This window comes from Uloborus diversus, chromosome 7, assembly GCF_026930045.1.
Source record: "Uloborus diversus isolate 005 chromosome 7, Udiv.v.3.1, whole genome shotgun sequence".
NCBI lineage: Eukaryota > Metazoa > Arthropoda > Arachnida > Araneae > Uloboridae > Uloborus > Uloborus diversus.
This window is the reverse complement of record NC_072737.1, coordinates 102332414-102404502: the sequence shown is the minus strand read 5'-3', so window position 1 is coordinate 102404502 and position 72089 is coordinate 102332414. Positions and strand designations below refer to the sequence as shown.

Here is a 72089-nt window from a genome sequence, read left to right as displayed (position 1 = left end):
TTTGAAATCAGACGCTAGTAAACGAAGATATTAACAAAAAAAAATGCATTTTTGCCCTGAATAACTCTTTCTATGTAAATAGATGGTCCATTTTTCCAAATTTGATATGGTTGAAAAGGTCAAAAAATACCACAAAGTTATTTCCAAGATCTAATAACATAAATTCACTAGGAAACAAAAATAGGAACATTCTTTAGTTTGCAAAACTCATTGTTTTTGAATTTCACTTTTTTTCATTGTTTAAACTTGTTGTTAGTAGTTTGGAATTGCCTTTTCTACATGAAAAATAAATTTTAGTACTCAGAGTTTGGCATGGTTGGAAAGCTTGCAAAAATTACCCTGTAAGACTTTTACCTTGTAAACGTTCGAAAACATGAAGCCCCTAAATTGACTAGAAAAAAACTGGAAGCAAGTGTAAATAACTGAAAACTCATCTTCATTTGCTTTTCCATGCAACATAGTTAGCATAAAGAAATTTCTGGATAATACTGCCGTGTGCAGGTAAACGGCAGTAACTGCAGAATTTTCGATTTTCATTTTTTTGCATTTTTGAAATCTTGATTAATATAGTTTTATGGTACATACATTTTTATTTGGCTGCCGCAGAAAAAAAAAACATTTTTTTATCAGTAGTAATTAGCAGTAACTGCTTTTTTAGCAACATTTTGCGGGAAGTCGGCAGTATGTACTTACTGCTCTTTACCTGCCCACGGAAGAACGAAAACTTTCTCCCGTGGTCTGATAAACGGCAGTAACTGCTTTTGTCGCTACATTTTGCAGGTAATTTGCAGAATGCACTTACTGCTCTTTACCACTTTACCTGCACACGGAAGAACGGAAACTTTCTCCCGTGGGCAGGCAAACGGCAGTAACGGCAAATTTTTTGATTGTCGTGAAATTTTTTGCCCATGATCGTTCTGCCGTGGGAGGGTAAATGGCAGTAACTGCAATTTTTTCCATTTTCATTTTTTTTTTCTTGGAATTTTTCAAATCTATCTTTCTTTAGTTTTATGGTGCAGACATGTTTGTTTGGTTAGCGCTAAATAAAAGCATTTTTTTTAATCAGTGGTGATTAGCAGAAACTGATATTATCTCTACATTATGCAGGTAATCAGCAGTATGTACTTACTTCTCTATACCTGCCCATAACCATTGTCCGGAGAATGGAACATAAATGAATCGCCGCCAAAATTTGAACCAAGATGCATAAATGGTTTTCGCGATTTCTTTTTAGCTCAACTAAGCACAAGCAGTAACGCCCCGATGGGAGGTCATTGTGTGACCTCTCAAAAATTTCCTTAATTTGGCAAATTTAGAGAAAATATTGCATTTTTTAAAATGATTCCTAGTCGCTTCTCATTAGATGTAGGTATGCGTGCCAGGTCGTATTTTATCTTTCGGCAAAATTTGAGAATTGCCGTCTCTCGTCCTTGAGCGAAAGAGATACTTAAAAGGGGGAGATACTTCGGGAAAATAATCATACTTTATTTCAAATAAAGTCGGAAGAAAACGTTTTGTAATTTCACTGCCCTCTAAAAACAATAAAACAAAATTTATTTTTTGCTAATGTACAGTTATAGAAGATAACATACGAGTAAATACTAGTAATGCTTGGCAGACGATAAATAAACGTCTAGCAACAGAACGATTATGTTCCATTTGTTTTATCGCAGACGATATTTTTCAAAATTTTTTATATATACTAAGCTGCTGCACTTTTAGTAATTCGATGAGAGCCATTGTTAACACACGAAGAATTTCTTTCGCCTAAATTTTCATGGATATTTATTGCAAAGTGCGGAACATTAAGCGATTTGTCGTAGTTTTAAAAAGCCTAAAGAATCTTCCAGTTGCGAAGTGACAACGTAGGAACATTAAAGAGTTTTCAACAATGCCGTTAAGCAATCAAAACATATGCCTTGTCTACTATTCGTTGTTAGTATTTGAATTTTGAGTAAATGTATTTGATTTTCTCGATTTTGAACATGTAGCTTCCTCCTCCAACAACAAATTGACTGTCATGAGCATGACTACAGATGACATCTGTGGTTTCCCTGCAGGACAATTTCGGTGGAAACTGAAATCCATGTCAAGACCGTACATAGAGGTCATTGTCAAAGTTGAGTTTCGCCGAGGTTCCAGGAATCTCTTTTACAAAGTGGATCATGAAGATAATCAGTTCAAGGAATTTGATTTCCTAAAAAATAATTTTCATCTGAAGACTTCTGTGTCTGCACCCCCCCCCCCCCCCCCTTCGTCCGCAATTTTGAGGAATTTCAATTAAGAAGAAACATGACAGAAGATTTAGTAGATGCGCAAAAAAAGAAAAAAAAATCCACTGAAGTTTTTTTCTACTCAGTGTTTAAAAAGGTAAAACACAAAAATGAGTTCGTTGTAGCAAGGACTGTTTAAATCAGCAAGTATATCTGGTATCTGAGGAGGTACGTAAATGTGTTTTGGATTAAATTTATATCAAGTGGATGTAGGTCGATACCCTATTTAAATTATGTCCTCTTTAATAATAAATTTATAATCAACATATGCATATATATATATATATTAATTTATTTTTATATTGGCATAAAAACATTTGTGTAAAAAAATAAATTTTTATTTTATTTTTAATTTAAATTTCATTTATTTATATTAAATTTATGTCAAGTGTATACACGGTATTATTTATTTTTTAAAATAAATAAATAATATTTTTTAAAATAAAATATATTATTCAAATTGCAATAAATATACTTCGTAATGACATATCTACTCCGTATTATGTTGAATTTGTAATTATTGGTCATTCAATAGTACATTGTGCAGTTACTGCTGATTACCAGTAAAAGTGCATGAAAATTACTACTGCGAAGAGCGGGTAAACAGCAGTATCTGCTTTAATTAAAATTTTGATTGTAAAATCAAAATGAAACAAACTGCCAAAAAAAATACTGCGATATAAATATATAGAATAGCCTAAAATCAAATTTCAATATTTTATTGATGTTCGTGGGAAATCAAAAACTCGTTTCTTCAAATATCTCAAAAATTCATTTTTGTAGATACTGCCATTGACCTGCACACGGCAGAATCAGGGTTCATACTCTTTTGAGATGAAAAAATTCCATGACTTTTTCATGACTTAATAAAAATTTTCATGACCTTGTTACACAAAGAGAACAGTACTATTTAATATCAAACTTGCCAATATCAAACTTCTACGTGAAATTTATTTAAATTTAAGTAAAGTAAAAATGCAGTGAATGCAATATAATAATTCTTAAATGTCTATTTTTCTTTTCATAAAAGGGCACAATGATAAAGAATGGGATAAAGGTTGAATGAGTCATTCCTAAGTATCAATAAATTTGCTTTAAAAGTTGCTTTTTAGTGTCAAGAGTGCATCTAATCATGCATATAACCTGTCAGTATTTTGGTTCTTTAAAGTAAAGCCATTCTTCAGTAAATTCATGTTTCCACAAAACAGATATTTACAAAAAATCATTCAGTATTAAATAAATCTTCTGATTCAAATGCACTTGTTTACTAATTTATGCATTTTCAAATGCATATAAATTAGTATGTTTAGAAATTTCAGAACACAGTGTTAGATTCCCGACATTGAACGTAACATTTGGCCGCATGGATCAGTTTCACGAGCCGTATGTTGGGCACTACTGCTTTAGAGTATTAGAGTTCCCCTATTTCTATATTGTATCGCCTCATTAAAGATCTTTATTTCCTAAAACCTACAACAAACTAAGATAAACACTGATAAATTTAATAATAAAGTTTTTACGAGTGATTGAAACGTTCTCGGATGCAACTGAATCCCGTTTTATGAGTGGGCGTGGCAAAATCAAACACGTGTAAGTTCGCTACTACAGAATATAAAATATAATAAGTGTTGAAAATAATCAGTAGATCAAAACTAGTGATGTCTAAGCACTATAATCACATTGCAAAAGAAGAAGGGCGGATGCTACAGTAGAGTGGATGCAATGGTATTTCAAAATTTAGATTTGTTTTTGGGATCATTCAATTTTCAAGTTTTAACAGCTTTTATATGCAATGCTGTTAAACCATTCAAGATTTCTAATGCTCTTTAAGCTACTGTTACTTTCTCTTTGCCCAGGACATTTTTCCATGACCTTAAAAAAATTTCCATGACTTTTAACAAAAATATTCATTTTCCATGACTTTTCCAGGTCTGAAATTAGTTTTTTTTTTCCATGACTTTCCAGGATTTCCATGACCCGTACGAACCCTGCAGAATATGTGTTGTGATTTCTCGCTTGTGTGTTAAGAATTAAAATTCTTGCATTTTTTTGATTGAGAGTTTGTAGGCAACTACGGGCATTTAAATATTTCCCTTGTTATGTTTTCATGACTTTAATATTAAATTATTTATTAGTTTTTTGTATTGAGGGAGGGGGACTTTTAGTTTTGGTCAAAATACCTTCTTACAAAAAATGCAGTTCCCACTAATACAGTGACTACTGTATAAGTTGACCACTTGCCATGTACTACGTAAATGGTCACATTAAACAGGTGGTCAACTTATAGATGTTGATTAATATGATATAGGACAAATTCTGTACCTGAAAAAAGCTGTCAACTTTACGATGTGCATTGCTTTCAAAAGGACAATTATATGTTACTGCAAGTAGTTTGTTCATTTGATGGTTAAAACCATCTAATATTTCTAATGGTGATATTTCTAATATTCAAAGGATGAGCAATCTATCTGTTCACAAAGAATATTCTAAAAACAGAAGTTTTCGCTTATATTGAGTTTTTTTGCATCATTCCATTCAGGAAGATTTCGATTATTGGGAGTGCAGTTTGTGACAACACAAAGAAAGAAATGACGAGGGACACACAATAGAGGGAATGTGATATCACACCTTCTTTAATAATGATAAAGCTGAAAGCAGGGTTCGTACGCTCCTTCAAAACCCCTCCAATACTCTTTCATTTAGGAAATTTTTTTGAAGAGCCCTTCAAACTCCTTCATTTTGGTTTTAACTCCTTCAAAACTCCTTCTTTTTTAGTTTAAGACTACATAATCTTCCTCTGTGACAGTAACTTATAATTGGTTGACAACTAACTTCGTCACAAGGGCAATTTTCATGTACAGTCAGAACCCGATTTAACGAATTCATCGGGACCGAAACTTTTATACCTTAAATTAAATTAAATCGGGGTTGTTCGTAATATCGAGGTGTGAAAAAAAAATTGCATTTACCTTATCTAAAACCCCTTATAAACAACTGAGCAAAAATATTTATAATTGGAAAGTGTACGCTTTTTATTCAGCATTCTACGACTACGCTACTTAATTTGAAATTTTAAACTACTGAGTAGTACAGGTTTTTTTTTTTACAAATTCCTTGATACTTGACTCGAAATAGTTCTCTTTCGATATTATTGAGAGAAGAAAATACTGTGTCATTTGCAGCCTGCTGCATGAGATATGTTTTTACAGTTTACAGGCCATGTAAAGCATTAGAAAAAGTAGCAGTTTTAATGGGAGTTTCATTATCGCTTGTGCAACGGAATCGATGTTCGTTGGTTGCCTTCTTGCCCGTCAAAAATTGCTGATTCCAAGAAAAATCTTTTTCTGCTTTGGGCAATATGGATATGACATTTGGAAAACAATCCACTAATTTCTAACTCAAATTTATTTATTTTTTTATTTTTTATTTATTTTTTTCAGCTGTGTTAAAATAATTCGTTAATTCAGGGTTTATTATTCAGTAAATCGGGAGTTTTGCTTTCATTTTAGTCGGGGGGAAAAAGAAAATTTCGCTAATTCGCGAAATTTGTTAAATAGAGGTTGGGTAGATCGGGGTCCAACTGTAGTAATTTCAAAAGTTGAAGGTGAAAGTTTTATTAGAAGACTAAAACATTTCATAAGTGAAGTAAAACATGCTTAAATTGTGCTTGGCTATTTTCAAGTTTTAGGATTATTGTTTCTCCCTCAACCACTCTCGGCAACAAAAGTTAGGTTGTCTAATTATTATTTAAATATTTAAAACTACACAAGGAAATGTACTATATTAAGTGATTGTGTTAAAAAAAATTGTTCAGTAAATCACAGTTTTGATGTCATCTACAAGTGATGTCATGCCTTGAGGGGGAAACTGGCTCATGAAATTGTGACAAGGAGAAGAGAGAGGTTGACAAAAAGTGACATCACACAGTTATTGTTACAATGTGTTTATAAAAAAAAAGATGAAGTTTGACACTTTGTGATAAAGGGGGAAGGAGATCAAATATGTTGGAAAAAAAGTGTGACATCATTTAATGAATGCCCATTAGTACTCCTTCAAAACCTCATTTTACTCCTTCAAAACTCCTCCAATACTCCTTCATTTTATTTCTGAAATTGAGTACGAACCCTGTAAAAGTCTCTATCTGGATGTCTATCTGTCAGGATCTCTGTGAGGTGCATAGCGCCAAGACCGTTTGCACGATTTTCGTAGCATGGGGGTGTGCACGTCGAAGTGATTTTTCGAAAATTCGATTTTTTTCTTTTTCTATTCCAATTCTAAGAAAATTTTACCGAGCAAATTATCACAACGTGAATGAGTAAATTACCAATTTATCATAACGTGGAACCATAACATGGGCAAGCAAATGAATATAGAGAATTGGTGAGAAATTCATCATTCATGGAAAACCTAGCCCCCCACCCTTTGATATTGGGTATATTCTTTGAAAATTTTCCTGTTTTTGCCCAAAGTAACAAGGTAAGATGAAAATATTTTCGAGCAATGAAGAATACACATGACAGCTACATTTGTGTACAATATCGAAATCAGTAAAAATTTGTTATTTTAAATTGATGCCTTCAACTTCCATCATAAGTTCTTGCAGTAATAAGCGAACTTAGATCCTGTCCCAAAAATTTAGACACAAACATAAAATACAATTCTCATTAAAAATATGAATAGCAGGATATTTAATTTAATATCTGTATACCAATAATAAACAGTACCTTCAGCACAAGATAAGGTTAATTTATTAGAAAAAAACAACAATCAGGAGTGCCCAACTTGGGGGGGGGGGGGGTTCATGGAACAGATAGTGCCATTGAAATTTTTAGGAAATTTTGTTTTAAGGGCTATTTTTCTTACATTTTTTTGGGGAGGGAGGTTGTTTGCAATGTTTAGAAGGGTGCACCCTTGATCTTAAGGGCATGGGCACCCCTGCATCATACAGGGTTCGTATGCTCCTTCAAAACTCCTTCATTTAGGAGATTTTTTTGAAGGGACATTCAAACTCCTTCGATCGAAGTAACTTAAAATACTTCGATCGACAACTTAACTTCGTCACAAGAGCGAAAGGTATAAGGGCAATTTTAATGTAGTAATTTCGTATATTTATTTTTTCATAAAGATGTGATTTAGAAATTGATCATAGAAGTTATTTAAAAGTGAAAATATTATTAGGTCACTAAAACATTTCGTAAAGGAAGTAAACCATGCTTAAATGGTGCGTGGCAATTTTTTTCAAGTTTTAAGATTATTGCTTTTCCTTCCACCACACTCTTAGCTGCAAAACTCAGTTTGTCTAACTATTATTTAAATATTTAAAATTACATAAGCAGATGTACTATATTAAGTGATTGTGTTTAAAAAAATTGTTTAGCAAATTGTACAGTTTACTTTAAATGAAAAATAAAAAATTGAACAACTTCTGGATATACTTTTCATTTTTAGGACTTCTTTAAACAGTCTTTTTTGACTGGAATGACTGAACTGGTGGTGCCCCTAACAGGAACAGGTGCTGATTCAATTTTGGTTTCAATAACTCAAACGGGGGTTGAGCTATAGAATGTTTTTGTCGTCAATTGTGACTGCTGTAACTCAAGAAATAATGAACGGAATTGAACAAAAATTTACCTAAAAAAACAATTGTGTAGTAAATTGCAGTTATTGTACAAAGGGTCATCCACAAGTGATGTCATGCCTTGAGGGGAGACGAGTCATGAAATTGTGATAAGGGGAAGAAAGAAGGTGATAAAAAGTGAAATCACAGTTATTATAATGATATGGCATATGACAAGAGGAGTAATAAGGTGAAGTGTAACATTTATAGTGACAAAAGGGAACCGGTCAAACATGTTGTGCAACATCAGTAAAGGATAGTCCATTAGTACTCCTTCAAAACTCCTTCATTTTATTTCAGAAATTGAGTACGAACCCTGTTTAAGCAAGGCTTTAAAAATAATTTTCAATTTTTATTCTTAAAATTCTTTCTTTAAAATCTAACTACCGTATTTTCGGGATTAAGCGCCGCACCCAGTATAAGCGCCGCATCGAAAATTATCGTCGCCGGAAAAAAAAAATTAATGTACGCGCCGCACCCATTATAAGCGCCGCGCCCGCTATAAGCGCCGCATCCAACTTAACGCAACTTAAAAGCGCAATTTAGACGTTCAGAAACTTGCAATAAAATGAAAATAAAATTTAAAAGAATATAATTAACATAACTATATTATTATTACTATAATTAAAATTTTCGTACTTTGGGAGGAGACATTGGTTGGTTATCCAGAGCGCGGGACGCGGACCCTTCTCCTCATGGCGCTCCACGTTTTTTTAAGTGGTCGGCGCCACTATAAGCACGCTTTTTTCAGTGGGTCGCATCCACTATGGATCGGCGATTCAAAATCCTTCGAAATCGCTGTCCTCGCTGTCGGACGCAAATAGTCCTAGAAAGTCTGCATCGAGCTCCGGGCTGTTTTCCTCGTCATCGGAGCCATCGTCCTCCGCAGCAACATCCGGGACTCGGGGAATGATCTCCGCCTCGGTGAAGCCGGAAATTATGGTGCTCGGCTTTACCGCATTCCAAGCTGCAGCTACCCACTTCGCCACTTCCGCGAACGACGCTTTCTTCAGGTTGCCGCCTTTCGTGTATTCGTGCAGTCCGTTCACCATCCAGGACTCCCATTGTTGACGCATGTGGCTCTTAAAACTGTGATTGGGGGCCAAATCCAAGGGCTGCAACTTTTTTGTAAGCCCACCTGGTATGATGGCCAGGGACGCCAAACATTGCCGCGCCGCTTCCTTCACAGGGTCGGTCTTGTGCGCCGCCATGGAGTCCATAATCAACATTCCACTTGGTTGGAAAAAAGCGCCTTTCCTTTTTCTCCAAACTTCGTTAAACCAGTCTGACATCAGGGCCTCATTCATCCACCCCTTCTCGTTGCAGCGGATGACAACGGTGGACGGGAAAGACTCCTTCGGGACCGTTTTCCGCTTAAAAATCAGCATAGGCTTCAGCTTCTCTCCGCTAGCCGTGCAAGCCAAAACACACGTGAATGATGTTTTTTCATGCCCCGTGGTTGTAATGGCGACGCTCTTCTCACCGGTAGATGTGACAGTCCTGTTGGGAGGGCAGTCGAAAGTCAAAGGGACTTCGTCCATGTTGATAAGCTGATGAGGCTGAAAGTTGTTTTCTTTCTTCAGCTTCTCGACGTAGTCTAAAAACTTTTTTTTCTGCTCCATCCAATCAGCTGGAAGACTCTGCCCCACAGTTGTTCGCTGCCTGACGGACAAATGATTCCGCTTCATGAATCTGAAGCACCAATTCGCGTTGCCTTTGAAGTTGGAAATATTCAAATTAGCAGCGATGCACCTGGCTTCTATTCGAATCCGGACAGTCGAAACGGAAATTCCTTTAGCTCTCTGCTCCACTACCCACTTCTTCAGGTCCCGTTCTAAATCCGGCCAGTGAGCTGATCTTCCTCGTCGGGCACGTTTTGTCTTCGGCATCGCTTCGATCGTTGATTTTTCGGACCTCCAACGCCGAACACATCTTTCATCAATTCCGAATTCCCGGGCAGCAGGACGATTTCCGATCGCTTCAGCCTTAGCGATAACTTCCAACTTGAAAGCTGCAGTGTAACTCTTAAGTCGTTTAGTAGGAGCCATTTCAGATGAAACTCGATGTAAAAACTTTAAGAAAGAAAAGAACGCACGAACGACAGCAAAAGCGACGATGTGAGTGAATAAAATTGGGGATGGGAGACGGAGAAACAAGTTTTCAATTAGTAGGTCACTTGACCACCCCGAGCAACCCACTTTGTTGAAAGGGGTGATTCCCCTTTAGAAAACTGGAAGTTCCACCCCCCTCCCCTGCTAGTCTTGCTAACAAGCTCCTTTCCTTGACCCTCCGTCCCCCTTCGCTTCGATGAGGCTTCCTCGCCGCTCACGTCATTCAGCGCTCACGTGGTTTAGCGTTTCTCTCTATGGTGCAACACCAGCAATCGCTGACTCACCTCCCCTCATGGCTACCCCTCTTTGCTTTGCTTGTCGCTCATTTCGCAAAACGAAAGGGAAAAGTGTGGCGCCATCTATTGGTAAAATGTTCAACTTTTTTGCAAACTCGGATTTTTTTTAAAACTTGATCGGGGAAAAAAAAAAAAAACACTATACCCGCCGCTCCCATTATATGCGCCGCATCCACATTTTTGAAACTTTTTTTCTTGTATGCGCCGCGGCGCTTAATCCCGAAAATACGGTACTACTCTCGCCCTCATAGCAGAGATCTGAAACTAATTAAGTTTGATAACCAACATGTTGGTCTAACATATGAACTAAAGAAATCGGTGTCACTCCTATTACTTTCGGAAATATAATCATTCGAAATTAGTATGTTATGGAGTTATTTAAAAAAAAGACTTTTCTAATTCGAATGGCTTTTTGCGAAGTTTGTTTTAAACTTTAATATAAAATTACAGTAGTGACACCTAAAATAATATGTTTCTAATGCTTTTTATTAAAAAAAAAGCTTTATTAAAAGCATTAGAAACACAGTAAATCGATATAGGTACAGATGGACGTAATGTGTATTATAAGCTAAAATAGTCGTACTAATATTCATATTTTTTCAACCATACTAATTTTTTATCTGTTATTTATATTAAAAATGCTACTATTTATAACATAATGTCTTAAATAGTTATGAACATAATGCATTATATAGCGAGCATTCGGAATATGAAACATAATTTGAGGATGACGTAAACTAAAACAAAGGAAACTTAAAAAATCAAATCACCCAGTTTCAGAAGATGGTCATCTCTTATTGATATCTGGTAATTTTGTAGCACTAAAGCTCGGGAAAACATGGTATCCCGAAGAAATAGTAGAAGTTGACCATTTGCTAATCTGAATACAACTAGCCCCCTCATAGCAGAGACAGACCCCGAGGTGGTTTTTTGGGGGGGGGGGGGGGGGGGGAAAGTAGGAAATAAGGAATCAAAAATTTAAAAAGTAGGAAAAAAATCACTTAAAAAAGTAAGAAAAAATAGGAAGAGATGGGACTGAACACACGTCAAGAGGAAACAAATTTAGCGTAAACTTTATTTCTAATCCTTATATATTATTTCTGTAGCCTGTTTTTGGTTTCTACGCCAGATTTTCCTCAATTCTTGATCGATTTCTTTGATTTACGCCTTATTTTAAAGCTTATGGTGCTGGCTACTGACGAAAAATAGACCCACCGTCTAAAAATTGTTTTTTTCAGCCGAAAAACCTGTTTTAAAGAACCAGAATGAGGTTATCGGTTAAACTTATAACTTTAATTTGCGCTATGAGAGCTACAGAGCTGAATAGCTTGATCGGCAGAGCGTTCTCTTCGTAACCAGGAGAATGCGTGTTCGGGCCCACGTCCGGACGATCTGCAACAAAAAATTAGAGAAATATCGCGAATTACATGAACACTTGATTAAGTGTATAACAACTATGAAGAAATAGAATAAATGAGAAGGAAACTCTCCTTGCTGATATGAAAACTTGAAGGGATTTAGAATAAATGAGAAGGAAACGCTCCTTGCTGATATGAAAACTTGAAGGGATTTTGTGCTAAATTACTTCTGAATTGTACGTTTTTTTTTTTTTTTTTTAAAGCTTTGGCTCTGGTAAGAAAATTGAAGCATAATGTAAGCGAAAATATAAGTAACGGGTTAAAGATTTCAGACTACAATAGAATTGTTTTTTGTTCAGAAAAAAATAATAAATCGTATATTGAAATATATATTCTTCTAATGAGTTTTTGACTCTTTGTACAAATAAAAAAATTACTACCTCAATTTGAAGGGTAAAATGTATATTTTTTCTTTTTTTTGCAAAAAAAAAACAAATAGCTTATCACGTTTTTACTACATTCGAAAAGCTACGCTTAAAGAAGAGCATAGTTCAATTTATTTTGTATTTTAACCGTGCTGTTAAATGATGAACATGTGCTGCCATCTAAGTCATAACGGTTCAAGCAGCCTGCGGTAACAAATTGTAAAAATTTTCAAGAATAAAAAAATGTTTTTTCAATATCTTGTCTTATATATTATTCCCTTCTCATTTTAAATCTTATCAGGCTGGCTATTGAAGAAAAATAGACTTACGGTCGAAAAATCAAGTTTTCGAAAACGCCCCTTGCTGTTTCAAAACCTTGATGCTGCCTGTAGTTCTTATGCATTTTTTAAAAGCAAAGTTCTAATGCAGTTTTCCATTTTTTACGTCACTTTCGGCAAAAAAAAAGCCTGTGTGTGTGTTCATATTTTAATAAAGCTTAAAAGGACTGGACTTAGTTGTCGGATTAAATTGATAAGTTTTTTTCAGTAGAGCGTTCGACTATAAACTATCTGAACTTTGGGCAAGTTTGGGCTGTCCGATATATCAAATTTATATTAGTATTACGCATTACATGTACTCATAACATACAAACGTAATAAAATAAATGCAGTGGGAATGCTACTTGGTGTTTCAACTCCTTTATGCAGGCTACAGTTATCATTTGGATAAGTTGACTGTTAATCGAAGGGTGTTCTTTCTTTTTTTTAAGCTTTGACTACATCCAGACCACTCAGCATAATGTAAGCATAAAAAAGTATTAGATTTACCTAAAGGAAATCTTTTTTTTTTGCAGAAAAACATTTTCATTGTATGCTGAAACGTAGATGTTTCTAATAGCAGTGTTCGACCTTTTGTACAAATGAAAAAATACTACGCCAAATTAAAACTACGAGTTTCACCCAGTAAACCTTTAATTTTTTATTCGCGCAAATACGATATAAAGCTTTAAAATTATTATCAACTTCATTAGCAAGAAATCTTTTTCTACTCCTCTACTTTCTGCTGAAAAAAAAATACATTTTGTCTACGTTCGAAAAATTACACTTAAAAAACGGACTCGGTTCAACTGGTTTTGGTTTTGAATTTTAAGTGTTCGATTAAAAGAGAAACATGTGCGGGCATTTAAGCCGTAACGGTTAAAGCAACCTTCTATGAAATAGTTCAATATTCAAACATAAAAACACTTATTTTCAATCTAATTTATTACTTCTCTAGAATGTTCGTTTCAATCGCTACGTGAGATCTTCGTCATTCTTTAATCAAATTCCATGCTTTGCGAATAATTTTAAATCGTATCATGCTGGTTAATGACAAACATAGAAGCATGATATTATTATTAGTATTTTTTTTTTTTTTTTGGCAAAAAGCTTTTTTGCTGTTTTTTACTACGCATTCCTTCAATGAATAGCTTTCGAAAAGGAAGGCGCAATTGCTAGGTTTGTTGGGGTGTCGGGCTGTTAATCTGAATGGCGCCAATTCGAATCCGTGCTAATAAATATCTCTTTAATGTTTCTTTTTTCCCGTCAGATGCTCACATGGGCAGGATTGTATTTGCCACAACCTGTTTTTTTACATGCACAATTATTGCTTTTTCACAAGTCACTACTCAGTCACACTTTTAATGATATTTATGTTTGAATTGAAAATATGTACGACCAAAAGGTGAGAGATGATCAAATTATCACAACAATGTATTTAACGAGGTTTTGTTACTGATGTCTTTAAATTACATGCCTTCTCTTCTGCGCTTTTTTTTTCGGTTCTTCTTTATAATGTTCTTCCTTTGAAATTCTTAAAGAGCGAAATACCTTCTGAAACGATTCGAAGCACAGTGCACAGTTCCGCACGGGTCCGACTAGTGTAAAATAAACCAATAGTAATTTTTATTTAAAACTGTCCCAAAAATAAACTAATAGTACTTTGGAAGTATTAAAGGGATTTAATGAACGACCGAGTCGTAAAAACAAAACGAAAGAAACAAGCTGAAAATTTTCAGTATAAAAAATAAACTGGTGGAAACAAAGATACAAAATACAAAAATATGAAAATAAAATCCAAACAAAGAAACACCTTTCAACAATATAGTAATAAAAATTTTAAGTGTGAAAGAATAAAATGCAATATAGAAATCACAAAAACAAATAATAAAATAAATAAAAACTTTTCAAATTTTTAAAATTAATTTGAATTCTGAAATTTTGAATTCAAATTATGCTTTTCGCAATCACGAGTTGCGACAGTGCCATACTCATGGGGGGCTTTTGTTTCTAGAAACAGCTCCTGTCCCCCCCCCCAAGCCTACCCCTCCTCCTAGGCGGTTACGTGTGTATATGTAATCACGCGTGCGTGCATGTGTAGGCTTGTGTGTGTGCGTAGACCTGTGTGTATGCACGTAGGCGTGTGTCTATGTGTGCAAAGGCTTGTGTGTATGAGTGCGCATGTGTGTGGACGCCTCCGACCAAGAGAAGCGTATAGCTCAGGACCGGAGCAGCTGCGCCGCCTGCAGAGACCGGTGGGCGGTGGTGCTGGTGTCCCAGGTTCAAGCTGAAAAAGGAACCAGACGCCAAGGACGGTCAAATGAAAGCAATTAGCAATCGTGATTGCTCGAAAATAAAATAATAAAACTCATATTTTGGTGCAATAAAACCATTTTTGTTAAAGATTTGTTTTGTCAAAAACGAAAACATTCCTTCGAGAGCATCCATTTATCATTTCAAAATACTAACACTTTCAGCTCCTGTTGTCAGAAACTGCGATACAAAAAGAAAAGTAAATATTAATTTAGTTTTAGTTTAAAATAATCAGCAGCTGACACGCATTCTTGCATAAACAGACGTCGTGCAGATGTTTGAATTTGAAAAACAATAGGAACAAGAAGTTCTGTCTAGAACTAGACGAGCCAACTTTCCCGTATATCCATACTACTTTCTAGTACCTGATCAATATTCTCAAAAAAAGCTAAAATCGCAAATTTTTTAAAACATATTTTTAAAATACTTTAAGCTGATTTCTAGGAATAAAATATATTCCTCACTCATCTAAAAAAATTAAATGCTTAAAAAAAATAGCAAAAACTTTTAAATAAAGCAGCTAATACACTTTTTTTACATTAAAAAAATCTTTAACAGCTTTCAAAACGAAAAAATAATATTTAAAATTAATAAGCTCATTAAAATAAATACATCATATCAAAAAAAAAAAAAATGTTTCTTTTTCCCCTGTTGCCAAAAACAATTTTTTAAATGAATTAATGCACTTACCAAAATAAATAAAAACAATAAAATTTCAACTTAAAAATAATTTTCACTCAAAAAAAAAAAAAAAAAATCGTCTGCGCATATCTTTATGTAGAAACATAAATGACTTCGAGTTTATTCGCCGAAAACTTAATACCTAAATTAAAACTTTAGCGTAAAAATAAAAACAAGTCAAATCAACAATAATTATTTCACAGTCAAAACCATAGCTGTGGAGTCGGAGTCAATCTCATTTTGGGGTAAAGGAGTCGGAGTCGAATATCTAAGAATCGGAGTCAGTCCTTTGTCCTCCGTGTATAAATTTTTGCCACAGCTACGAAGTCAGAATCAGAGTCCGATTAATTGTCGGGCATAGGAGTCGGAGTCAAGTGCCCCTAAATTCTCGGAGTCGAAGTCTGGAGTTTGGCGTCAAAGAGCTATTTCCAACAAAATTTGTTTGAAAAAAATCCGCCTTCAAGTACGGAATCCACATTGACTTTCAGTTTTCCCATAGGCGCTAATGTTAAGGGATTTGAACTGTTCAAAATTGTTCAAATCAAAAAGATATTTTATATACAAGTTTTTCATCAAAAGCTTTTTCCTACAAAGTTTGTTTGAAGCAAATTCGCCTCACAGTTCGGAATTGCCTTGAATTTTCCCGTAGGCGCTAATGTTAAGTTTTTTTGAACTGTTCAAAATTGAACAAAAAACAGCTCAAATCAAAAAGTGAAATATGGGAATGAGGTGTCCTCGCCGAGATCTTTCGAACAAAAAAAAGTTTGTTCGGATCGGACTATTCATTCAAAAGTTATTAGGGGGGACAGACAGACCGACAGACATTTTCCCCCATCTCAATACCCTACTTTCCAATTTTTAATTTTTCAATATTTATTTATTTTATTTATTTTTGACTTTTTTTTTGTTTTTTTGCGATATTTTTAAGATGCATTAGGCCTTCTTTCATGCTTTTTTATTCTTTTTCTGACTGTTACTAGGAAAGTAGGCTAAAAAGACTGAAAATGCAGAACTCAAATAAATTTGTTCTTAAATATGGAACATAAAATTTATAATAAAATAATTAACTAAATAAATAACGAAATAAGTAAACTAAAGGGTTTTGTATTATGTTATATATTTTTAGCATTCAACAAAATTTTTGTTTTAGGAACGTCATTTAGGGGGGATCAGTGGGGTCAATTTCTCCCTTCCCTAGATTTAGAAAATTAATGCTAAACTATACAAGTTTGTGCGGTTTTTGTTGTTTTCAGATAAAATTTGCATCCTTCGCTAGCCATCCCCGGGGGAAAAATCAAAATGACGGGCCAGTTTTAATTTTAATCAAGCAATAAAAACAAATATTGTTTAACTGTTTTGATGATTTTCCTTCTTCCAAAATTTTTGTCAAGGAAAAATCCATGCATGGTAAAAATAACATTTTTACTCAATCCTCACCATACAACAAAAATATTCATCCGGATATTGTTCACGAAATTGAGAGGGGGGGGGGGGGGTAACTCATCGATATTGATGATATATCAGATTAGAAAATACCCATTAAAAAGAAAAAAAAATACTGTACATATTTGCTTGTGGCTCTATCTCGCCCCCCCCCCCCCAACTTTTTAAAATTTGAAGAAATAAAAAGGGAATCTCGCATTTAAATTGATTTTCCGGTTTTTGGAGAAAAACCGGAACGTTTCGCCCAGGGGCGTAGCTAAGGGGGGGTTTTGGGGACAACCCCCCCCCTAAACGTTAGTCTCAAAAAAAAGAGAAAAAGAAGAGGGAAGAGAAAGAAAAAGAAAGAAAATCACTACGTTTTTCTGTGTAACAAAGGTCAAAAATTCACTTCGCTCCCCCCCCCCCCAATGCCATTGAAAATCTGCTCCATGAGTGACCCTCAAGTATAAAGACGCCTTCCTCTGCTGCGACAATTTTTTGATAATTGAGTGAAATTTAACACTTCACTTTAGAAATTGTTTGTTAAATCCACGTATAGGCAGCCTTTCTTTGTCATAGATTCTGCAAATTTTTAAATATGTTTAATTTTATGAGCCGCGCAGTGAGAATATTGCATACAGTCGAATCTGTATATTTCGAATTTCACATTAAAAAAAATCGAGATAATGAGGTTTTGAATTACGGAGGCTTTAAGAAACTTTTTATAGAAATTTGAAATATGATGGTGAAAATTTGAAATCGATACTTAAGACAATATGGGCTCTTGATTAAAATTCCTCTTTATTAGTTTTGTTAGGTATTTATTCTATTATTACATTATTAAGTGCTTTATTGCGAGTTTAAGGAATCATTTTGACAGTAAAAGAAACTTTAAGCATATCTTTTTCAAGAAAAAGTCTTTTATTGCTATTTGGTACCTGATTTTTTTTTTTGGATTCATTATTTATCCTCTTGAGGTTAGCAATTGCAGCAAATCTAACTTGGCCAGTAGTCTACGATTTTCCTTTTTTCATCACTTGAAAAAAAAACTTATACTTTCTTTTCACTCCTATAGTTTCGGTTTTCTAAGGAATCACAATTTTAAGAAAGAGAGCAACCAAAGAACAGTACTAATCCAGATAAGAGAGCGAAATGACTTTTAACTTGAATGACCTTTAACTATGAACTTTAATGTTCATCTTAACATGCCAAACCTGTGAATTTCACCCCTTAACTCTTCTTCCAAGAGAGTGCGCGAAACGACTATCCTTTGGTTAATCTTCCTGGAAAGCCTATTTGTGGAACGCATTTACTGCCTCCTCAGCTCTCGAAGACAATTCCTCTGTTTCTGAGTTGAAGAAAATGTTCTTGTTTGCTGCTTTGAAGATCATTGGGCTTCGAATCCGAAAATGATAGCATAACCGGAATTCGAGATGATAGAGGTTTTTGTTGGTCTGGTCTCGTGTGTGTCATAGGTCATAGTCAAAACTACCTTTGCTAACCAGAGTATCCATTGCAATCACATTGATTCTTCAGCCAGTATTTACTGCGTATTCTTTTGGAAACGTACAGTCTGTTTAAAGTAGTACATTCTAAGTGAAAGTTGTTGCATAATGAAACGAACAAGACCGATAACAAGCTTTTTTCAACTCAAAGAAGAAAATTAAAATGACGAAAAGGATTGCTCTAAAAAGAGAAAGTTAACGTCGTCTGAAGAAAACGAAGTACAGTCTGCAAAGCAGCGTTAGTCCCATCGGACCCTTCTGAAGGTAATTTTATTTTAATTCAAAAGAAAAACTGCATAGCATTACATGAATAAAATGTTTAAAAACGAGATGAATCTAGATTATTTCTATTAGCTTGGTTCGGATTAAAAAGTAGAAAATAAAAAATACTTCTGTTCATAATACCCAAAAATTGCTGTTGCTCTCTCAAATAGATATTTATGTAAATTCTAAAGCAGCTAATAAAATAAAAATAAATATCTTTATAGATATATCTTTATAAATATAATATCTTTATAGTCTGACCACCGATGAGATTGAAAGCCAAACATCCAGTTTACAGGCGGAAATGGAAGTATCTATTAGCTTTCAGGGATGCCAGCTTTTGTAGATGTGTGTTAGCCTCTAAATTAAGCAGTCACGCTGAAATCAACGGAACACGCTCATCAGATATTTGATTTCCCCCTGATTTGGATAGACTGGTTTTGACAAGATGTTGCTAGAAAATTTCACTTTAAATTAAATGGAAGGAAAAGAAAAAAAAGTTGAATTTTCCATAACATTAAAAAAATAAAAAAATCTTTGCTTTTGTTTTGTTTGACACAAGTATCGGAATTGGGGCACCCCATTCCAAAGTATGTAAGATTCACCTCCCTCTTATTTTTTTTAATACTAAAAAAGTTTACACACACACACACACATATATATATATATATATATATAAAAGAAGAAACCCCCCCCCCCCCAAAAAGTCGGGTCTAGCTACGCCTCTGGTTCGCCTATCTAGGTTTTGCAGGGGTTTTTTTTTTATTTTTTGCAAATACACTCTTTGCAAGGAAAGAAACTGAAATAATATAAATTTTATATTCATGTTTCCTATTTAGAATGAACAATATCCATATTTATGTATGAAAAAATTTAGTTTCTGCGATTATTTTTGAAATGGTCCGTTTTTGTGATTGCCGTTTTGGCAATCTGCTGGATGATTGGATATTGAGTAAGTGTTCAATCAGCATAACTAATAATAAAAACCATTAATTACATTAAAGTTCGGTTTAAATGTAAAATCATCAGCCAAATCATGTTTTATTTGCCAATCTTGTGCAAAAATCTTACTTCAAGATTTGACTTGAGAAAAGCCTTGAACAATCACGAAAAGCAAAGAAAGTCAACAATACAACTATTGTCACTATCGACAGGGAGTTGAGATGATACACTAAATACTGTATTGAGTTGAGGAAAGCCTTCGAACATGGAACTAAAAAGCTCATAACTCGTTTTTTATTCTACTTATAAATTTCAAACAGGTACCATCTTCAGCAGAAAGATCAGAGTTTTCAATGGACATATAATGTAAATATGTGCAAGTATTTTTTCATCCCTATATTAGAGAATTTACAGAAATTGTATTTTATTGCCCCCCCATAACGGGACGAAAACTACCCTGTGTTATTCTGATGCATAAGCTTTATTATTGTCAAGTTTCATCAAAATCCGTTCAGCAGTTTGTGCATGAAAGAGTAACAAACATCCATACATCCAGACAAACTTTCGCATATGGGGCATTCCAAGGTATTTTTAACATTTATATAGAGTCCGTAACGTGACCTTTTTTGCCATAACTTTTAAGTTTACTGTTTGATTAGCATATTATTTTATTTTGATCTTTTCCTACCAACACACCAGCTCAAATTAAAATAATTTGCAAATCAAACGGTAAATTAAAAAGTTATGGCAAAAAAAGGTCACGTTACGGACTCTACATAATTTTAAAAATACCTTGGAATGCCCCATATATAATAGTAAGATTTTTAATGTATGCAAGTGTAGCTAGGAATTTATGTAAAAACGTTGGTGTCATTATGAAGGCCCTTTGAGAAAATTGGCATTGAATGTAGTAAAAAACTTCATTTTCGGTCCTTTTTAAACGGAGTTTGTAGCCGTCGCCCTCGTAGTGACACCGATTTGATAGCTGTAATAATATCTAAGAAGACCATATAATAGTATAGAATTTAAAAATTCATGTCATTATAGGGGCACTTAAAGCAACAAGAACTTTAAAATCCGCAAATTTGAAAAACACGCAAAAATGTGCCACGCCCCCTAAATTAAAAAATTTAATTTCCCAAAAACGGTAATGCAGACAAAGCTCATATTTTGCACAAACATTACATTAATGATAAAGAACAACATATGTGAAAATAAGAAAAATTTAAAATGTCAACAATCACAAATGCCGTAAACTGCCTGATTCTTACAGACAGTGGCTCTTAATATTACATATCGTTAGAAAGGGTAGAATTTTCCGCATTCTACGCAATTTGTTTCAATGCTTCAACTTTATTACGGCGGGAGTAATTTGCGTTTTTAGGCTTAGCTGAAATTTAGGCACTACTTTCTTCATTCAATAAATCAATAAAAAGTGAAAGAATTGTCCCACAGCTTTCTTTTTGACGGCCAGGGTCGGACTGGGTCCTCAAAAAGGCGCATACCCCAATTTTTCTGAAGGCGCAAGACAATGGGGGGGGGGGGGGGGGAGTGCGGAGAGGATATAGACGATCATTTTAGGGGGGCGATTGGATAATGGATTATGTGGGGGAGCGGAAACTTAAACATAAACAACAGCAAAATAGAAAAAGAAATTTTTTTTTTTAATTTGTTTTTCCGGGAAAGAGTTTAAATGAAGGTTAAAAGTGTTTCGAGTATAAAAAGTGAGAGAAATGAAGAATTTTTACTAGCATTTTGATTCCAATATCTAACTTAAGTCTAATTTTGATTGGTTTGAAATCTCGGGAACTATTTCTAACAGTCATAAAGATCTTCAATGGTACATACTTGTTTTTTCTTGTAAGGAAGGGCGGATACAGAAATTGTTCAAGGAGGGGCGGATGAATTTTTAACTTACGTCAAACTACTTATCTAATTTACGTTTGCTTTCGGGGGGGGGGGGGGGGGGGGGGGGGGGGACTGCCGCATCATTTTTATCTAACACAACTAAAATATAGAGATCTATCCAATCAGGTCCCCGAATCTATTTCTTTCCTTTTCCTTCGAAAGACGCATTCTAAAATTGCGTTTTAAAACTTCGATTTCAAAGTAATTTCGGGGAATGATTTGAAAAAACCCTCCCTTTAACATGATTGAAGGTCGCCTAAAATTGTGCTTTTTTTCGAACTTAAGTTTCGAAAAATTATCAGAAAAAAGTTACTGAATCCATTCCTTCCCCAAATAACACAACCTGAGATGTCTGCAATCACTTCTTCAAGATTTAAATTTTTCAAATTGCTCGGTAGTAGCCCTCCAAACTCCACCTAACATCACCAAAGATCGTCTGAAATTCCCTTTTTGAAACTTCAATTCCGAAAATGTTTTCGGGAGGCAGGTTCGAACCTCTTTCCTTAACGTCGTCAAAAGTGGCCAATACTAGCAAAACTGGAGCCTCTTTGGAGTTTTGATGAAATTAAAGTCTTTTGAAACACGATTAATTGCCATCTTCGGTAATGTCAAAGAAAGATTTTCAGTATCCTTATTTCCACAATAACTTCTTGACATTAAATCTCCAAAAACTAAATTTTAGATAGTCTTAGACGGTTTGAGAGTTCATCCCCTTTTTCGGAACAATTCAGAAAATTTTCGGAACATAGGTTCAAAAAACGCAGCTGAAAGGACCATCTTTGATGACGTTGAGGAGGAATGGGATTCAGAACTCTCCCTCCCCAAAAATGTTTTTACAAAGAAGTTTTAACACAATTTTAGATGATTTTTGTTGATACTTGGAAGAGGAGAGATTTTGCGGACTTCCCACTAAAATTTTTCGGAATTGAAATTGTAAAAACTTGACTGTAGCCCATCTTTGTTAACTTTTAGGCGAAGACATGAGCTTCAGGGACTGTCACTAGTTTTTTGAATAAAGTGCCAAAAACGGCAATTTACAAAAAATAGTGAATAAGTATATTCGGAATTTCTTAAGCTGACCAGTGGTTTGATTTCACATCTTCTGAGTGATATTTTTTTCACTAGGCGACATTAATGTCACTTGGTCATTATGTTATAAAATGCACTGCTACATTTCTATATGAAATTCAATTTTTCTACTATGAAATTCATTAAAAATAAGTGTAGAAAAACTCACTGACAAACGCCTTGACAACTGTATTCAAACAGCAACCACTACCGACTCTACCAGCAATAATAAACTTGTTCATGTAGTTCAAAAATGCAGTTTTATACACTAACTTCGATGATGTTAGAAGATACAGGGGGAAGGTCTAGGGCCTCATCTCCATGATTTTTTTTTTAAATTCTAATCCTAAAACGCTATTGCCGTTCATCTTTAATGACGTTAGGGAAAAGAATGAGATTCGAAACTTTCTTCCAGAACATTTTCGAAATCAAAGTTCCAGAAAGTCTTTTTGATTGAAGATTCGAAGGTTTCTCCCTTTTCTTTTTTTGAAATAGGAGTTTTAAAAACGCTATTGTTGGTCATGTTCGGAAACATTACGGGAAGGGAAGAGATGGGATAGAAGGAACTTTTCCCGGCAATTTTTCGAAATTGAAACTCAAAAAACGGAAAATTTTTGACGATCACATTCATCGTCTCGGTGACTTTTTTTGATAACATTAAAAAAAGCAAGCTCGGAGGAAAATTTTCGAAGCTTCAAAATGAGGTGAGGGTATGAGAGCTTTCGAATCAATTAGAAAAATTTTGCTTTGAATTTGTAAGACAAGTTTTTTTTTTTTTCAGCGAAGGCGTTTGCATTGCATTTTATCTTAAATAGTAAGGAGGGCGCACCTGCCCTCGGGCAGGTTGGCAGGCGGGCCAGTCCGAGCCTGTTGACGCCATTGGAAAAAGCGACCATTTCAACTCCAGATCTAACTCAACCAATGGTCGAAAAAATAAGCTTTCATCTCGAAAGGAAAAAAGTTACAAGCCTTTTTAAATCAAGTTTAAGAAATCTCTATTCCATTCGAATTGTGTACCATTCTTTCGCATTTTAATTCTTTAAACTTATTTTATTTTGTGTTTCCATGGTTATGCATTTTAAATCCATTTTTCTGGATTGAATTTTTTAAAAGTATTTTAATATCTGTCGTCATTGTTTGGAAGGGAAATCATGTTTTTTTCTTTATTTTTTGATTGTTGAATATACGTCACTTGACACAATTTTTATTTTAATGGTGGACCGGGCAACGCAGCTAGTCATATTATAAACCCATGTGTGATGCCACTTTTCTGAGACCTTTGAATTAGAGTTGAACATTTTGTTTTTCATCTTGTCCATTTCGTGCTGTCCCAGTAGAGAAGGCTGTGAACTTATCTGGTCTCTGCAATTGGAATTGCAAAATGTAAACAGTTAGTGAACAAGACTTAATTTCACTTAAAATCAATCTCAACTAGTACTTCTATTATCCTTTTCAGCAAAAATAAAATAAATTTTAGGAAATTTAGAAAGCTTAAATTATTAACCTAAAATCCAACTTGCGAGCCACTGAACAAATGAAAGGCTGAATCGACCATGCGCAACCACGATCTGAGACATGGAAGGGCTACCACTCAATGACTGGGTTCCTAAATGATAACTTTGATTTTCATTAGGACAACAATGACCCCTGGTGTGGCTCACTCTTGCAAAAAAAAAGGGGGAGGGGGGTTTGGTCTGTTGTAGAGTGACGTAGTTGCCAAACTGAGACCTTAAATGTTTACAACCTACACAGTAATATATCAAATTTGATTTTTCTTGATTCAAATTCACAGGCTTCAGTCTTTAATGTCTTTCAATGAACATAAAATAAAACAGTAGTAGCGTCAACTTTAAATATTCTTTTACATCAACTTTTAATATTGCAATGAAATATACATATTCAAATTTATTTTCAAAATGATGCAAATTTTCTGTAACAGTTTGCAAACATGACAAAAATATACAGATTTTGGGTACAGTATATACAGAGTTTTCAAAAAAGTGTTAATCCAACTAACTAAAAAGCTGTAAAATTTAATATATATAAATCTTCCCCACAACAAAAGTTAAGAATAAAATTTGAAAGTAATCAAAATCAGCCTCATAGCCATTGCACTAATCCAATGTGGAATAATAACGCATATGAAGCAGTGAGAAGCAAAGGGATGCAAGTGGACTATTTTAAGTTTCAAGTAAAACACGTTTAAAGATCAGGTAGGCTTTCATTGAATTTTTTTTCTAAATCATGCTATACAGCAGCTCCTACCAGGGCTACTAGTACAATCTCTTGCCCCCAGACAGTGGAGAGGTTCATATACCATTAGTACTGGCTATCTCCAAATTTTTAATTTTGCCACTTGCATTCCTTTGCTTCTCGCTGCCTCATATGTATATATATATATATACATGCAGCGTATCTTGTTTAACCTGCAAGACCCTCTTTTTTCACAGTTAGTCCTAGATACGTGAAATCGCAAATATAACATGCAGTTACTTAAAAGTTGCAAATTAAAAAAAAAAAAAAATGAAGAAAAAAGAAAAATTCTATTTCCTCTCATTTATACTTATTTAGGGAAATCACAAGCATAAAAAAACTCGGGGGGGGGGGGAGAGACTGACATCAATACAACTAATATTCACTGAGATATGAAACAAAGTTTTGTGCCTTAAAGCACTTTACACTCTTGGTGTTCAGGGGCCATATAGCAGCTAATTAAGTTTGACTTCTTTCCTCATATTGTAGGAGGTTTTGTAGTACGTTTTATTTCCTTTTTTTTTTGGATAGCAATGAAAAGTATAAATATATATACTGTTTTTTGCTTCAATAATTACACAGGCCTACATGTTTTTTGGTGTTTTGAATTTGATAAGTTTCCTTAGCTAATGTGTGCATGCCTATTTTGACTATGAATTTGGTTTGAGCCCATCACACCCAGATTTTTCACAAAATTAAATAAACCTTATGAGGCAGTTTGTACTAAAGTAAAAAAGTACCTTCTTGATATTTCCTGAATTATATTGAAATTATTTCTTCAAAATGTCCTACCGTCAAGAAAACTAAATGTCGGCCACCAACAAAGCTAAATATTTATCATCAAGAAAGACGAAAGAAAATAAACGCGCGACTAAGGACAGTTTACATGACAGAACAAGTTGGGGTCTTCACCCCTCTGTATCTCAGTCCTATGAAGACCCCCAGAGTTGATTTTTGGTATACTCAATCTCTAGTGACCCCTGATGAAGCCTTGATACACCAATTAAAAATATTTTAGAATAATGTTATGTTTATTTCCTTTCAGTGGCAACACTTTTTCATTTTTGCATCTGTCAAAGTCAACTAACTGAAGGCATCAGTAGTTGTTTACGAAATAGTGTCAGTTGTTTGTAGAACCGAGTTGTATTTTGTTTTCTGAGTATTTAGTGCGTTATAATGTCATCAAGAAAGTGTTAAAAAAAATTCTGATACATTTTTTTTACGTGTGTGGTGATTTAACGATTAAAGTTCAACGAAACTTAGCAGTATTTATCAATAAAGCTTATCACGCTTACTTTGGTATAAAGCTTGGTAATCAGGACTAACATTGGGCTCCACACAAAGTGTGCTTAACTACTGAGAAAATTAAGAAAAGGTACATGTGGCTCTTTACCTTTTCTCATTTCTATGGTATACTCGTATAGAGAACCAAAAAACCATGGAGACGACTGTTACTTTTGCTCCTGCGATGTCAAGGGTTTCAATTCGAAAAATACAATTCAGTATCCTGATTTACCGTCTGCTACACAATCTGTGCTTGATAGACCAAGAATTCAGATGAAAGTTGAAACGAGAAAACCGATGATGTTTATTTTATTTTTTAAAAGAACCCCAACAATTTTCTAACGTGGATAAAACTGCATTGTTTTTTTTTATGAACAACTCAATTTTGTAAGAATTTTCTTTTAAATATAGTTTCAATAAATATTCTCTCAGTATTTTTGGTATTTTCTATGAAAAATTTCAAACACACTTTTCTTGAAAACCTGACGTGCTGGAAAAAAACTAAGCTCAGATTTGTGATCAGCACACCCCATTTACTATATGGCACCTAACCTATTAAAATTGAAACACTTTTTCATGAAGAAAAAAAATGTAGGCATGTATTACTGTTATCTGTGATCTTCTAGCAGGGCAATATTGTAGGAGTAACGGTTGCACAGATAGTGCTCTTGCAGGTTAAACATGACATACTGTATATGTTACCCTGAAAGATCGAAATTGGAGAATATTGTCTCTCAGCAGTGATTCACCAGAAATATTTGGTCTACCACCGATGTCTTTATATCGCAACCTGGCAAGAAAAGTGACCCCCCCCCCCTTCTAAAAAAATGAGAAAATCAAGGTAAGCATTACATTACTCTCTTAACATATTTAATAGTTTTTTTAGTCTCAATAATGCAATTTTTTTTTAATTATGAAATTTTAACGATTTATCACTGATGATTATATTGCTTTTATGCCACCATGCACCAGTTAATAAGCTAACTCTGTACAAGTTTCGGGACACTCCCCCTCCAAAAAAAAATTAAATTTAAATTTTAAATCAACAGTTAGTTCATTTTTCAAAAACTGAGTTGTGTCACTTTCCTAGCCGGAGTGCGATATGTGAAAGTTGAAATTCACCGGCTAATCTTGACATTTACCACATTTCGGACTTAGTATTAGTAACATATATACATATACAAAAATATCATATTTTTTTAAAAACAATCATGACACCCATGTGGATTAACATTATTTTGAAACATACCATTTCTCATTGCAACAGTTGTTTAAAGACAGGAACTAAAATCATTCTAAAAAATTAGAGAAAAATAAACAAGGAACTTCTTCATAAGTTCCTTTATGGCTGAATTCACTGGCATAACTAGTTTGTGCGTCATTTGATTATTATGACGTAAAAAAGTACTTTGAATATCACAAAGTACAGATATGAAAAACTCTACAGCTTTACACATAAACTGGCACAATTAAAGTTCTAACTAATAACACCATATAAAACTCAAATTTAAGTGTTAGAAAATTTGATGTATTAACTACAGTAACAAACACTGTAAGCTCACAGGCAAATTTTCAACAGTTTTAGAAACAAATATACTATTAAAGAATTTCAGCTTTAACTAGTATGTGCACAATATATTTACACAAGTACAGACTTATTAGTATGGAACTGATACCACAAAATAATCCAATTGTGATAACATTTCATTACTTTAACATTTAAATTAAAAACCTCTTACACTTGCAAAATTAAACTAGTGGAAACATTAAAAAAAAGCACTTTTCACACATGTAATATACATGTATAAAATATAATATATCTTACAATAAGTAAATGCATTGAAACTTCATGAGTTCTCAGCACCATAAATTTGTTAACTTCTTACTTCACAATATATGTAACTGAATGCATGCAGTAAAGAAAAACTTGTACAATTTGTGAAATTTGTATTTCTTAATTTATGGTTTCAATAAACTGACAGAGCAATATACTTGATAAATTAATAAATTAGATACTTCATATTTCTAACATGTAAAGTATGCAATGTAATCCATGCTTTTTAAGTAGCAAAAATTGAAGAAAAAAAAATCTCTAATGGAAACCATTCACTTATTTGTATTTGACCATTTGTACACAAGTGTCTATTTCTTTCTCTTTTCTATTACTGGATTGTATAAAAATATGTTAAGAAAATTTTAAAGTGTTGGATTTTTAAAAGCGTTTATTCCTTCATTACCATTTATGTTATTATTGTTTTGCATCCGAAATCGTATCATTTGCCCTTGAAAGTTTTTCTTCTGAATATGTAGTAACTACAATTTCAGAGTCAACATCATTGTTTTATGGAATTAGTTATCTTTTTTTAATTGAAAGTGTCAAACCTTCAGCAAGACAAGGAAATAAGAAATATTTGCAGGGTACAAAAAAAATTGAAATTAATTAGCTATGCCCTTCTCTTCCAAGGATGTAGGCAATGCTGGCGTACTTTCAAAAATTTGGTATTTATCTTTACAAGTTTAAAAAGGATATTTATTTAAAACTCTTCATATTTTCATGATACTATTCAAAATTCTCAAAAGAATTCGAAAATTTGTAAAATGAAGAACATTAAAATAGTTTAAAGACCTCACATTGAGGAAAGCAAGAATTTAATTCAATAAAAACTAATACTTCAAAAAATTTCATCAGTTCCTTTTTGCTTTTACTTGATTAACTAGATGATTTAAAAATTAATTAAAAATTTGAAAGATAATAAAAACTTCTATAAGAAAGGAGAATCTGCCTTATTCCTCCACTGTATCTCTAGACAAAATTGAGTAAGAAAGCCACAAAGAAGAAATATCAAATGGTAAAACTAAAAATCTCCAGAAACTAGATTCACTTCCCTATTAGCAACTTCAAAGTTCGAATGCGCTACCTTGAGGTGATTGAAAATATTACCGAAAAAGGTAAAACAGTCCATTCCATGTGCTTTCTTTGGGGTAAATTACAGGCTTCAAACAGTTTATGGTGTAATGTAATTTCAGGAGAATAGAAAAGAAAGCTTCCCACAAACACGATGAAAGATTACTGTCATTCACAAAGCGTCAAAGCAAGTTACGGCATTTGTTTGTTTTACCCTTTTCATCCGCCATTAGATAGTGGCTGCAGCGCCCCCTATAGTTGATTGGAGTTGCGAATTTGTGCTAACAGCTGAACAGGAAAAAAGTTTTACTGGTACATTTTTTTTTTGACTTGTGTCTATTTTCCAGCACAAAGTTATATTTCAAGTAAGTGAAAAACTAGTTTTTAACTGGCAACAACATCAACATAGAAAAGAAATAAATAAAATAAGAGAGCTAAATCTTATTATTTGAAAGAATGATTCTTTAAAAAAGTTAATATTCTTAATCTATTAGTCAAAAATTACTTACTTTCGTGAAAATTATTAGATGCTGTTTCATCATAGTTTTAATGGTTTTCTCAAAATATTTACAAGTTATTGAATGGAAAATCAAAAGTTTAAGTAATGATATACTAAACAATTCATTATAAAACAAAGAATATATTTTTTGAATTTTGAATGCCATTTTTGATTCTATTCATTTCTTTAAAATCAAGAAGTTAAATATTTATTAGTTTATACTTCCATTCAACTTTCTGAGATGTTGAAGTTGAGAGCAATATTGCGTTGCAGATTTACACCAGGACGAAAATTAGAGATTTTTCTAAATTTGAATCGCTAATTATGAAATTCTATCCTACTCTTCCTTAAAAATACCTCTGAAGATATTTATTTTCATCCTTTTTTGCAAGAAGAAAACTATAAGTATTATATAAAGATTTATATCTTTAGCCACCTGTTTTTAAATTTTTAAATATACATAAAATTTCACACATGCATCAGAAACATGGCAGTTTTAATTCTCGCACATTTACACAAAACAAAAACTAAATGATATATGCACATGACTTAAAAACTATATACAAAAAGGATAAAGAGTTTTAACAATTCACAACTATGAACATAAGTCTCTGGACACATTCTCATGCCAGCAACCGTCTATCATCGCTTCGTATCCTTTCAGAGCGGCGCTTACTTCCTTTTGCTTCCCTGCACAATTGGCAAATGAAATCTTCAGGGATATTGTTCCGTCTGATCTTGGCACATGACATGTGAATCCAAGATTCACACATTGTACATTCTATCATGGGGCGACCAGCAAAAGGCTTCATGCAGTGGCATGTGATCAAGTCCCATGAATCATCATCTGTAGAAAACGTTAATTATATAATTAAAGGTCCGTTCTTCGTCATATCTAACAGTATAAAATCATTGAACATTTTAAAACAAAGTTAGCAAATATTTTAGGCATGATAATTCAATGGCAACTTTTTGGTACAAATATTTTTGTTCTAGAAACTTCTACAGGGTGATTCATAATGAATGGGACAAAAAGACATGATTGTGAATGTTGTAATAAATATATTTAAAAAAAATCAAATTTACCTCAAAACTATTTATTCAAGTTTCTACAGGTGTTCAATATGTGCCCCTCCGGTGACACGACAAATGTCAACACGGTAATCGCGCTCCTGTCTCACTTGTGATGGCATATCCCCTGTGATGGAGTTCAACACTGCAGTTATCCAATGCTTCAGTTCCTCTAAGTCCTGAGGAAGTGGAGGCATAAACACCTTGTCTTTAACGAAACCCCAGAGGAAAAAAAACACATGGTGCTAGATCTGGTGATCTCAGAGGCCAATGAAGACATGTAAAATCCTGTGGCCCAGTACGGTCCATCCAGCGATGAGGTAAACGTTCGCTCAAGAACTCACGTACGTTGTTATTCCAATGTGGGGGAGGAGGTTTTGGCATATTCGAAAATGCAGTATGCTTTCTCCTGCATGGACGACATTTTATTTAACAGCGCCTCTAGTGGCGAGTTCGTCATTCGATGATTTTTCCCTGCTGCCAAATAAAACTTGTATAATTCTACTTGCAGAATAAATTTTTTCCGGCTGAATAAATTCATTACAGCAGTCACACTGCGCTATTCTTTTTGGCCTATTCATTTTGAATCAGCCTGTATTTGTGGTCTGTAAAATACTTAGATCAACTTCGATCCAAAAATTTAAAGCATTTTTATACAGATCATGTCAAGATAGAGGAATAACCAGATGCCAGTTGCCACAAAAAGTTACAGAAATATTTTCTTCGAGATTAACAACTTTGCAGCTTGGGGGACGTTATAAATAAGTATGAGACTGCATAAACACTGGATGGTTGGCTGGAATTTAAAACAGATGAAATCTTACCTTCTATCTTTATAAAATACTTACTAATATGGATATTTTCTTTGGATTGAATAGCCATAGAAAGATACAAAAAGAGTTTCAATTTACAAGCTTATACAAAACACTTTATTCAGTTTTTGACTGAGCCAAATCAAGCTACATACTCAGGGACTTGACAACTGAAATTGATTTTTGGAGTAGGAAAGTTGGAAGTAGTAAAAATGTTGTTTTTGTTGTAAGTTAGAGCAATAATTTGCAGTTTGTTCTTTATTTAACAGCTTTTTACTAAATAAGGATTTTTTTTCCATGCTTTTTTTTGTGGCCAACATAAAGACAACACAATTTCTGTCCAAGAATTTTGTTTCCTTAAATACAAGGCTTCTAACAGATGTTTAACTTGTCCCTAGGGAGAGAAAAGGGACCTTACATTTAAATTATTCTTTTCTAGAAACTAATTAATTTTCAAAAATTCATAATTTATTACACATTTTACATTACTTTCAACAGATTTTACATTGAGATAAGCATCCAATTCTGTTTTTGGAATTTTACATCTACTACCATCTTGCAAATGACCAAATATGGCGACTAAGTGAAAAATTTAACATCCTTATATATTATTTCTGTAGCCTGTTTTTTGTTCCTAGGCAAGATCTTCCTCAATTCTTGATCAATTTCTTTAATTTATATCTCATTTTAAAGCTTATCATGCAGGCTAATGACGAAAAATAGACCCACGGTCTAAAAATTGATTTTTTTGGTCAAAAAAACCTGTTTTAAAGCACCAGACTGAGGTTTTCGGTTAAATTTATAAGTTTAACTTTCGCTGTGACCGACGGAGCTGAATAGCTCAATCATCAGAGCATTCGAATGATAACCAGAAGAACGAGTGTTCGGACCCAGGCCGGACGATCTGCATCAAAAAATTAGACAAATATCTTGCATTACATGAACACATAAAAATAGTAAGTAATACAAGTAATCTAATAAAATAAAGGAGCTCCTTGCTGTTGTGAAAACTTGATGCAACTTGTAGCTATATCGATTCTTAATCGGAGATTTTTTTTTAAAGCTTTGGCTCCAGTTAGAAAGCCAAAGCATAATGTAAGCGAAAATATAAGTATCAGGTTTAAGATTTCAAACAAAATTTTTTTTTGCTCAGCAAAAAAAAAAAGAATAAAATAAATAAAATAAATAAAAAAATAAATTGTATACTGAAATGTAAATTCTTCTAATAAAAGTTTTTTACCCTTTGTAAAAATTAAAAAAAATCTACCACAAATTGAAATTACGCTTTTCATTTAGTTAAAACTATCAATATTTATTAGAATACGAAGTAAAACATTAAAATTACTAACAACTTGATGGGTAAAATATTTTTTTCTTCTTTCAGCAAAAAACAAATAGTTAACACATTTTTACTACATTCAAAAAGCTACACTTAAAAAAGGAACTTAGTTCAACTGATTTTGTATTTTAACCGTTCGGTTAAATGATGAACACATGTTGCCATCTAAGCCATAACGGTTCAAGCAGCCTGCGATAATAAATTGCATAATGTTTTAAAACTAAAAACTTATCTTCACTATCTTATCCTTATATATTATTTCTGCAGCCTGTTTTTTTGTTCCTAACAGGGTTTAAGCTGAGTTTAAAACTTCTTTAGAAAAAAGGCTTAAGTTAGAAAAAAAAAAGTTTAGCAAATGCTAAAACATCGACATTTAATGAAGCCCAAAAATTCATTTATTAGGAGGTCAGATTGCAAATAAAGACTCAGTACTGGCTGTTGAACTTAATAGCAATTGAAACATTTTCTGAACTAAGAATTGTAATATGATTAAGTTGAGTATCGCTGTTCTTGTTTAATAATCTCTCGGATCATGCTTCATGCATAGTTTTTTTTTTTTTTTTTTTAATTCTTTATTTCTGTATTTTTTTATTTGAGCAAAAAAGCGAAAACTCATTGTTTTATTTTCGTAATTTGAATAGATTTTTCGCATTTTGCGAAACTTCGGAAACTTTTTGCCGTAGCAGAAACCCTGGTTCCTAAGAGAGATCTTCTTCAATTCTTGATCAATTTCCTTGACTTACACCTCATTTTAAAGCTTATCGGGCTGGCTAATGGTGAAAAATAGACTTACAGTCTAAAAATCAATTTTTTGGAAACGCTCCTTGCCGTTCTTATTTTAAATAAAGATTAAAAGCACAGGACTTGGTTGTTCGGTTGAATTGATAAGTTTTTTCGGTAGAGCGTTTGGCTATAAACTAGCTGAACTTCGGGGTGGCCGGGCTGTCCGACATTATAGCTAATTTAGATTAATATTACCCATTACATGTGCTCATAACATACAACAGATAACACACGTAAGGAAATAAAATAAATACAACGGGAATGCTACTTGGCGTTTCGACTCCTTTATGCAGGATACAGTTATTATATAGATAAGTTGACTATCATTTGAAGGGTGTTTTTTTTTAAAGCTTTTACTCTGTTCAGACCACTAAGCATAATGTAAGCATAGAAAGTATTAGATTTAAAAATTCAGTTTTGTATGCTGAAATGTACATTTTTCTCATAGTGCTATTCGAGCTTTTGTATAAAGGAAAAATACTATGCCAAATTGAAATTACGAGTTTCACCCAGTAAACCTTTACTATTTATACGAATATGATGTAAAACATTAAAATTATTATCAACTTCATAAGTAAGAAATCATTTTCTACTAATTCGCTTTCCGGGGAGGGGGGGATGCATTGTGTCTATGTCCGAAAAATTACACTTAAAAAAATGTACTCAGTTCAACAGGTTTTTGTTTTGAATTTTAAATGTTCGATTAAAAGAAAAACATGTGCTGGCATTCAAGCCGTAACGGTTAAAGCAGCCTGCTATGCAAAATTGTATCAATTTTCAAAAATACAAACACTTATTTTCATTCGAATTTATTATTTCTCTAGAATGTTTGTTTCAATTGCTATGCAAGATCCTCTTCATTCCTTAATCATATTCCATGTTTTACAAATAATTTTACAGCGTATCATGCTGGCTCATAACATAACATAGATGCATGTTTATTTATTTTTTTTTTTGGCAAAAAGCTTTTTTTGCTGTTTTTAACTACATTGCTTCAATGAATAGGATTCAAAAACAGAGGCACAACTGCTCGGTTGGTTGGAGTGTCGTGCTGTGATTGAGAATGGCGCCAGTTCAAATCCGTGCCAATAAATATCTCTTTAATGTTTCTTTTTTTTTTCAGTCAGATGCTCACATAGGCAGGACAGTATTTGCCACAACCCGTTTTTTCACATGCACAATTACAGCTTTTTCATGAGTCACTCAGTCATTTTTAATGATATTTATGTTTGCACAGAACATACGTACAAACAAAAGGTGAGCGATGATCACATTATCACAATGTTGGATTTAACGAGGTTTTGTTGCCGATGTCTTCAAATTACATGCCTTCTTTTCTTTCTGCGTTAACTTTAATTCGTTAACTCTTTTCGATTTTTCTTTATAATGTTTTTTCTTTGAAATTTTTAAAGAGTGAAATGCCACATGAAACAATTAGAAGCACAGTGCGGAGTTCCGCACGGGTCGACTAGTAATAAGAAGTTTTCTTTACTTGTAGCATAATAGTAGTTATAATTAATAAACCTTAAAAAAGTACAATTTGGACAAAATAGTCAGTTTTTACCACATAAGCGTCTAAATTCATTAGAATAAAAAATGTTTTGAAGATAAAATGTAGCATTTTTCCAGAAAATAATTATGAATTATCCACAAAAAAAAAAAAAAAAAGCACATCTTGCATTGTTTTCAATATTTTGCATTGCAATAAACATCTAATTCCATTTTCGGAAACCTAGGTACTTTTGTGTACTTCCATCTTGGGAATGACCAAATATGGCGGCCAAGCCGAAAATTAAGAAATAATTTTTTTTTAATTCGTAGCATGAAAACAAATTTAAAATAAAAAATCTTCATGAAACTACAAATCAGTTGAAAAGTTTTTAGCACATTTGTGTAAGGTTAAGTTTTAAGAACAAAATTTTACATTTCTCAAGAAAATTATTTAAAAAAAAAATTGCAGTACTTTTTACCGTACTTTCATTTCTTTGCAGTTGAGAAAACATCCAATTCTGCTTTGTTTTTGAAAACGTGGGCTGTTAAGCATCATGTCTACATCTATCTTGTGAATGACCAAAAACGGCGACTACGCTTCACATGCTGCTGAAAAGAGTTTCCGAAGCAGTAAATTGTCTTTTCCCCTGTTGAGATTGTGCAGAATTCCTGTTCACCTGAGGATTTTGTTTCTTTATTTTTTTGGGGGGGGGGGGGGGATATTGAGGGACAAAAATGGCGACTGCGGAAAATTTTTTTTTTGCATCGCCACTTCTTTATTGTCAGCGTCATTTTACCTCAAAATATCAAAATTTTTTCAGAAAACATAGACAAAAACAAAGATTAGATCTCATGGCATAAAATTCCCTGGGAAACAAATGGGGGGGGGGGGGGGGAATTGGGGCAAATTTAAAAAATTCCCCGACATTTTCAACTAGGTCATTTTCCCTAACACTTCCTGTTAAAAATTAATAAGAAACCTATCTTTCAGAATTTAAAGGTTAATAATGGGAAAAAAAAATTGTTTCATCTCCAAATACTTTCTTTAGGCTCAGTTCATACTAAAATATATGAAACAAATTAAGCACATGATTTCTTGATTACAACACTTAAAACATGTGGTTGATCCCAGGCGTATTCCACAGTATTTATAGCCTGGTACACTTTCTTTTTCATACGAATCAATGGTACTGTATGTAAAATTAAATGTAATTAATGTAACTTACGAATATGAAATTATTTTTTGGGAAAAAAAAAGAAATCTGTATTTTTTTTCATGGGGGAAGAGGGGGGGGGGGGAGGGTTAAAAAGTTATGGACATGTGGACACAAACAAGTTGTTTTAAATATTCTAATGTTCATATAAAATTCTGTATGTGTTCTTAACCAAAATGTCTCATCTTCATTTACTTCAAAATTAAGTGAGATTAAAGGCCCTATACCCTAAAGAAATTACACTATCTTATAAAAATTATTTTGGAGGAGCATTTACCTATGAAGGGAAGTATAAAATCACGAAACTTCTCTCAGGCTACTTTTCATCTACAGACATTATATTGCTAGTCATTGGATTTTCTTTTTTTAATACTGGATTTTTTCTTAATATTAACTGCTTACAATGGAAGGGGGGAAAGCAAATACACAAACACATTAAAGATATGAAGAAAAAAAGAAAAAGTATACCTGTATCAGTGCTGTGGCCTTTCCCATTTTCACTCGAGATTCTGTTACTGGTAAAACTGCTGTTGCTTTCAGATGAATAACTATCAGCACTTCTTTCTGAGCTACTTGGGGAATATGCACTGTCATGCATCTCCTAAAAACAATACAAAAGAGCTTCAAATTTCAGCAGAGTAATTGAATGCAACAGTAGTTGTAAGTTATCTTTAAAAATAAATGAAGTCATACAGTTTAAACAGATAATTTACCATAAAAACTAAAACTATTCATAAAATGATTCATGCATTTATCAATGGATAAGTTGCAGCATGTTACATGAAACTAGAAAATTCCTCCTCCAGTTGATTAAAGAATTTTATTATACTAAAAATTGAACGAGTTACCTCTTCAATTTTGAGTTAACTCTAGCTCACATATTTGACTGTCCGGCAATAATTGCAAATCTTGCCAGCGGTGATTGACCTACAACGGCCCAAATCCGATCCAAGAAGCCGATTTGTGTGGCCCGTTGCTTTGCCAATATTACAAATTGAAAAACACGAATAGTAACAATGCCAAATTTTTAGACAAATATTCAGCACAGGGTTCATACTCGATTCGGATGAAAAATTTCCATGACTTTTTCATGACTTCACAAAAAATTTCATGACCCTGTTAAATGAAGAGAATAGAACTATTTACTACCAAGCTGGCTAATTTTAGGAAATGAGTATTCAAAACTTCTATGTAAATGCTTCTACCTCATCAAAGCACTTACTTGTAATTGAAAAAATATCAGTGTACACAGCAAAATTTACACAGTATTTTTATACTTCTTCATCATACAAATTTAAGTAAAGTAAAAATACAGTAAATGCAATATACTAATGAAATGTCTAATAAATATTTAATAAATGGAGCAAAATGATAATGAATGGGACAAAAGTTGAATGAGTCATTACTAAGTTCAACAAATTTGCTTCAAAAACACTGCCTGGTGTCAACAGTGCATCTAATAATCTATCTAACTCGACAGTATTTTGGTTCTTAGAAGCAAAGCCAGTCTTCAGTAAATTCATTTTTCTTAACCAGATAATAATGAAACATCGTTCAGTAGTGAATAAATCTTCTGACTCAAATGTATTTGTTTACTTACTTACATATTTTCAAATGCATATAAATGAAAAGGTTTTGGAAAATACAGAAAAATATTCAATTTGTTTTCCTATTCGATAAACTGAATTTTCGATAACTCGAATTTTTTTTTGCATTCCCTGCAACTTCGACTTATTGAAGTTTCGTTGTATACCAAAAAGCATCTTTCAACCCAAACTTCATTTACTATCTAATTTGCTTGATTATATAAGATTTATTGAGAAATTATGTACCATTGAAGCGATGCATGGTGTATATAAAGTTTAAAGCTATAATATTTAAATGACAAGAGAAAAAAAAATAAGTAAAAAAGAGCAAGAACACTTAGAGTAGGCATAAAACTGCTTATACCTGCAAATATTTTGCATCCCCAATAGACAATGTAGTCAGAGCAAGAAAAGAAAATGTATAAAATTATGAAAACAGAAAACATTCATGTAACTCAGTGTTCTTATTTAAAAAAATGTATATAATGCCAACTTTTCACATTTCAAAGAACTTTTTTTTATCTCAATATAATAAAAGTCTCATTTATGAATGGTGGGAGAATCAATAAACATTAATTTTTATGTTATATCATTATTAATATATGTTAAAAGAGTATTTTCATACTGAGTCTTTTAATTATTATTATTATTACTTATTTTTGTTGATAAAAAATTGTATTCCTAAATGCATTAAACCAGGAGAAATAATGTCTAATGGAAATCATAATGATTTTCTTAAAACCTACTTGTCCTGTTTCTATAATACTATCACCGACGCATTAGGCAAATAAATTGCATGATTTGTAACTTTTTTTAAAACCTTTAAGCAAAATATGTGTTGATCCTTTGATTTTTTAAGTTCTGTACTGTACATCAGACTTGTGACTCATTTGTAGATACTGCAAAATATTTTCCACGTGTTTAAGAATGTGTGATTTTACTTTTTTGTTTATTGTAGATAGCTATGATTATGAGGAAATTGATTTACAAGAATTTATTATTGGTTATTTCTTATTAATAATGTCTGAACAATCACAGTAAATTATTTCTTTGATTATTTATACCAAGGCCTATTTATGTATTGTGTTTTTAAAAATAGCTGAAGATTTTCAAACAATATTCCCCTATAAGAATCTCTATGTATTAGGAAATGAAATTACAAGGTTTTATTCTTAATTAGTCAATTAATTACAAAGAAATTAAGTACAAATATGAATATTAAACATTCCTTCTTAACAATTAAATGATAAAATCTTCATGATTTACCTAAAGTAAAATTGTTTTTCTTACAAATAGTGTTTAAATCAAATAAACCTGGTTTGAATCTAAAAAAAACGGTCTTTTAGGTTTTTTCAACAAAAAAAAAATGTTGTTGTTTTTTACCAACCTTGATTAAAGCAGCTTAAAGGGCATACATTTTTCTCAAAGACTATTCTTCCAGGACTTTTCTACAAAATATCAGAAAAACCAAGTACTTTTCCAGTGACCCAAGTTAGCAAAATAAATAAACCAGTTTTCAAGGATCAAGTGAACCTGGGAAAGAAATTTATTTTTTGGTGTTTAAGCTTTACTACGAGCTATGGTTCCGGTAATTTTTATCTATTTATGCATGCTTTTAAGTTGCAGGTTTTAATTGGCAATTTTTTTTATTATAATAAAAGGAACATTAGAAAAAAACAAAAAAACAATAACATAACAGTAATGAATTTGAACAAAAATGTTTTGTTTTTCAGATTATCTTTTATAAGAATTGATGATTGAAGCAATAATTATTTTTCAATTTTCTTTTTACCATTTGGTAAAATAATGCATATAATGAGCAATGGAACCATTTATCCGCACTGTACCTTGTTAACTTTCAGCATTGTCACTTAAGTTAGCTTTAATGTTTTCAGAGATAAACTGATAAGTCTTGGATAAAATGCTTACAGATATTTTTAAAAAGTGGCTAACAAATTCAAGATCACGAACAGCCATTGGCTAGGGATTTTATTTTTGAGGTTGATTTTAAAGACTTGAATTTTTCCCCCTTCAATTTAAAGATCATTAAAAACTACAGGAATCCTTGAGCAGGTGAAAATTTGGAGCAGCAGAGAAAACGATAACTCTGGAGCACTCGGACTCATGCTCCTTGACTTTCCATACGGCAAGTGAATATTTTTAGCCCTTAGTAAGACAGTATTTCCATAAACATATGCATAATGATCAGAAAATGAAAGGTTGCTTACACTCTAAAACACAAGATTCGAAAATAGAAGTGCAGATTAGCAAACTCCACTTGCCAAAATTGCCACCAAAAATTTAGAATGGCGACCAACAAATTTCAATGCTGATCGCCAATGGGTGACCAAAACAAAAAAAATAAAATAAAAATTTCTCCCAAGTTTTTGTTATTGCTTGCATTGTGCTTTGGAAGCAGTTTTTCATGCTTCTCTAGGGCGTGACATCACATTTTGACTTGCAACAAGAGTTGAAATGTTTCCCCTCTCCTTGCTGATTCGCTAACGCCTCGCGTTTGATGTGCAAAACCAGCTGCTTGTGGCTAGAAACTGTGCCTTCAGGGGGGAAGTGAAAAACCCCTACAGTCCAGCAGAAACAATTCCCAAACCCAATCAAAGTCAAATGATTGATGAATGATTTTATTTAGGGAACCATGATGAACTTGAAATCTTATTTCGCACGAATAATTGCATCTCGTGATAGAAATTTCAATCCTTTTGCACCTTGAAAATATTTTAATAATTTTTGATAATCGGAAGTTATTTTGACACCTTAGATTAGCTTTTTTTATGTTTGATTTTAATGAATGGATATATTTTTGGACCAATGCTTCCTTTGTAATCATACATCGTGGGGAACTGCACCTCATGGTTGAGATTTTGATTTTTTTTGCATCTTGTGCATATTTTGATATTTTTGACAAGAGAAAGTTGTTTTTACATGTGCTACTAAAGATCAGCTTGTTTAATATTTTAATTTTAATAAATGAATTTGCTTTTGAAGCCAAACTTTGAAATCGTACTTTGCAGGGATTTGCATCTTGTGCTCGATATTTCAATTCTATTGCATCTTGTAAATATTTCAATATTTTTGGCAATCGAAAGTTATTTTATGACAGGCTACCTTAGATAAGCTTATTTTATGTTTAATTTTAACGAATGGATTTATTTTTGGACAAATGCTTCCTTTTTAATTGTACTTCTCAGGAAATTGAATCACGTGCTTGAGATTTCAATCCTATTGCATCTTATACATATTTTAATATTTTTGACAATCGGAAGTTGTTTCGGCATAAGCTACTTTAAATCAGCTTATTTTAAATTTTATTTGAATAAATAATAAAGAAATTTATTTTCGGAGTCATCTCAACATTGCACACGGGATTCGAAAAAAATTACTTCCAGTGTTTGAAAGTACCTTTCAATTATTTTGTTAATTGAAAACTAGATTTTAATAACTAATAATGAATAAACTATGTTCATATAATTATTTATTTTTACAAGTTTTATTTTAATTATTCTTAGCTTAAAGTAACAGCACACATCATATTTTTACAATAACTTAAAATATTCCACTGTTTTTTTTTTAATTAGCTTTTGCAGATTTTTTAGACATTATTTCAAAAATGTCTCAAACCTTGGAAACAAGGGATATTATATAGCATGTTGCAGTGTCAGTAGTGAAAAATGGTGTGCAATGACCAACTTTTCTCCGCACGCACCCTACCACTTAGCTGTAAGCCTTAGGTTCCACCGTCCGGGGGCTACTCGGAGCCCCCCCCCCCTTGCACAGCTGGGTGCGACGGTCGATAGTTGTCTGGGTTACGGACGTTCTTGGTGCTTACTGCGCCGGGGAAAAGCGTCAGCACAGCTGGGAGTTTACCCCTAAATGTGTGAACCTTGCTCGCCATGAGATACGGGATATCTCGTGCAATGACCAACTGAGTCATCTCAAAATAATGCAAAAAGTACTGGATATAATGCTTTGCATTACCTCTAGTAATGCTGAAGGTGACAGAGTGTGGAATTCCAGGAAAGATATCATAGGCATGAAGAGCATGTCTTTTAAACAAGACATACTTGAAGCAAGGTTGAGAATCATATATAATGGCCAAAAATACCAAACAAGAATTTCAGTAAGGAAACTTATAGTGGCAGATATCCATTAAAGTCAATCGCTCTAGGCGTCAAACTTTGCAGAATTATGTTAAATTGTTCAAAATATACTAATTCTTTTCTTTTATGTTTTGATCACTACAGTAGATGCTTTTAATATTAATGTTGTATAAAATCTAGTAAATCTATGCTTTTAAAATATTCAAAAGTAACTATCAAAGAATATAGCTTATTTTTGTTGCTTTTAACAAAATATATTAATATCCTGAGTGAAATGTCCCCTCTTTTAGAACTTTCAATCATTTATTCTTTTTGAAGAACATAAACTAATTCTGTAAATTTATCACACAATTTTTTACACTTTGACTTATTTTTTAACTTAAAATATGCATAAGAGTGCCAATTTCTTTTTCAAAAATAATTTTTATAAAGTACAATTATTTCTCCACATATAAAATATGTAATGTGACAATGGTGTTACACATGTATATATTATCACAAACAAGCTGTGACTAATTACTGCAGAATATTATCCAAAAGATTACTAAGTAGTTTTACACCTGTCTACTGCACTAATATATATCATGTTTTATAGCTATTAAATGGATCTGTAAACTGAAATTTTAATTAGCATTGATATTAGCAACATTATATTACAATCCAAATCATACTCTGATTTCTTCAATGAGAAAAAGAAAATGACTGGTACTGATTTTTATTAGGTAGGGTAAATTTTTTTAACTTACACGTATACATAAATATAGAGAGATACGCATGTGTGTAAGGCTACCAAAAATTTGACGTGGCTACCAAAGTTTTTGGTGTTAGTAGCCAATGGCTATCACAGAAAAATACTAGTCTACACCTCTACTCGAAAAACATCAATGCTAGAAAACCTTGACTCTAATAATTGAAGTTGCATCTCTAATTTCATGGGAATTTGAACCGAATGCAACTATTCAACAAAAACTACTAGAGTATTCAACAAAAACTATACTAACCTCTTTGTGTGGTTTATACTTCTCATATTTTAATATTAAGTCACAGAATAGTAACAGCTGGTTTGAAGTTCGTTGCTCTTTTCTTGATGGCTCATCCTACATAAATAACCACAAAGAATTCATGATGCAAAAAATGACAATCAACTTTCAAAAATGAAACAAATTAAACTTTAAACAATAAAGCTTACCTCGTAATCTTCTCTTTTAGTTTTCCTACCTAAAACAAAGGGAAAAAAATTAAAAATAAATATTGATTTGCATGAAAGGGTGCATTAAAGATTAAAAGCTCTCAAGTTAACATACACAATTTATCAAGATAACAAGAATATGGCTGAGCAAAGCATTGGGGCAATTCCACCATTACGGACGTAACAATCAGACTTTAAACACGCATTATTTCAATTTGGTTTCATTAAAAACTATATTTTTTTTTTCTGCTTTATAGTTTGGTGTTATTAAAATACTATCAAAAATTTGGGTGCAGATAGCTTTATTACAAAAAGTAACAAAAATTAAAAACTGCCTGTTACGGACTTAACTTAGAAAACAGCAAAATGTATACATTGTCATACAATTGCCAATATTCCTGTAAATTAATCATAGATTTCTAAAATTTTCTTTGAAAATTTGTTCTAGAGATTTCAAGCTTTCAAAACCATAAAGTTTTCATGGATATTGTTTGTAAAATTTATGATAGAAATTTATATATTTTGTTATGAGCGTAGCAAAAAAGTGTTACGGACGTAACATGTCTGATATGCTAATTGCACAAAGCAAATAAAAGCTTATGTATAATGTGACCAGACGTCGCGCTGTGGGAATGTCCCGCCAAAGTGTCTCGCTTTGTCGAAAAAATCCCGCTTTTTTTGATTAAATTCCGTTACACAAGAAATATAACATACAATCTAGATTTTTTTAAACGCTTTTTCGATTTTTTGCTGGCAGTAAACGTAAGAACGCCATGTAAAATGTTATTCCTTAATGTTTAATACGCTGAACTATCTCCACCATGATTTGGATTGAAGAGGAGGAGCTGTTCTTTATTGGTACATTTGAGTTATTTCTTGGCATTTTTTTGTTACGTAAAATGTTAAGCCTGTGGAAAAAAACTACTCGATCCCCCCGTCATGTGTCCTGATTTTTAGCTTAAAAAATCTGGTCACATTACTTATGTATACTAATAATTTTTGTTAAGAGAGTGCAATGGTCTAGATTAACACATTTTGACCCTTTAAGTTACACTTAAATAGTTTTTAAAGATTTGGGGAGGTAGGGAGCAGCCCCCGTGCATATACCGCCATGTAAATAAATATAAAATATAAATTGGTGCGTCATAAAAAGTAAAATTATTTAAGGGGAAATTAAGAAAACAAAAGTGGAATTATTCAGTTACAAATAAATTTTTCTAATTTTTAACATGAACATGGAGGGAGAGGGGGGGGGGGGCTTTTACAAGGGAGTACTTTTACAGTTTCAGAATTTTTGATGATTTTCTCTATCTCTCAACAAACATATTAACTGCCAAATTTCTTTTAAATTTTAACAGTTGCCTTTGATTTCGACTGTTTTTTAATAGAATTGGCACGTTTTTGCCAAAGGTGGAAAAAAACGGTCGAAACTGACATCGGAAAAATGCATTTTGGCAAACATTTGCCTAAGTAATCTAAATCTTGCTTCAAAACTAAATGTGCTTTATCTGAGGATCAGATGTAGCTAGTTTAATATTTAGTACTTATAACTCTAATCTAATTATGCTTTTTAATTTAAGTTTTAAAACTATAAAATATTCAACGCATCAGTGAAACAGTAATCTAAATATTTTTGTGGAGAGTAAATATCAATAAAAAGTAACTCTCAGTAACTTAGTTTTAAACTATTAAATAGGACAAATTCTTCTCTCTAAGTTAATATTTACTAATAATAAAGCTGAAAGTCTCTCTGTTTGTCAGAATCTCTGACACGCATAGCATCTAGACCATTCGGCCGATTTTCATGAAATTTGGCAAAGTTAGTTTGTAGCATGGGGCTGTTCACCTCAAAGCGATTTTTCGAAAATTTGATGTGGTTCTTTTTCTGTTCCAATTTTAAGAACAAAATTATCATAAGATGGACGAGTAAATTATGAAATTATAACGTGGAACCGTAACATGGGCACAAGCCAACTGGCGAGAAAATTCACCACACGTTATTTGTAAATGTACAGGCGAACTAAAAGTCCTTTTAATTTTCTATTACGAGCAAAGCCGTACGGGTACCACTAGTTTTTAATAAAGAAGTACGTATCAATTTAGCTATGCTGTCAGAATGGTAGAAGTTTGAAGAAAAAAATTATGATTAATGTATGTAATATAAATTTGAAAAAAAAAAAAAAAAAACTTTACTAATGAAAATTAAGCAAAAATGCTTTGGATTTCATCACATTAAATGATCAAGTAATTTTCACAAAAATCTACTTGGAGAACACTATTTTTTTGTGTCATAGTGCATTGATGAAGCAAAGTTTGAGAAATTATAGAACCCTCTAGAATATTTTTCTGCACATTATTAAGCATTAATTGCTAATCTTGAATTATTATCACCAATATAATTTATTGCATGATTTGGAGGACAAAAAATCTGACCTTGAGAGGAACACTTCAGAGCAACAGTAGGATATCATAGTGTTATTCCTAGGATTAGATGTCCTAATGTTGCTCTGAGGTGACGATGTGTATTTCAATAATTTTAAAAAATAAAATTAAATATCCACTAATATTTAAAATTTTGAAAGCCACAGTATCAGAAGTTTTGTTATATCATATTACATGTCATACCCTATGTTTTCATTGTCCATCCTGTACTTTTTTCTTTTTAATTGGAAATATTACACGTATTACGGATGTAACGTACTGCTTTTTGTTACGTCCGCAAGAAAAAATGTTACGTCTGTAAGACCATTTTTTAAAAAAACTAAAGAAATTCTAATGTTTTAAACCATGGTAAACAATTACTCTGATGAATTGCTAAAAGGACAAAAAAGGATTTCTTTTAATTTTGATTTTTTAGGAAGCAAAGATTACTTTTGCTAAATTTTTGTTATGGACGTAACATTGAACTTCATTTTTTTTAACCTTAAATTACCTAATTTTACTTTGTTAAGAATTGAAATAAATGCATGTTATCATAGTATTATGTTAATAGTTTAATTTGTACTGCAATTAATTTTGTTTATTTTTATTTTGCTATTAGAAATAAGCGTTTGAAAATGTGGTATTTTTTTCCGATTGTTTTGAAGACCCGACTATCATACTTCCAACTAGGAAAAAAATTTATTATTTAATTTTTATTAAAAAAGCAATGCTATATTCTGAAAATACACATTTCAAGCTTTACAATGATGTATACTATAGCAAAATAACTGCAATATGAAATTTTGACCTACTTGTTTCACTTTTCATGGCATTGCTCATTGGGGACCTTAGAGATTTAAAGAGATGGTACAAGTATAAGCAAGTTCAAATTCTTATTGAACTAAAATATTACTATTCAATAAAAACCGTAAACCAACAATTTAATTAAAAAAAAAAGTTTCTAGTTTTAGAAGAGCTTGAAGTATTTAAGTTATTCTAACCATAGCATTTAAGTTTGCAATCAGAGTTATCAAGGTTTTGGACACTGCAGCAATAACCACGGTATTTACCGTCCTGTCCAAAACAACAAAATTGTTTTTTGTGATAGAACATCAAAAACAGAACAAAATGTGTCAAAGTTATGTTTTATATTGAGGGGGGGGGGGGGGGTCTGGCAGCTCTCTCCCAGAAATTTTTTCAAATTGAAGTCCAAAAAACGCTGTGGTAGGCCATTTTGGTAAAGTTCAGGGAAAGGAGGCGTTCAGGGACTCTTACATCAATTATTTCAAACTGATAGTCCCAAAATCACAATATTGGACAACCTTCAAAAAATATTAAAGAAAGAGGGGGGGAGGGGACGCTATGGGCTTTCCCAAAATCGAAGATTTAAAAACGAAATTGTAATTTAAATTTCATAACGTTTATACGCTTTTTGAATGCACTATTGAACGGATGGAGTTCAGGAACCCTCCTTCGGCAATATTTCGAAATTGAAGTTTCAAAAACGCAATTTTAGACGATGTTGGATAATGTAAGGGGTAAAAGCGTTTGCAGCACACCACCATTAGTTTTTTGCCGATCCTAAACATTTTTGTTGTAGCAATAAAATTGCTTAGGACATAAGATTTTCACTTTTGCAACATAAATCAGTTCTGATTCAAAAGTCTACCCAAGGTAGCGCCAACAAACTAGAAAAGAAGGAAAGGTGGGGGAAGGGTAAGGCCGACTAATGATAATGAACTGTCACCATTCCCCCACAGTCTTCATTTAAAAAAGAATTCTTTTACAAGATAGCAGGTGGTGAAATTAGCAATAAAAAATCGCGTCAGTGAAGTAAATATATTTTTTAAACAAGGTACCATTCCAACATTCATTAATTAAAAAAAGAAATAGGGGAACTGAATCCTAACTCCAGGCAGGGTTAATCACATCTCTCTTAAGGCACTCAAATATAGCCAAAAGTGGCGCTTTAAATATTTCAGCATCAAAGAATTTTCGGAGAACTTCCGAACCCCTTCCGCTGAGTTCACCACAAATGTCCGAAATTTCAATTTTTAAGGCTTCAGTTTCTAAATTGTTTTGTAGGAATAGTACCCCTCTTACCTATAAACATGACTTATGATAGCCTAAAAATTCTAATACATTAATTTTGGAAACTTTTTGAAAAAAAACTTCCTACACTCTTCCCCCTTAAGTCATCCAAAGATAGCCCAAAACAAAGCTCTTAAAATTTCAGAAACTAAAATATTTCGGGCTGGGGGTGCGGAATACCCCGCCTCCCTTTCATTGTGTTTACTAAACGCAGTGTAAGTTTTTGTTTAAGATTTATTTTTCTATTGAGAGAGCACCTCCCTTCCACACATCGCCAAAGACAACCCAAAGTTTTAAGACTTCAATTTCGAAAATGTTTCGAGAAAGACCCCTGAATTCCCTAACTCTTAACTCACTCAAAAATAGCCAAAATAGCATTTCAATACTTCGGGGAGAGAGACCACCCCCCCCCCCCCCCAAACGAACTCTTTCCTCTAAGTTCACTAAACTTTACTTAAATTTGCGGTTTCCCCTTTTCATCACCAAAGATTTAAGAATTTAAATTCTAAAACGTATTGAGAGAAAACCTTCGAATTCCCTCTTCTTAAGCCTTCCAAAGATTACCTAAAGCTGAGTTCTGAATGCTTCAGCTTTGAATATTTTTTGGGAAAGGAGAACCCCGAACCCCAAGACGGTCCAAAGTTGCGCTTTTAAGACTCCAGTTTCGGAATTTCGCCTAAAGAGAGCCCCCTCCCTCCCTCTTGACATTGCCAAAGACAGCCTAAAAGATTTAAGACTTCAATCACAAACACTTTTCGGGAGAGGGTCGCAAATGCCCTTTAACTTAAGTCATTTAAGTATAGCCTCAAATAGTTTTTAATACATCAGCTACAAAACATTTTCATGTTAGAACACCAAAACCATCTCTCATAAATTCACCAAAGATTGCCTAAATTAGTGTTTTTAAGACTCCAGTCTTCAATTCTTTTTTAAAACCCACTTTTACATCATTAGAGACAGCCTAAAACTTTTTGACTTTTAAGTTTTTAAGAGTTTGCAGTGGAGAAATATCGAACCACTCCTAGCTTCAAAAATATTTTCAATTCAGTTTTTTGATATTTTATACTGTAACCCGTGAGTAACCCCCCCCCCCTCCTTAGATTGTCCAAGATATCAACGTTTTAAGACCTCAGTATTGTGGGTTAATTTGCGCACAGATTACCCTCTTTGCAAGAGCAGCGTTTTTTCGCAAACTCGTGCGCTGCCGTTATTTTTCTCTTTTCCTTTCTCTCCCCCCCCCCCCACACCCATATTTCCATTCTAGCGAGTGTTCGATTCAATGACATTAGAATTTAGTGATACCTCAAGTCTTTGTCAAAAATGCAGGAACGGTTTGCCCATCGGTGTTTCCAACCAGCTTGAAATCCCCCGCCCCCCCCCGATTATTTCCAAAATTCCCATATTCATTAAAATCTTCAAAATCCTTGATAGTTTCTGTTTTACCTGGTATGTGGAAGCCCTTTGCTAAGGCGAAAATATTTCATCTTGTCAGCAATCACTCTCAAATGGTGATGCAGATTCAACTCTTAAGAGATTTTAAGAGCGTACATAATTTTCATTTATGCGTGTAAAGTTTTCAAAAAAAAAAAAAAAAACACAAATGAAAAAAACGAAAGGATGATCGAAAATAGCATGAGAAAAGGCTAAATTTTCAATTAGAGCCGATTGCTTCGAAAAATCAGGGAGAATAGCGAGCAACTCCTCGGCCTGCAATGCAGTGAGTTGGAAATAACAAAGCTATACCTAAAAAAAGTCAAATGGCGCGAGCCGAAAAGCCACTCCTCCAAAAGCACGTTGCAAACAAAACAAGCACATGGCGAAAAACCGAGAGAATGTCGATGTAAATTCGTGGTTATGGAACGGTCCAGTAATATTAAAGCATATTTTTCAAACACTCAATTTTTCCTTTTTCATTAAAAATTAAAAGAAAGTCATTGAATTTCTTTCCGTCCCGACCTCCGTCTCGGAAATTTTGTCAAGACGAAAATCCGTCCTCAGACGGAAGGTCTTGCACCCATGATTCCAACCTGCGCTAATTCTATTTTAGCTACCAGTTTGTTGTGCACTCTTGGCTTCCTTAAGAGGTTTTCCATCTCCAGCTCAGTCACTTTCCTATGCCGGGCTGATGAGTGCCGCACCCCCAAAATTATTGGCGGTGTTTTGAAAAAAATTAGTTTAGTATATTTCACTCAGAAACGCAGTTGGGGAAAAAAAAATCATAGCTGATTATACTAGTAAATTTACTTGAATCCACTGTATCACCACACGTCGCTAGTGCAAGAAAAACACAACTGTGCTCATGTTAAGAATTAAAATAATTTTATCCATTTGCAAAAAAAAACCTAATAAATAATTTCATGCAAATAAAAAAACTTCTCAAACAATTTATTGTTCAGTGCTGTGTTAACAAATTTATAAACTAATTACTGTACATTCGTGATTAATTACTGTACATTCATATAGTAATTGCATGTTCTGTAATTGGGTATTTATTCGTATACCAATACCAATTCTTGAATTTTGAAACAACAATGGCTAATAAAGTGCAAAAAAAAAAAACATGGCTATTGCAAGAAACTTTATCAATAAAATCTACACCGAAATCAACCGAAAACCAACATTTTTAAGATGAATTTTCAAAAATTTTTGAAGGACTCCCCCCGGACATATTGCTGCAGTGGTGCATCCAGGGGAAGGGGGCACAAGACTGGTGACCCTCCCCACAAAATGCTGAGTAGATGTTTAAAAAATATATTCTTTATTATTGAAGAGAAGAAAAGATCTCATTTTGGGAAAACGCAGTTATTTTATGAAAAAAAAAAGAATGTTGGGAAAAAATCTTAATTTCTCTTTCAAAAAGAAATATTGACATTTAAATTTTTCAACAGCTTCAGATTATTGGCGGCGAATCGTGTGCCTCCCCCCCCCCTCCTGGTACAATCCTCTTTCTTTCTCCCTTTTTTTTCTTCATTTCTTCTATTTCGTTTTCATTTTTCCTATTAGTCCTAAAAAAATTTCTTCTCCAAAGCCCTTTCTTCAGCCAAAATTGTTACAAAGTACCTCAAATTTCGTTTCTTGGGCTCCACTTTCGCAAAATTTCCAAGAAAGATCTTCTAACCACCTAAATGCATCGAAAATCGTTTAAAATTGCGTTTTTGGAGCTTCAGTTTTGAAAAACTGCAGTGGCCCTAACGTTACCAAATATGGTCTTACACTCATGTGTTTAAGACTTCAATTTTGGAAAATATTCGAACAAGGGCCTCCGACCCCCTTTCTCTAATATCATTGAAGAGTGTTAATACTTTGGTTTTGAAAACTACTATTTCGAAATATTTAAGTGGAAGAATCCTTTTTTTTAAATACCATGGAGTATTGCAGAAGAACTTCATTTTTAGGACTTCAATTTCGAAAATTTTACAGGGGAGAGCTCCAGAACACCCCGTCTGGTAACAGCAGCAAAAATTGTCCTCCGTAGTATTTTTGGAACTTCAATTATGAAAAGTTAAAGAGGTAGCGTGGGGAAGGGGTTACGTATTTCTATCTGCTTTTCAAAAAATCGATTGGAGACAGTCTGTGAGTCTCATTCCTAACCCAAACTATAAATATGGACTATAATCACATTTATAAGACTAAAATTTCTAAAAATAGCTTTAGAGCCACGCAAACCTTTCTTGCCCTTAAAATATCACCAAGAACTGTAAAACTGCGTTTCCAAAACTACTATTTCAAATTTTTTCTGGGGCGTGAATCCCATTCCAAACCAGTAGCCTGATTCATCCATTGCTTCTAATATCGACTTTCGTTTAAGACTTTTTCTGCAGTTTGAAATGTTAAGAATTGCCCATCCCCTAACCTTACCAAATATGGTTTACATTGCGTTTTTTAGATTTAAAAGTGTGTCCCGCCCTAAAATTATTTCCTGATTTCGCCACTGCCTTGTTACTCCGGGAATACCCTCCCCCCTTCCCCAGATCCCTGTTATTGTTGCACCCCCAAATATTTCGACCTAAATCCGCCTATGCAGTCCTCGGCTGGAAATGACTGAGCTGGCGGTGTATTTCATGTAATTCTGCTTTAGCCCTGGCTATTGGGCGGTAATTTACTGAATATTCCAACCATGTTTGTGTGACGTTGGAACAAATTGATATTGAACAAGAGATTTTCTCCATATTGCAGCCTGGTAGTTGGTTCTCTTGACATGGAGACTCAATGTAGATTTACAAGGAGGCAAGAGCTCAGGCAGAACATGGCCTCCTTTAGAGCAGTACCAATCATACCTCAGCTTGTTCATGTCTCCAGTTTTTTAACCGCAGTACATTTCACATTCAAAGCGTTCAAGGCTTGCATTCAATCTTTCACTTATGGTCCATTCTTCATCAAGGTTTTCAAAGGTTTCAATATAAAATGATGCTGTGACCATTATTTTGAATGGTCCCTTTTTATATTTTCCATAAAATGCCAAAATGCTATCACAACCTTTGAATCTGTGAAATCCAAGTATAACTTCCATCAGATCAACACTGGTGCATCCACCTAGTAGCTTAGCTGTTTCTGACAACATTCTGAAGGAAGATCATCCGGTCTTTAGCTTGCTTTCCCATTCGAACATAAACTTTGCAGTTCAGTTTATGAATGAACGCCATCAGAATGAGAAGGATATCCGTGTCATCCGAATGAACAACTATACTGCAAGGATGTTGCTCTAACCAACATGTGAGGCATGTATTGCTATTCTTGTGTAAGCCTCTTCAAGGTCGCAAGCTAGTTCCGTGCATTCAGTAGTTCCATTTGATATTATTTTCCAGCATTTCTCATCACTAGCAAAGAATAATTGTGTTCTCTGTAATCGACACTTGTATGCAGGTGTTTTCTACAAATCCAACAGGAACTGAATAAAGTTAGTTTTATTGGAGCTCACTGTAAGAAACTGTAGCTAAGATCTAACTTTGATGCCTCTTTTGATATTTACATACATTGCTAGAATCTTATCATCTTGACGATGAGCTAACTCGAAATCTTTTATAGAATTAGTTTCATACTTATCAAAAACGATATCAACTCTTTTTCTAGGATTATGAACTATCTTTTAGAAGATGATTTCGCCAATTTTGTTGAATGTCGGACCGTTAGGAGGGTTAGGGATTTTAAATTTTCGGAGCAAGGACATTCAATCAAAAAAAAAACGCTGTATTTTGTGGATATTCCAGTTCAATGAGTACATTCTTTTCTACAACGTACAGCAATCGACTCTTAACCGCCTTCTAGTGGCAACAGGGAGTATGTCCATGCTCGGATGTCAACCTGCCATGTACTGACATCTGCTACTGCTTATATGCCAAACAAGAACTTGATGCAGATAGTCATGACTTTATAAATACTGGATATTTTGATGAGATTGGGAATGACGACGACAACAATTTTTAAGCCAATTTAAAAAGTAAGAGAATCTTAAATACTCGTCTTCTTTAAGATTGCATCCTTTTAAAACTCAACATAAGTATAGTTTGGGAAAACCTAATCTGGTAGTGTCATTATGTTGAGATTAGGATCAGCGTTGCCTTTACAATGCTACCCGGTTATGTTTGCCCCAAGTCTAGTCAAAAACTCATATAGCATACTTTTTTGAATAATTTTAAAAAAATATTTTCCTCTTTTTCGTTTATTAAATGCAACAAGTTTTTTTTCTCTAGAAATTAACCACCTGCTGCAGGCGGCATTGAGCCACTGTAGATGGTGAAGGGGAGTTAGCGAGCAAATCAAACAGAGGGCGGAGCCTCCATTATATAATTTAATGCTGACTAACTTGTTACGTGCATTAAATGCAACAAGTCAGTTTTTTTCGCTTGAAATTGCCACCCACTGCAGGCAGCATTGAGCCACCCCTGGTGGCGGCGAACGGAGGTTAGCGAGCGAATCGAGCAGAGAGCGGAGCATCCAGTATATAATTAAAGACTGAATAGCTTTCATTTGGATTTTTTTCTGGTAAAAGTCACTCTAATTGACAAAAAGCCGAAACTTCCAAAATTGATGATTTTGATGCTTTCTTTAGCAATTACTGTACAAAAGCTACCGATTTCGATTTCCGCCTTAGCATATTCGCAATCTACACCAAAAAAACTGAAAAAAAAAAAGGCACCTCACCCTGCTTTCAATTTGAAGGCATATAAGTTTTTTTGTTTTCTGTTCATAATAGTAACCACATTTTTTGCCATTTACGTACGGGTTCAAATGAAAGTGTTCAAAACATAGTACAATAATCGACTTAAATGCAATAAATGACCATGTTTTGTAGTTATAGAATATATTACATTAAAAATATGAATTTAAAAAAGAAATTTCACAAGTTTTAAAATATAGGTGCATATACTTAATCATCAATTTATTGTTCTTTAATTTATGATTTAGAAAAGAATTTTGGTAAAACATCATGTAAAATTTAATATGCAAAAACCATTTAAAAGTTAACTTTTTCTTTTTGCACCCAAATACTACATATTTAGTAACATTCCTTTGAGTTATAAATGGAGCAGAGATTGTTTCCCTTGGTAGTGTTGTGAATTTTCTTTTATAACTCTACCAACTATTACATAAGGAAGTTTTTGAGTTCTTGGCATTTTTTTAAGTAAAATATTTTTTAAATGAACATTTCAGAGAAAAATATTGTCAAATATTCATCAATTAAAACCTATTAATAGTTATGTTCAGGCATCATAAAGATTGCAGTAAAACCACTTGTCTTGTCCTAAACCAATTTTGGGCAGGCCAAAACTCAACTCAGCTTGGGGGATAGAGAAAAAGGGGTAAGGATGAAAATTAAAATCTTAAACTGAGTAACAAATGCTATAGGTTGAAGAAACTAAAATTTACGTTAGTTGAAACCTTGACAATATCATAAACAATGCTAATAAAAGTTCAATTAACTTTACATTACTATTTTCAAGAAATTACATTATTCTCAATATTATTTTAAACAATTTATTTAATTTACGAATTACATTCCAATTACAGAACTCTAATGTCATCAACAGTCTTTCATAATATAGACGAACGCGCGAACGGCGTTCGCAGAAAATTTTTGGCTTCGCAGAAAATTTTTTTCAAACTGATAACGTTCATTTAAAAAAAAAAAAAAAGATTTTTGTTTTTGAAGGGAATTTTTAAGAAAATCCCAGAATTTATTTCTGTTAAAGCCTTTCTCCAAAAGCCTTTTAAAGCACTTGTGTAAAAAAAAAATAATGGTTTTGGCAGTTTTCTTCAGTTGGTGAAAGATAAGCAATGTTATTGTAAAAAAAAAATAAAATAAAATAAATGATTTAAAGCACTTTTTTTTTGTCTCTTTCATATTTGAATATAAATTTAATTTTTAATTCAAGGGTGAGTTAGGCAAAATTATTATTTGCAGAAAATTTTCCGGTTAGGATTTATGTTCGCAGAAAGCTTTTCGTTTTATCTAAGTCTGGTCATCAACACTTTCAATGAAATCTAATGTATTTTTAATTTTCTATGAAGTTGTTACAACGATCAAAATTTGCAGTCCCTTGAAATTCGTTACAACTGGATTTTACTTATTATGTAAACAACTTATCAGAGAATATTCTTACTCAAGAAAATATTCTCCAAAAGGGCAATTCCATGATAAGGTCAACCAGATGATTAAATTTTCAAAATTAAAATTTTTAAACAAATGATGTGTCATTTTAAAGGTAAAGAGTTGTATATTTTGAAATGCCTGTCTAAAATTTGATCACTTCAGTTATAAATAAGTTACAGCAGGTTAAACCAAGGTCAACATCTTGAGCATTTTCAAACCATATTTGGAGACTCTCGAAGAAATTCTGTTTTTTTCCGAAAAATACATGCTAATATTATGAATTGAGATGAATAACCATTTAAAGATACAGAGTGTTGCTGGTGATGTTGCAAAAATGCGTCAAAATATAATTCATTTTGATTTGTTTTACGTCCGACAACAAAATGGGCAGTTAATTATGCTGAGCCAATAATTTTAAAGCTACATACATGTATTTTTGGGTACAAAGTAAGAATTTTAATCTCTTTGATGTAACCTATTTCATTTTGTAACAAGTGAATATTTTTTACTAAAATCTTGGTGTCGGACGTAAAAAAAATTTTACTTCTGACACCGTTACATTCCTTTAAATAACATATGTTTTCAACTGTGTTTCTCCTTTTTTTGCCTTTAATTTCAAAGTTAAAGTGAAACATGCATAAAAAAACAACTTATTGAATTTATTGTATATACATTTAGGGTTGATAGGGGTAAGTAGGACCCCTTTTGAGAAAAGTTGTGTTGAATGACTGTAATACAGTTGATTAAGATCAAATTTGCCAAAACTATAAGTGTAAAAAGAAATTAGAAACACTAAATGACTGCGTCTATGTAAAGTTGGCTAAGGAAGATCCATTATCAACATTCAACCCATATAAATCTTGATGGTTTTCTTTCATGTAAGTTTCACAAATAACTAATCACCAGCTTTTGTAGCTGAACTATCAATTAATACTAAGTCATCACAGTTGTCTTGTATTTCACTAATACAAATATTTCATCAAAGTTGCTTTTGATTTTCAAATCCTCACTGTTGGGGGGGGGGACTACTTACCCCACAGTGTGAGGACATCTTATAGCAAAATTTTACCGGGTAAGTGGGGTCCCTCCTCTAAAACAGTTTTTATATAATACAGTTTTTATATAAACAGTTTTTATATAATTTTACATATTTTACTCAAAAATTCTGACTGCAGTATGCACTTTAAGTTAAACTGTACATGAATGTTTAATGATCATAAAAAAATAAATGCTAACCAGGAAACACTTCTTTGAAAAATGCTGCTTAAACTCGCCAAAAAATATTGTTCAGATTTTTTTTTTTTTTTTTGCTTAAGTTCTCTGACCTAGAAAAAAATTCCACTTAACCCAAATATATGCAGAACTAATCACTATGATGAACCATGACATGATCAATGTAAAAAAGTATAAAAACCATATGGATATTTCAGTTTTTAGGGGGTGACTTACCCCAGTGTCCCACTTCCCCCAATCAACCCTACATTTGAATTTACTTGGTAAATTTTGTTTCAGTATATGTAACCTATAATTTACATATTTATAACTGCAATCATTGTTATGTATTTACATTTAAGAGCAATAGTTTACACGCAATATGAACAATTTACGTCCGACACCGAACATTTACGTCCGACACCAAACTAAAAATATTTTTTTTAATAATTTTATTCCTTATAATATCATTTGAAAACTGTGATATATGCTTCAATCATAAGTGTAATCTAGAATTATGATGTTTTTAAAATTAAAATGTAAGCCAATTCACAGACTTTTAATAATTTTTAAGTGAACCATCAATTTTATTATTTGTGTATTTACGTCCAACACCAACTCTTCAATTTTTTTTAATTTATACTTTAGGGATCTATTTTGAAAAACTAACATGATTTTTTATTCAGTGGGATGTAGTAAGTATCTTGTAAATAAATTTGATCATTTTGGAACAGTTTATATTTGCTAAATGGAATTAAAACTGAGAAATTTTTCTTCATTTTTTACGTCCGACACCATGGAATTGCCCAAAAGATTATCACTGACAAATTTATATCACTAGTCAAGTGTATCTTTAGAGTTTTAAAAGTTTCATTATTTATTTGTAGAATGACTTACTAGCATTTTGGATCAAGCTGTATATTAAATTATGATGTACAGCCAAAATGCTTAATTTCTTTTGACTTTACATTCACCTTTTTTAATTTCTTACCTATTGGTTTGATAATTTTCTAACCAATAAAAGTACCACAGAGTAAATTTCAATGTTACTTACAAGCAAAGAAGTAACAGAAAAAAAGAGAATGAAAAACATACAAGTATTTTGGGATGCAAAATGTATTATTTTCAATGCATGATTTAATCTTTCAGAAGAGAAAATAAATCATGAAAAAGAAGTACAATATTTTTTTTTTCTTTTTTTTTTAAACAATTTTTTACTAGGCTCATGAGAAAGATAGAAAATTCTAGGAACTAAATTTCAAAACAATGATAAAATGAAACCAGAAGCATAACAGAATCCTTTTTTTTTTTCTTTAATTTCATTTTAAATAGGGAAAAAAAACATGAAGCAAAATCAGTTCTTTAAAAAAATGTGTTAAAAATGATTTTCTTCAATTAGTGTAACAAAAAATTAATAGTTTTTATGAACCAATGCATTTTCCTAAAATGTTATTTTTAATAAATTATAACTAGGTCTAATTATGTGTGTTAACTTAACCACTTTTTTTTTTTTTAAAGAGGTCATTCACGAAGCATTATTTATTATTTGTACGGTTACTACAGTTTTATTGACAAGAATTACTTTTGCCACAGGCTACTTTTTGTACTCCTGCATTTTATTTTGAATACTGCAAGTAGCTTTTCATGAAACCTAACTAAATGTGTATATTGTAGCATAAGACTATAGGAAAAACTTTACACATATAAATTTCATTTTATGTAGATTAGTAAATCAATGAAATATATATTGATTTTCCAACACCTAAAACCAGGGTTGGCTTTCTGCCGGCAGAAACTAGTTTTTGCCGTGCCAGTGGCAGAAACTGGTTATAACCGGTAAAAACCGGCAGAAACTGGCAAAAACTTAAAAGCATCTTTAATTACTTAAGTGATTGCTAAATGATATTCATTTAAGTAAACTAAAAAATTAAACTTCATTTCATCATTTAAAAAAATAAAATCCTATGCTAATGCCCTTGATTTAGTTCGAAAAGGGAACTTTTCAATTGCAGATGCTCGTATTGTTTGGATTAATCTAACAAAGGACGAAAAATTATATAAGGTGCTCAGGAAAGAGGAGTGACATACAGAATTAAAAGGCATTTCTGATTTTAATCTGCTCACTTATATGTTTCATCTAAATTGTTTGTGATCGAAATTATCACTTGCTTCAAGAAGAAAGTGCCAGAATTTTACTTGCCAATATTAACATAGATTTTGTACCTAATGTCACAGCTTTGCAAAACAAATTGGCCCTATTTCTCGAAACTTATTTTTCCAGTTGAATTTCTCCCACTACCCCAGTTACTACATGGTGGACCACTTAAAAAAAAAAAAAAAAATACAATAGCTGAACATTGTTTGTTCCTTCATGCATTGCCTGCTAGCTCTTCTGTTGCAGGAATATTCTAAAGTTTCTCATTTGTACATATTAGATTGAGAAGCTGTTTAGATTTTAGAACCACCTTTTCTAAGAAGCAACTGCAGGGTCCAAACAATGTAACATTTGATTTTAAATTGTGGTAATATCGTAATTAAATTGTGCTTTGGTTAATAATTATTTTTTCTATGCACTTCTTATTACATGTCAATAATTTAATTCTTTTTTTCATGTTGTGAGTTTTTGCCAGTTTCTGCCGCAAATGTGGCAGAAAGTGGTTTTTGCCATGCCAGTTTTAACTGGTTTCTACCAGTGGTTTTAACCGCCTCGGCACAAACTTGCCAACCCTGCCTAAAACCAACATTAAGCAGGTAGAAAATATATTTATATGCTGCTAATTTAAAAAAAAAAAAAAATCTAAATTTCATCAGGGTTTATTTGGCATACTTCAGCTATGAAACAATTCAACTTGGCATGGGGCCTTACATCTTCGCGAGCAGCACCGATGTTATAGGGCCGTCTAAATTTATCATCGGTGGCGATATAAATACAATTTTTGTTTATAAAAATCGGATGCTTAAACTCATTAAGTTTAAGTAAGTGCCAAGAATAAAATAATTCCTCAAAACTCATTGAAATGAATCGGAAATTGAAAAAGTACCACATAACGCGATTTTTAAAGTCTAAAGATTCGCAATAACAATTCTTAAAATGTTCGGTACAGGCCAAAGTGAAATTCAAATTGATGATGATTATAGATAGCGATCAATTCTAAAGATCATTTAAATAGGTTTTAAAAAAATAATACTGTTGAGATATTTCATATATACAGCGGATGAAAACGCATCAAAAAAGCTAGTAGTTCAATATTCCGACCAACAATCTCGAAAAGAATATAAAAACAAAAGCAACCTGTACAAAAATTAAAAATTTTTTGCAGGCAAACAACGGAACAAATTCTCAAGTAGTTCTTATACAAAAAGCGCAACATGTTGCAGATCCTGACTCCCGAAAAATAATGTTGAAACATAGAGTAGCAACAACATTAATAGCGTTGATAGAAGAGTAGCCCTAGCTCCGCAATTACTGCTCAAAACATAGCTTAACTCTCAGCAACCGAAAGTCGAGTTCTAAAATGGCAGCTACGCAGGTCACAAATGACAAGACAATTTGTTCAGGGGATCAAACATAAAATTAACACCGCATCAACCGATTCAAGTTCATGCTTACTTAAGTTTTTTGAAGAATACTTTCCCATTTTATTCTAGTATAACGTTCAAAAACTCCGAAGTTTAGGCAGCTATTCTAGTTTGCAAGCAAACAAGTAGGTAGCTTTTCAAAAAAAATAAGATATGCATACATAAATCGAATACGATTTTTGCTTGAGTTTTAATTTTCAACATGGAAAGAAAAGTTTGTAAATTTAGAAAGTCAATAATAATACTCACTTTGAAAAAATTCGTCCATATCGAAATGACGCCTGGAGTCAAACATAAAACAGATATCAAAATACTTTTCGAAAATCAGTAGTATTATCTAAAAACGTTAATGCCAAAAAAAGCGAGCTTTACAATAGATTGAAACTCAAATTCAATAGTCAACAGCCACAAGTTTCACGTAAACGTCAATACACATAAGATAACTTATACAACGCTACTCAATTCAGCGAAGCTTCTTACGAACTGACGAATGAAATTTAAGAACATCATGACGACTGCCAGATTCAGTACTTCCATTGTATCTGCATTTTCATCTACACTCTCCACTCCATTCCCGATGAAATTTTACCCAAAAATAAAGTTTTAAAATTAAAACTTTTTTTTGGCTCATCACAGTTTGAAATTATGTTGTTAAATCAACAAAGACAACACATAATGCAGTTAAAAAAAGACATTTAAAACTGTATCCTCTGTAACCGCGAAAAAGCCAATGAAATGTTTGTTTACTTCATCAAAATATTTTACTGAGCTTTAAATGTCATTATTTGTGACACTATTCACCTCAATTCATAATGTTTAAGTTTTGTAAAATGTCTAGTGTTTTAATTTTCATTTAATTCTGTACGCATTTGATTAATATGCTGGAAGTTTTGGTTGACATTAATATACTGGAAATGAGTTAGACGCTCCTACAGCGACGCCCGATTTGATGATCGTATGTGGTCTAACAATCCTTTGCCGAAAGAAGTAATGCATTATAAGTTTTATTTATTGTACATATAACTGCTTTTTCGCATAAAGTTAACATAAATACGCATAATTACTTACATTGCCGTTTATCAGTAAATAATAGTTTTTCATTCACACAGACGATCGTAAAAAACGTAGCCAAATTTATTGTGCAACTGTTAAAGATTCGCCTTAGATGGAGTTTCGAGAGAACTCATTCTTGAATTGAAGTTTTAAAAAAAAGAAAAAAACAAGATTAATGGAAGGTTTTGAAGTAGTTGAGAAAATGAAGATGGTTGAAAATATTAGGAAGAGAAAGCAAATCAGTGTAAAAGAAAAATTAGAAATTTTGAATATGATTGACTGTGGGGAAAAACTGTCTGCCGTTGCCCGCCAATTTGGCATATCAAGTTCTACAGCAAGCACAATTGTAAAAGAGAGGTTCAAAATTAAACTTTTGTCAGAGCATTATAACATTGCTCCTGAAAGAAAACGGATGAGACTTGGTCTATTTCGTGATGTTGATGAGGCTGTTAATATCTGGTTCAGACAGCAGCGGAACAAAAATAGCCCTGTTAATGGCCCCATGCTTCAGCAAAAGGCTCGTGAATTTGCTGTTCAACTAGGACACAAAAACTTTGAGGGAAGCAGTGGGTGGCTTTCGAGGTTCCGAGAAAGATTTGGCCTGTCGATGAAAGTGATGAGGGATGAAGATCATTCGGACTTGATGCCCGGTATCGGAATGACCGATGACGAAATAGTTGCCAGTGTGTATCACAGTTCCTTGCATCTGAAAACCAAACGTGATAACCAGGAGCAGCCTACTCACTCAGAGACTGAAAAAAGCTCAAAACCAGTTTCCACTGAACCAAAAGTTGATTTTAAAGATGCAATTTTATGTGCTGCAAAGTTGACTTGTTTTTTTAAGAGACAAGAAAATATACCTACACATATTTTAAAAGCTTTGCATCATGTGAGTGATTTCATGTTGAATGATTTACAAGAAAAACTTAAGCAGCGAAAAATAACTGATTATTTTAAACCTTTATGCAGTCAAACTATGCAAATTTACGTTCCAGTTCAAAGCAATCATGGTTTTTCAGATAATACCAATATAGAACATGATTCTTATACTTTAGAATCATATCACCATAATATTGAAAATAACCCAACACATAGAAAGAATCTAGAATTGAAATATGAACCAGAAGAAATTATTTCTACGCCTGATAACAATCACCTAACTGAAGATGATTATTTCGAAACTTGTTCAGAACTGAATCACTAAAATAGCTATATCCTAATTTTATTAGAGAAATATGTGTTTCATTTTTCACTTGTATATAGTATGATAATTGGATATAAATTACCTTTTTCTCAAAACATCATAATCATGTTTTCCTCCCCCCCCCCCTTTTTTTTCCTTTGGCAATTTTTGTTACTAATGATCAGGTGTTATGGTTAAGATAAGATCTTATATTTACAGCTATTTCTTTAAAGTTAAATTATAGCAAGCAATACTGATGTGAAACTTGCAATCTAACACTTATACTGTACTATGCTTTGTGAAGAATTAAATGACTGAGCAGAGCAGGAGCGGATTTATAGTCTATTCAAGGGGATGGCAGTTGAAAACCATAAAAGCCACCCCTTAGACCCATCACGTAAGGAAGAGGTCATGGAATCATTTGCTACCGCCCCCCCCCTCCCCCTAGAGCTTTGAAAAACTGATTGTCTTACATATAGGTGAGCGTCGTTTTTGCTATACAAAATATAATGCTTTTTTTTTTTTCGCAATGTGAACATTTTTTTGGACATCGGGCTCATAGGAGTGAATCCTATATTCTGGTTTTAATTGAAAAAAAAGATACCGCATTTTCCAGCATATTATCTGCGGGCGGCCTATAATCCGCAGGTCCTAAAATCGGCCTGAAAAAAAAAAAAAAAGCTTCGTATAATCCGCGGCAGCGTATAATCCCCGATAATACGATGTAAAAAGATCAAGTTTGAATTTAACATATCATTTGAACAACTAAACTAAAAACGTGAAAAAGTAATTACTTTGAAGGCATAATCAAAATTAATCTGAAATATAATTATTTCTTTTTGAAATCTTGATTATAGTACGCTAATTACTTAAAAAAACAAAGAGTCAAGACAAAGGAGTAAACGGTCTAATTTTGTGCAAATGGCTACCTATTTCACTGTAAAGTTGCTTATTTTACATGACCTGAATCGCCAAGAGGAACATTCAAGCAACGTAAAATAACCAACATACAGGCAGGCAGCGAAGAAGAACATGCATGCCTCGTAAAATAAAACACATTCAGTCGGCGTACGGTCTGGATCGGTGACTCCTACTGTAAAAATATTGAGGTTCAATGCGTTGATGGTTAAGGGGAAAAAAATCACAGATAATCCGCGACTGCGTATAATCCGCGCCTCATAAGCTTTGTCTTTTTTAGCAGATAATCCGCGGATTATACGCAGGAAAATACGGTAGGTTTTGATGATTTTTTAAATATTTGAGGGGGAATACTCCCATGAGTCTCCCAACTTGCTCCAAATGTTCATGCTTTTGAATTTCACACCTCTCTAGTCCTTCAGAAGAGTGTTAATGGCTAATATAACGCTCCCCTTCACTCAAAATAAAAGAAAATGGCAATACAACTCGAAAACGGAAAAAGATTGGGGTCCATTTCCAAAAAGTGGGACATATAGTGGGTAAACAGCAGCCATATTTGGATTCAAATGGTCATTTTACGTAACAATCAATAAGAATTATGTCAGAAGCATTTTGAAGTTTTTTTTTTTTTTTTTTGCTGCGTAATGTTATTAAAAGTTGAAAAAAAGGGGGGAGGGGCGAGCTTGGGTTAAAATTAAAAAGTGGGTAATGCCGTTCATCCTAGATTACACTGCTGTCTAAAACTAAGTTTCAGTACATTTATAGAACTTATTGATTGAAATAGTAGCGATTTCAAGTAATTTCTTCAATTTTAGATTATTGTTTTCAGAAAATGAAGGTTACGTAGGGGGCGGTCGCGCCACCGCTGCCCTAGTAAATCCGCCACTGGAGCAGTGCTCAATTGAGATATCTGGAGCAAAATTTTTGTGCCCGTCCTAAAACATTGTTCTATTAGTCAGGGGTGACCATCCCCTCCAAGAGCAAGCCCCCTCAAATACTGCAAGGTACCCCTATTAAAAACAAAACAATTATCCCTCAAAACACCCCCTCTAAAAATTTCAATAGGGTCAGTCTGTACCATGACCCCCCCCCCTCCACCCCCGCTGGCAGGCACCCCCTGTATTACTTCTTGTTTAAAACAATTTTATAGCCATTTGCAGTCTCTTAAAAAGCAGAGGCCCAAGGCCAAGACTAAATTCTCCATTCTGAACAGGACTAGTTGGCCTATTCAATAATCAGCCTTTGATTAAATTAGCAATGTCTCCTATTTTGCGATTATACAAACAGTAAATATCATTGAGAACAATCACTAGGCATAACTCATGAATAAGAGAAATAAGTTAAAAGAAGCATTTTCTTATTGCTGGCTTGTGATAACTTTTGTTAATGATTTTTTCTTTTCATTTTAGAACAGGTACCCAGGAATGCCCACCAAGGAGGGGAAGGGAGTCATGGTGCAGAGTGCACCATTGCAATTTTTGTGGGAGAGTTGTTTTCATGGATGTTTTTTACTTTTTTTGGGGGGGGGGGGGAGAGCACCCCTGAAGTATCAAAAGCTGTTGTAGAGAGAACTAACTTCTAATGTAGTTTGAATAAATTGTGAATTATTCCTTCCATTTATCAACTTAAGAGCAGACATGGCCGGAGTTAGAATTTTATGCTTGAGGGCTAAGACCCCAGCCAAAAAAAGAAAAAAAACCGTTACAAATTTTAAAAAATGAAAAAAAAAAAAAAAAACAGCAATATTTCTTCCGTCCTTTGCTGTGCAAAGTGTTGAATCTCAGTTTCTTCCTTCAAGTTTTTACATTAAGTTCTAATTACGGGAAAAAAAAAGAGAGCTGGACAGAAAGAAGGTAAATCTATTGCTTTGAAGTAAATACAGATTCCATTAGTTGTAAGTCCAAAAATTGCAACGTTAAGTAATCTTAATGATGTCAAAAATAATGTAGTGAAGGCGACCAGGGTTCGCCTTATCTTTAATGGAGTTATGAGAAGAGGTTGGAGGGAGGGGGTATTCATGGCTATTCTGGTGAGAAATTTTCAAAATCGACGTCAGAAATTACAATTTCAGGCAATGCTTGGTTATGTTATAGCCCGGTCAAAATAGACCAAAAAAAAGCGAAAATTCGGAAAAATTCCCATAAAGCTGAAAATTGGTACAGACCTTAAGAACATCATTATACGTGAAATGTCAAAAGTCCTCATCGAACCGAGTGGAGCTAAAAATTTTATGCAAGGTCAAAGGTCAAAAAATCAATTTTTCATATATGTCTCTTAAATGATAATTGTTCGCGAAAAAATGGAGGTTAAAAAGTTTGAAAGGTATGCAATTGTGTACAAACAAGTGGGATTCCGAGGATGGGTCATGGGGGTCATACCTTCCACCCTAAAGCTACTAAATATAGGTTACAATGGCATTGGAGACATATTAAAAAAAAAAAAAAATCCCTTAGACCCCTTATTTGTACCCCTATTTGGTACTTTGACTATGAAATTAACACAAATATAGTTAAGGACAACACTAAAGTGAAGTGTCAGAAGTCCCATCGATCCCGGTGGAGCTAAAAATTTTATTCAAGGTCAAAGGTCAAAAACCGATTTTTCGCAACTATCTCTTAAACGGTAAGTGTTATTGTAAAAGTAGGGGATACAAAGATTGAAAATTAATAGATAATTAATAAATAATTAATAGATAATTATGCACAAACGGGAGGGGATTCAGTCGATGGGTCAAGGGGTCATACCCCCCTCTCCTTAAAGCGATAAAATAAAGTCTAAAACTGCAGTTCAGGGACTCAAATTTCTAAAAATTCACCCAAAAATCCCAATTTTTGTCCAAATATTGCACTTTGACTATGAAATTACCATTGAAATAATTACAGACATCGTTATAAACGAAATTTCAAACGTTCCCAACGAATCCCAGTGGAGCTAAACGTTTTATTCAAGGTCGAAGCTCAGAAAATCAATTTTTCACAAATATCTCTTAAACGGTAAGTGTCTTAAAATAGAGGATACAAAGTTTGAAAACTATGCACTTATGTACATACAAGCGGAGATTTAGAGGCTGTGACTTGGTGGTCTTACCCCCCAGCTCTCCCCCCCCCCCCCGTAAGCGACAAAATTAAAACTGCATTTTGATGACATATTTCGTTGACTTTAAACCCCCTAACTGTGCCCTAAAATTACTTTGATCCCTTTCTGATAACGAGTACTTCCAAAACCAGAAGCTGGATCTGCTCTAGGTGTTAAAAAAGCCCAATATTTGTGCCCCCCCCCCCCAATAAATGATAACATTCATAAGGTATCGCAGTTTTTGAAACTTGGAAATAGTACTGAAACTCCTTTTCTTTCTTTCGAGTGACCTCGAGAAACTACACTTGACCCCTATGCCTATCCCCTCTTACGATTCACAAACCCCCTTCAAATTGAAAAGATCAAATTACATTCAGGGGAGAGTGGATGCGCTTAGATTCCTTTGTATGAGCAAAGTCAGTCGCACAAGTGCTCCTATTAACAGGAAGTGATTCTTAGTTGTGAAAAGTCGGGTTTATTGATACTATTTTTGATATGAATACATACCCTTAACAAATAATTCTTCAAAGATGCCGCAAGATTGCTTCATTTGCAATAAATCTTTGACTGACTGTGAAATTGTTACTGTTGAACGCGGACTAAAATCTTGATTCAAGTAGTGCAAGGAACGATGGGTTTGTTGAATACTTGAAAGACAAACAGTCGGTGGATCAGTTCATGTAGTGTCGCAAAATGTACAACCGAAAGTGGGCATTGCGGCAGCTAAAAGACAACAAGAGACAGAGGCCAGTACATCTCTGAGTAGTCCACCTCGTACTAGAGTCCTATCAGGTGAGACAACATTTTGTTTTAAAAACTGTTGCTTATTTTGTGGTGATGAAGCAAATGAAGAGACTGAAAAGAAAAAACAGCAGAATATACGGCGTAGAATTTGTCAAGTTGCTACTCTTTCCTTTAAAGATAATATTCTAAAGATTGCACATAATCATTCAGATGACGTAGCAAAAATTGTTATTGCACGCATACAATATGAATACGATTTAGTTGCTGCTGAAGCGGAGTACCATTCTAATTGCTACACTTCATTTCTAAAGCGTTCTGTAGATCTTTAAGCAGGTCGTCCTAAAAATCCCGCTGTTACTATGGCGATGACAGAAATATTTGATTATATTGAAAATAATGATGATTGTCAGTTTTCACTGTAAGAACTAAAAAATATTTGTAAAACTGAAATCCCAGATGATAAAACAATCAAAAACAGATTAAAGTTAAGGTATGGCAATAGAATGATTATAACCGAGAAACGTGGAAGTTTAGCAATGATTTGTTTACACTCAGCACGATACTATACTGAACAAAGCTTGGTACGAAAATTTAAAAAAAAAACAGCAAAAGAGGAAAGATTTTGGGTACTAAAGACTGCGGCAGAAATTATTCAAGAAGATATTCAATCTGTCGTGTGCGACACTAACAATTATCCCCCGCCATGTCAAATATTTGAAAATATTAATAGTGACATTCCGGAGTCATTGACTTATTTTTTGGAGCAAATTATCTTAAAAAGAAAACGATCTAAATTGGAACATTTGAAATTAATATGTACTAGTGTCAGCCACTGTATTATGGCTGCTGTTCGTCCTAGATCTTTCATCTCGAGATTACAATTGGGTCTCTCAGTTTTTTTTCATCGACGATTTGGATCTAAACGTTTAATACAAATTTTCTCATCTTTTGGTTTAAGTGCTTCGTATAATGATACTATGGCGTATGAGGCGGCTACAGTTTTTTAACTATCAGCCACATATTTTGCCACCAGAAACCGGGACATTTATTCAATACGCAGCAGACAATGCTGGTATTAACGTACACACTTTAGATGGCCATAACACTATACACATAATGGGCATAATCCAAATTATTACTCCTAGAAGTTCAGTTTTAGCAGAAGATCCTTTATCGCGAATGAAACAAATTATTTCAGCGAAAGATTTTGCAGAAAAAGCTCATGTGCCAACACAAGAGTACCACAATAATGGTGTAGCAGGATATAGTAAAATAACTGTTCAGAATTTTGCTTATGAAAGTGATACAACTTCTTTCTTACTCCGGAAAGTAGATTTGTTATGGTTGTATGGGAAATGGAATAATTTATCGCTATCAGGTTGGAACGGTTATATTGAAGGTTTAACAAAGAATAATATGGATTTTTCAATGTCTAGAATATTGTTCTTACCATTTATTCACCAACCTGCAAATAACTACAATAGTATATACACTACTTTACTTTGTGCTTTGGAGAATACAAAGCATTACTTGTTACTTTTGATAAACCTTTGTATGCAAAGGCTAGAGAAATTGTTGCTGCTGCACCTGAAGAATCTGATTAGGGATAATAGGTACTGAGAGGCATCTTATATCCGTTAAATAAGGGATAATGTTGTACTTGTTTCACCATTTTCACCTAGTTTGAACCAGAAAAAGTTGAACTTCATATAAAAACGTCTTTTCAACATATTGTATAATTTACAAATTAATATGCGCTTTTTATAATAACAGTTATGTTTTTGAAATAATTGCAAAATAAAAAACATTTTTTGACCTTTGACCGTGCATAAAATGTTTATATTAAGTGGGATCGATGGGGATTTTTTATATTTCATTTATAATTGTGTATTTTGTGTCTCTGCCAATTTTCAGCTCTATGTGAATTTTTCCGATTTTTTAAGATTTTTTTGTTTATTTTGACCTTTGACCTTCCATAACATTTTTAGTTCAAGTGGAATCGATGGGAATGTTTCATATATCATTCACAATGATGCATTTAAAGTCTGTACCAATTTTCAGCACTGTACGAATGTTTTCAATTTTTTTTTTTTTTAATTTCAATTTTGACCTTTGACCTTGCATAAAATTTTTAGCTCCACTCGGATCGATGAGGACTTTTGACATTTCACTTATAATGATGTTCTTAAGGTCTGTACCAATTTTCAGCTTTATGGGAATTTTTCCGAACTCGAATGTCTATTTTGACCGGGAATTTTAAACTATCGTTGGTGACTTGAAACTATTAAGGCAATGGGAAAGGCTCGAGGCTCTCTCCGAATGATTTTAGGAATTGAAGTTTTAAAAATGCAATTTTTGGCTATTTTTAGAAAAGTAGGTGAGAGTTGGAGTCTATATCAGAATTTTTTTAAAAGTAAATTGGAAAAGATGTACTTTCATGCTATTTTAACTAACATTAGAAAAAGGGTAGCGGTTCCTAAAAATGCACAAAAGTTCTAAAAACGCACTTCAGATTGTCTTTTGTAACGTTAAGAAAAAGGTGAGGTTTGGGAGTTGCTCTGACAAACTTTTTGATTGGAATTTTAAGATGCAATTTCAGGACAGATGTTGATAAACTTGGGAAGGTTGCGAGTACTCTCCTTTAGCGATGTTTTGAAATGAAGGCTTGAAAATGCACTTAATCTTTGTTTGATGAAATCCTTGCAAACAAGAGGGTTCAGAGGCTCTCTCCAAAATTTTTTTGACATTGAAGCAAACATCTGTGGTAATGTTAGACAAATGTGGTACATCCAAGAGATAATGTGATTTCGTCCTTTTCTTATGTTTCAAGGTTTATTGTCAAGACATCGATTCAACCATTAGTTGTTAATTTATACTTTGTTTAAATGTATTTAGGGTTTCCATGCTTTTAATGACTTTATATTTTAAATTACTTGAAGTTTTACGAATTTTACTTCACAGTGCATTTACTTTTGCTATTCCTGAATTTATACTTGAATAGGGAATAAATACTTTTAATTAAAGAATTGTTTGGCGCAGTATAGCCGCCTTCAGGGCTCTTTCGGCATTAAAATCAAATAAATTAACCAAGAACTCTTTTTTTTCTAATCATTTTCTAAATCTATCTTTAGTGATGTTAGAGGAGATAGCAGAAGGAAGGTTTTCTTTTGGAATTTTCTTTTTAATTGATGCCCAAAAGCAACATTTTAGGCTCTATTTCACGAAGTTAAGAATGAAGGGATGTGAAGCTACTCTCTTGCATTAATTTTCTTGAAATTGAAGACCAAAGAGATGAATTTTAGTTGCCTTGTGTGACCGAAGGTAGGAACTTGGGAATCAAAGGCTTTCTCGCTCGAAAGTTTTCTGTAGTTAAAGGCCTTTAAACGCAATTTTAGGCTCTCTTTAGTGTTTAGTCCTCTCAAAGGAGTTTCATGCCTGAAATTTGGATTTACTAGTGTGAGCTACACTTGAGCATGCCACTATCAAAAGTTGCCGTTCGGGCCCTTGCTTGCCTTATTGCCAACACATCTGGTACCAGGCTTGGAGTAATCGCCGATAACGTAATCGTAATCTGCGTAATCGATTACATTTTTGTGTAATCATAATCATAATCTGGCTCGTAATCTTGTAATCGTAATTTTAATCAACTGTTTCTTGCATAATCGTAACTGTAATCTAAATTTCAATAATCGTAATTTCAATTTCGCGTTGTAATCGTGTAATCCTCACTTGCTCCAAAACTTGTTAGCTGAGATTTTACAATGGTATAAAGGAGATGGGATCCAGACAGAGACGAAGATAAGACTTCAATAGAAACGTAAAAAAGAGGGCCTTTAGGCACTGCTGACGGTTGTCAAATGAGGATCATAAACGAGCCGTATTGTGAGTCGTTTACCCTGTAGGTGCAATTGATGGGGACCCTGCAGGAATCTCTCTCTCTCTCTCTCTCACCCTGGGTTAAGGTATAGTGCCTAGAAAGAGTAGTGTGCCGATCGGCGGGGAAAAAGTGAGGTCAGATCTGAGGAAAACCCAGGTGGCGCTGCATTCGAGTAGTACGTTATGCTCCTCAATCAGACTCGTTTTAAATCAGCGATTGCATGCTGATTTCGCAGTTTAAAAACCCCGTTTTTCGGATTAAACTTATTTCTGCGCAAAAGACAAATTCTGTAATAAGTGCTAATTGTTACATGGGTGTTCGTTTGTTTTTTGAAGCATATAAAATTACCTTATTATAAAACTACCTTACTTCAATGAAAATAGTAGACTATAAGGGCCCATTCATTAAATACGTAAGGGTCCCAATGGGGAGGGGGGTTGGAAAAGCCTCTACGCACCCTTACTTGGGGGGAGGGTCAAACTCATTCTTACATAATATTTTCCAAGTCGATATTTCACATTAGACATTGCGCGGTCAAGTAATTTGGCAGAGATTATGTTCCATTTGCGTCTGGAAGGTAAGAAACGTGTTAGGATAAGATGTTTTTTTATTTGTTTTACAAATAATTTATAGTGTAAAATATAATAAAGGAGTTGCATTGCGTACGGCATGTTTTATTTGTAATTAATATTACATCAAAAAAAAAGTCGAAAAAACATTCAGTTTAGATTCTTTTCAGTAACTATTTCTTTACGCAAAAGGTTTAATTTAATAATGTGAATTTAATAACGATTCCAGTGATGTAACGGTTCAAGATTTGTTATTTTATCATTTTGAAAAACGAAATGGAATCTTACATAAGAATGGGGGGGGGGGGGGGGGGTGAAAATTCTTACGTACATTTACATGGGGGAGGGAGGATCAAAAATTGCCAAAATCATCCTTACGTAATTAATGAATGGCCCCTAAGTATTCAATAACAGCGCGTCTCTTATTTCTCTACTAATAATAAAGCCGAGTCTCTCTGTCTGGATTTCTGTCTGGAATTCTGTCTGGATCCCTGTGACGCGCACAGCGCCTATACCGTTCGGCCGATTTTCATGAAATTTAGTACAAAGTTAGTTTGTAGCATGGGGGTGTGCACCTCGAAGCGAATTTTCGAAAATTCGATTTTGTTCTTTTTTTATTTTTAAATTTTAAAAACAGTTTCCGAAGCAGAATTATCATAAGATGGACGAGTAAATTACGAAATTATCCTGACGTGGAATCGTAACATGGGAAGAGCGAATGAACATAGCCAATTG

General features: G+C 33.3%; 2 protein-coding genes across 2 annotated transcripts; one reads left to right on the top strand and one right to left on the bottom strand.

Annotated features, from left to right (window-relative positions):
* Positions 1–24295: 24295 nt before the first annotated feature.
* Positions 24296–60400, bottom strand: LOC129225551 (PHD finger protein 13-like). The gene is made up of 5 exons (XM_054859996.1): positions 60185–60400; positions 43042–43070; positions 42854–42949; positions 36620–36752; positions 24296–30288 (listed from the first exon to the last, which is right to left on the bottom strand). Exons 1-5 carry the CDS (start codon positions 60228–60230, stop codon positions 30065–30067), a joined length of 528 nt encoding a protein of 175 aa, XP_054715971.1. The 5' UTR covers positions 60231–60400; the 3' UTR covers positions 24296–30064.
* Positions 60401–60662: 262 nt separating this feature from the next.
* Positions 60663–62278, top strand: LOC129226329 (uncharacterized). Its single transcript, XM_054860931.1, has one exon. The coding sequence runs from the start codon at positions 61164–61166 to the stop codon at positions 62190–62192; it is 1029 nt and encodes a 342-aa protein (XP_054716906.1). The 5' UTR covers positions 60663–61163; the 3' UTR covers positions 62193–62278.
* The last annotated feature ends 9811 nt before the right edge of the window (positions 62279–72089 follow it).

What these genes read in the sequence shown, in the direction of transcription:
- LOC129225551 (XM_054859996.1), bottom strand. Translation starts at nt 60,230, where the DNA reads ATGTTTGACTCCAGGCGTCATTTCGATATGGACGAATTTTTTCAAA. An exon ending in TATGGACGAATTTTTTCAAA is followed by an intron (nt 43,071 to 60,184) that starts GTGAGTATTATT and finishes CCTTTGTTTTAG; the next exon opens with GTAGGAAAACTAAAAGAGAA. An exon ending in CTAAAAGAGAAGATTACGAG is followed by an intron (nt 42,950 to 43,041) that starts GTAAGCTTTATT and finishes TTATTTATGTAG; the next exon opens with GATGAGCCATCAAGAAAAGA.
- LOC129226329 (XM_054860931.1), top strand. Translation starts at nt 61,164, where the DNA reads ATGGAAGGTTTTGAAGTAGTTGAGAAAATGAAGATGGTTGAAAATATT.